Here is a 72,089-nt window from a genome sequence, read left to right as displayed (position 1 = left end):
GGCATGTGTATCACACGTGCCTAATTACATAATGTGGCAGACACAGGACTGGGGTGCACGAGTCATAAATCAACTTATTTGGGGTGTGTTCTGATATGAAATTTTCATTATGACACGTCTTCCGAAAGTTTTCCTTGTCTTCCTATGATTGTTTACTTGACTTGACTAGGGAAGAAAAGTGTTGAATGCGACGATCGATCCGAAGCGAAGGTAGTAGGTTGCCAAACTATGCTCGCTTCCCTCGCATATAAGAAGACTTGTCATATTCTCTATGCTGCGCAACTCCATTTGCGCTAGAGGTTGCCTGTGGTTGAGCGCATGAAACTAATCTTGTCAACGTTACGAATTTGTTTTACTACACATCAGTTCATGTGTAAACAGTACCTTTAAACAGTATGGAATATTTTCCAAAATTTAGGTTAGAACAGTTGACTGAAGTATGCGGCGACATATATAAAGCATCTCCTACAGGAGATAATATCTCCTATGTATTAAGTACTAAGTCCTACGCAGAAGATATTATCTTCGACGTAGGACTTATTATCTCCTACGTAGGACTACGTATTTATTAGTTCCTACGTAGGACTTAGTATCGCCTACGTAGGACTTAATGTCTCCTACGTAAGAGATGCGTCGTATTAAGTCCTACGTATGAGATACTGAGACTATACACATTTTTGACTAATTTGTGTGGCCCTTATACGTTTCCGTAGAAAATAGAACATTAAGTCATATAATCTGTTTTAATGGTGACATTTCGGTATTATGTGTAATAACAACTGTTTTCACGAAGATGTTATTAAAATGCATTTGACACAAACTGATGACATTTATCCAAGATGAAAAAAAGACGTCGCCACCAATAAGCTTACGAATTGTTGCTGAATGAGGCGCTATACAACAAAGAAACATACAGCTTTCTGTTGATCAATATAGAACCCGAATAACCTTGTGAGACCATTCAGTGTTAATGCACATCTAACACTTCCCCGTTTCAATTTCTTCTCCCGAATCAACACAGCAGAACGTAGGACTGGTTGTGGCGTGTACTATACCCTTACGTCTTATTACAGTCAGTTTGGAGCAATGAACACAACAAAGAATGAATGCCGTTTGAGAGCGGGAAATAGAGGTATGTGGCGATATACACTTAGTATCGTTAATACGTCGTGGATATATGTCATGAGTTTATGTCTAATGTATGTAATAACATCTTCGTGTAAAGAGTTGCAACATTGTATTACACATGATACCGAAATGTGACCATTAAAATAGATTGTATCACTATTAATATTTTATTTTCCATTGAAGTATTGAGTGAGTACTTTTACACCGCGTTTGGAAATATCCTAACGGTATCACGGCGAGGGACTGTAGCCATGTAGGGAAACGAACCTGAGTCTTAAGCGACAGGATTGACCACTGGGCTAGCTCCCACACCACCCACAAAGCACTGAAGTCATTACTCATTAAAGTCCGTTTGACTGAAAACGTGCCGATGAATTGCAATGAAACTCTAAAAATGCTACTAAACATAACACACTCAATAAACGCTGATCATAATCAAAACATCATGCCAACTCTGTCAGGTTTTGTGGAATCTTTGTTCCAATAATAAAAAAAGTTGTTTTACAAACTATCATTAAAATGCACAGTTCACTTTTTATTACCAAGGAGGAGTACAGGGAAAGACCCAGGGAGGTGTTCAAGAAGCACGTGCAAGTGCCGAGGAAGGTATTTACTCATTAACCTGCCGCTGTCCCGTCTCCATGCTTTCTCGCACGCATGGCTGTCCCTTTCTCTGCACTCCTCCCTCGTAACAAATAGTGAAGTGTGTCAACATTTAAGGATAGTTTGTTAATCAACTATTTTATTTTTAAGGGAAAAAATATGCAAAACCTCTCAGAGTTGGTATGGTGTTTGTGATTATCATCAGGGTTTCACTGACTCTACATTACATATATATTAGTTTTCGAGCTAGAAAACTTTTCACTGGTCCACAGGGACCATGGGGACTTGAAGTATTGACCCCGAGAAGGACCATACAATGGCAGCCTTTGCTACTGGGCATCACACCTTATATTCGCAATAAAAAGTGAAGGAACGGGCGACAAGAACTTGTTTTGCATTTTCAAGGAGTCATTTGCAAGTATATGTTACCCATTTAGGGAAGGAAAACATTATGTGAGCAGTTTTAAAACACCACCATGTTAGTGTACTCCACTTACTTGACACCACTTTGTTGACAGGAATGATGCCAGTCAAGATCTACTGTTTGGTTTGGTCTGTGTTTTTTACTCTGATGACATCAATGTGTCACCAACAACATTCCGACCTTAAGAAATGCAACATACACCACGAAACTAATGAAACAACAGTGGACTGTTCACGTTGTGGTTTCAACCGAGTCCCACAAGGATTTCCACGAAACACTACAATCCTTAATCTGGGTTACAACAACTTACCAAACCTCAGGATAGGATCACTACCCAGCCTTCCTTCATTACATACACTACTCGTTAATGATAACAACATAGAGTTTCTGGAGAAAGGTGCTCTGCAAAACCTGCCTGTCCTTCAAGAACTAAACTTGGATGGGAATAAATTGAACTTCTCTTATTCCTCTCTTCCTCTTGGAACATTCCAAAACCTGACATCTCTGACAACACTCTGTGTGAGCAGAATGAAGGTGCAGTTTACTTCATTGGCATATCCTGATGCTACATTTGCTGATCTTCGCCATCTCGAGTCACTGATCATTGATGGGGCTGCTGAACCTGTGTTTGGACCTGGCTTTGAACAAATGAAGAGTCTGAGGAATCTCAGTTTTGGATTACCATGTCTCATTAGACGTTTAGGGAAAAATGCATTTGTCAATTTTAAGAAAACCCCTTTGAGCAACCTATCATTGTCAGAGTGTGGCAATCTTAGATTTGTGGATGACAATGTCTTCTTACCTCTTCATAAACTGAAGTTTCTGCTTGCCAGAGAGACTGCTCCTTTTGGCCTGTATGAATCTTTACTAAGTTTGAAAGGACTCAGTGGAAGGAATATCACCGAAATAGATTTCGCACATGTGAGTACATATCCTGTCACTTTTCAAGGTGTTGTGAAGAATAAAACTCTCGTGCTCACGTCTGAGATGACACGTTACCTTAATACTATATGTGTTGAGCGACTGATTCTAAGGAATAATGACATGGTGATAATTGAAAGCCGTGCGTTATTGCAGGAACCGTTTCAGAGTTGTATACGATATATTGACGTTAGCCACAATGCTATAAAAGGTGACCCCAGCTGGTTGTTTCATGTTTCTGAATTTATTAACCTTACTGTACTGGATATGTCAAATCAGATAATTGGAGAATATCATGGTAATGGACTAGATCAACATTCCCAAAACTTCCCAATGGTACCCTTTCTCGGAAACCTGACATTATTTCTTCCTCCGTCTTTGGAAAAACTTTCATTAACTGGCTCAGGAGCACATGGAAGAACGTTTGACGTAAATAGCATCTGCTTTCAGGGAGGTAATAACTTGTGGTATTTGGATCTTTCTTTTTCTGCTATAACAACGGGTACAGCACGTGTCTTTGGCTTGGAGCATGTTAGTTATCTTGATTTATCAGGGAATTTCTTTCAGAAAATACCCTTGACAATTTTTCAATCATTCCCAAACGTCATGACACTGTTTCTTCAAAATGTCCATTTTGATACTGATTTGATGACTAATTTGAGTTCACAAACACTGTTTAATCCTCTCATAAACGTCCACTCTTTAGACATATCCCATAACGCTTTTTATAGAATGTATGTTCATATTTTCGGGAATCTTAAGACGTTAAAATATTTAAACTTAAGTCACAATAAGTTTGAAGATGTGCCCATTGACTTGTCTGGAATGATGAGCATTGCTCATGTAGATCTTTCATTTAATTCTATCAGTTTTCTGAGCACCAACACCAGGACAATGTTAGATCAAAGGGTGACAGATTCCCAATCCATTTCACTTGACCTTGATGGAAACATCCTGTCTTGTGGGTGTGGAACCCTGGACTTTCTGATATGGATAATTGACACAGATATCCAGTTTCGACATTTTGAGTCGTACAGCTGCCTCAATACCGAGGGTCATCTCATTAAACTTTCAAATATTACCAATTCCTTTGGGAGACACTGGAGATCTTGCTACGGTAAAATCTGGCTTTCCTTTTCAGTTTGTCTGATGTGTGTACTGATTTCAGGTCTTGTCGTTTGCCATTTGGTGTTGAAAAACACAATCTCTATAAAATACTGGATATTGAGGTTTGTAGGGTTTGATTATTTTGTCCCACGAAGACAAGATTTTAAGTATGACATATTTATTTACTATTCTCAATATGAGAATTATCAGTGGGTGTGTACCACGTTTCAACAGAAGGTGGAGGTAGAGAGAGGTTTGCGACTTTGTATACCAGACAGGGACTTCGATGTGGGTGTTTGTACAGCTGAAGAAATTATCAATTGTATTCACAACAGTTGGAAGACTGTCCTGTATGTAACAGAGCGTTTTCTTCAGGACGAGATGTGTTCCTTTACACTGTCGTCAGGGGTCTATACATGCAACAATAACATGCCCAAGAGACTAATAATTGTATATTCGGACACCATCTTGCATCAGCCTCTGCCACCATTACTCACTCAGCTTCTGGATGGAGATAATGTGTTTGTTCTGGAAGAACTGGTAGAAAATGTAGCCTGGCAACGATTCTTTGAATATGTTTTGAAGTGGATCTGAACATGCGTCAAAAATATTTCTTCAGTTTTGAGTTTGATGTCTAACGTCATGTCACGTTTCGATCACCGCGTCCATCAGTGTCTTCCATCTGTTAGGAAATGCAAAAGATGTAACCTGTCTCTAACTCAAACACTTTTCCATCGCTTTTGTGGCCGTACTCTCCTTGACACCACTGACGTTGCATCCAGTCATGTTAACCAGTCAGATCTTGCTGTAGATTTGTAATGAGAGACAAAGTCTGTGTGAGTGAGTCTAGCTTTAAGATTGAGTTGGCTATATTCCAGGAGAATGACTGCGGTGGACACCAGAAATATTTTTCACGCTGTGAAACAAAGGAAACCCATGTTGCATGTTCATGATATATTGATATGTTTTTCCGCCGTTTTTCAGTTCCTAATTTCTCTTCATGTTCTATGAATAGCAGCAAACCATCGTAAGATATTGCTTACTTTGAGATTGTTTTGTTAGGGTAGATTTGTCTCAAGGTGTGCTATTTTCACTAACAATGTTATGCATGAGCGTGTAGGCGCCAATGGTTTGGAGAATTGACGACAAGTTTTAAGTCCTAACTGGTCTCCTAGTGTGTACACCATACTGTATTTGTCTTCCCTAATGCTATAGTTATCAGTTATCAGACAAGTCTAGATTTTGCTACTTTTTATGTTCCATATTTTTCAGAAACTAAGCATTAGTGGCACATACCCTGAAGAGGCCACACAAATAAAACTGTTACGTTTTGGTCATATATCAAACAAAAGCTTGTTTGAAGTGCCGGGATGTGTGTCATGAATCATCTCATATTATAAATGAAGCACACCACATGAGGAAGAGAAAGTCACACTGCGTGATGGATGTCTTTGTTATGGAGAATTTTCCTTTTAGGAAAATTCTGAAACTGTGACCCGAGTTGGGAGTGTGACTCCAGCAGTGCAGGTGTACATCAGTCTATTGTGTAATAAAAATCTCTCAAGATGACATTTAGAGTTACCTTTCTTTTCATCATGTCCAAATGTCAATAGGGTTGTATCCATAAAGTTTCACACCTTCCTTATTATTAAGCTAATCAAACAGATGGTACAGAATGTCGCTACCAGGAAGTTTAACATACATACAGCTCATTTAATAAACATGTTCCTTAACTGTTATAGATCAGTAACCATGGCTGAATACACACACTTGTGGCGGTAAAGCCGCCTTCCTCCGCCAGACATCTCCTATGTCACCTACACAATCAACACTCACGTTAACATTTTTAAAGAACCTGACACATGCCTGTTGAACAGAGACAAACTGATCCATTGTGTTCAGGTACACAATGTGTGTGGGGGGTGAGTGGTTGAGGGGGGACTATGCCGATTCACCTGTCCTCAGCAGAACCACAAAAATACCATACCACAGGTAGCTTCAACCAAAAATGAGATGATGAAACAATACAAGGTTCACTTTCCAAAAACCCTACGAACTTTAAATATTATTTTACATACAACCTTGGGCTTTTGTACATCGTGTCAGCAGAACAAATCTTTACTTTCTACAGTTAGCGCAGAAGGCACATATGTATCCCCAACCTTCCTTCATTACATACACTGTATGTATCCCGAACGGATCAATTGTATCTAGGGATACGGCTGTAGACGGAGTGTGTGGTCACGGTCACCTGACCGTCACTTTCACTTCCCGGATCAACAGTGCGTATAAATGCGGCATTCGTAGTGCAGGCTATGCAGGGTGTTATAAAGTGTTATAAACGCTGAGTGTCGTATCCAAGACTCATATGAGAGAAGCTGTCAAAGGTAACACAATATAGACTGGGAATTATGTCTTGAGACTGAAATGAACAGGATGAATTTGATTTGACATAAACAGATCCAAGAAGCACTGGCTTTATAGCACTTGCTTCTTGGATCTGTTTATGTCAAATCAAATTCAATAACATTCTCCTTTGCAATATTGCCTTACATCTGATAATTCATACTCACTGTTTGAAACATGATGAATATTTGATTATCTATATTTACGTGTTACTCTGTGTTGAAGTATAGAGTGAGTGACCACGTGTTTACACCTCTTTTAGCAGTATTCCAGCAACATCATAGCGAGGAACACCAGAAGCTTCACACATTGTGGACATGTGGGGAACTGAACCCGGGTCTTAGGGTGATGAGGCTATAGTCACTAGGCTAGTTCCAACAAAGTCCACAGACTAACTGAAATACGGAGTATTGTGTTGGACACAGACACGTATTGTGAAAAATGCCCAAGGAAAGTTCCGATAACGTATAAAGACTTCTTGTTTTCAAGTACTCTGTGCTTAGCCTTAGATCTTTGTTACACGTTTATGACATAACGAAGACATATATATCTCAGTGTTATAAACGCTGAGTGTCGTATCCAAGACTCATATGAGTGGAGCTGTATATCACTCGCAATAATTCCAGAAAACCGTATTAAACACGGTCATACGATTATATTTCCTTGTTGACGCTCACTGCGATCCCACTGTTTTAAGTAAAGCGTTTTCACTTAGTCGTTGCAGCCATCAATTATCCATGTAGTATTAACTAACGCATTGTACCGCGTGTGGTGGCAAACATGAAACCAACCACGAAACTAACACACTAAATATTTTGGTCATTGTGCGACAGTATCAGATTCCCCGGCCAATTGGAGGTTGCGCCTCACTGGTCCACACTTCAGAAAATCCAAGAACGATTGATCAGATCATTCTTAGCAGTGTCATATAGCACAGAACATGTCGAATATATAACACCTTTAGAAATTTGAAAAAAAGGGTTTGGAGAAGTCCGCCCTGCTCCTTGTCTATCGGGAGTTCAAACTCCATGTCTGCTAACCACAGTGTTGAAGACACGGGACACAAAATGGGCGACATTATCTACAAATACTGACGCTGATGATATTTGATCAAGTATTGTGGGTACAATCTCGAGCTTAGACGAAATATCAAGCCACCAAATAGTGTGTGTCCCATTTTCAAAATTTCTCACACGTAAAGACAACGTTTTTTTTTGTATCTAAAGAGCTTAAATACCGTATAGCCTATCTACTGGTATCGATGCTTACTTACTGCCCACAATTTTGGTGACAGGAATGATATCAGCCACGTTCTACAGTTTGGTTTGGATTGCAATTCCGAATCAGCTGCCAACAAATAGTCACCCACAAAATTTCGAGATTGAGAAATGCAACATTCACCATGAAGCCAATGAAACAACTTTTGACTGTTCACGTCGTGGTTTCAACCGAGTCCCACAATGATTTCACTGAAACATAACAGTTCTTAACCTGAGTTCCAACAACAAATACGATACCATCCCCCAACCTTCCTTCATTCCTTACATACATTGCTCGTGAACTAGAAGAACATACAGTTTCTGGAGAAACGTGCTCTCCAAAATGTGCCTGTCCTTCAAGAAATAAACTTTGACAGGAATAAATTGATCTTTTTGTGTTTCTCTTGTGACATTCCAAAACCTGACAACCCACCAAGCCTCAAGAAAGGATCTCTCCCCAACCTTCCTCCATTACATACACAACTCGTGAATTATAACAACATATAGTTTCTGGAGACAGGTACACTATAACTCTTTCCTGTCTTTCAAGTACTAAACTTGATGGGAATAAATTGAACTTTACTTATTCCTCTCCGCCCCTTTGGGAATTCCAAAACCTGACATCTCTGAAAACACTCTGTGTAAGCAGAATGGATTTACAGTTTACATCACTGGCATATCCTGATGACACATTTGCTGATCTTCGCCATCTCGAGTCACTGGTCATTGACTAGTGGACATCTGAAATCATGGTGTTACTGTAGCATTGAAGGAGGTCATGGTTAGTATATCTCCTCAGTGATAAACCTGTCCTGCTATGCATTTGTGACACGTGGACGACCGGATCTTACCCCTATGTCTAAAAACGGTTGCATAGTCTTGTAATGGTGTTTCGCGATGCGTGGAAAACCTGTCTACAACCGAAGCAGACTCGCCTTTCTGTCGATGGTGTGGAATTAGTGGCAGTCGTGGCATGTTTTCACTTGCTATAGATTTCACTTGCTATAGACAAATTCAGTGTGAGTGAGTCTAGCTTTACGATGAACTTGGTTGTATCCCAGCACAATGAGAAAAAAGGAAACCCATGTTGCGCCTTCTTTACATGTTGATGTGTTTCATTTTGTATGAATAGCAGCAAACCTTCGTGAGATATTTCTGTCTTGGGGTTGTTTTGTGACGGCATATTTGTCTCACGGTGTATGTTTTGTGACGGCATATTTGTCTCACGGTGTACGTTTTGTGTTAATAATGTGCGTTTATGCTCCAGTCACATCGACTCTACAAAAAGGACATCACAAGTAACGATAAAGATACGCTTAAGGATCACACTAAAGTTGTGACACCCAATTTGTAACACCTAATGTCATCATTAATACACTTCACGAAAAACAACCAGTTTTGATGAAGCTGGCGATTTCTTAATAGTACAGAGACTTGTGACTCCCATTGGAAGCGACACTGACGATTTCTTAATAGTACAGAGACTTGTGACTCCCATTGGAAGAGACGCTGGCGATTTCTTAATAGTACAGAGACTTGTGACTCCCATTGGAAGAGACGCTGGCGATTTCTTGATAGTACAGAGACTTGTGACTCCCATTGGAAGAGACGCTGGAGATTTCATAATAGCAGGGAGCCTATATAAAGAGGGAGAGGAAACTCCTCGAAAAGCCGCTGAACGTATGTCTCGCCTCGTCTAGACAATATGGCGGCAGCTTAGTATATATTTAAGATTGATCCCAGTTTATTTTCAACAACTGATTACATTCGTTGAGTGTTGTTACAACAAAACACCTGTAGGTAGAAGATAAGTCAACTATGTTGTCAATTCAGTTTAAGTAAAATAATTGTCATTAGTGTCAGTATTGGGACAGCAGATTTGTAGTTAAGTTTCAAGTCGGTATGTTATAGCTCACTGGCTTCCATTCTCGATTCACCGCGAAGATAAACTAAATTAAGTCGATAAAATCTTATTTCACATATCCGTTAATTTTTAGAAGGGAAACATACATTTAGTTGAGGTATTTGCAAGTAATAGTGATAATTTTATGGCTTAAAAATGGTTACGGTGTATTGGAGGTGTGTGAAAAATGTGACATATCGCTGATCTGTTCTGATCCGCCATTGAAATACTACACGACGTTGTTTGAGTGTTCCTAGTTATTGCTTCAAAAACATCTTTCACATACACCTTTCATTCTTATGAGAGGAATATACTATCAGGTGAAATGTGTTTGTATGTAATAGTGATAGTTTCATCATCTAAAAAAACATGTTAGGGTGTCTTTGAGTTGTGTGAAAAATGTGACATATCGCTGATTTGATCTGATCAGCCATGAAATACTACACTGCGTTGTTCGATTGTTTCTGGTTATTGTTCTTAAACCTCTTTTACATATACCTTTAATTTTTATGAAGCGAATATATCATCAGGTGAAAGGTGTTTGCTAGTTATTGTGATACTTTTATGGTTTTAGAAAAATTGTTAGTGCGTGTGTGATGTGTGTGAAAAATATGACGATCTCATCTGATCCGCCATTGATGCTGCCGATGCTTGAGGGTTATAGTTCTGTCAACGCGGGGGTCTGTAGTCATCGGTGTGGTGAATTAGCTCATGATTTTGATAAACATTACGTTGACGAAGACAAATGAAAATGTTCACGAAGACAAAGGCATAGTTAAGTTGTTCAAACTTCTTTAGTTGGTTTCACAAGACATGACAAACAAGTATACATGAAGGAGGTGAGCGGACTTCCAGCTCAACCCCAGGGCCTTTCCTGCGAGCGGCGTAATCCTGCTCGCGGTCGTCCCTACAAAGGAAGTCGGAATGCCGGACTCCACACTCACGTCTCACGTCCAGTATAGATGTGAGCATACATATATATAGTTTTTAACAACAATAGACAGGCAAAGATTCAACAATGGACAGATAGAGAAATTAATAGCCCTTCCTTCTACAGTTGATGTGATGACAGACACAGCCAAGGGGGATGACCAATAAAGGCCATAAATGTCATATACAGTAATTACTGGAAGTGACAATGAGGAACAACGTAGCTGACAAAACGATGTACTCTGCGGTAGTGATAAATATCAAGATTGCAGATTGAATACTAATAACTAAATATCATATAGCCTGGCTACATAGTTTTTGGTCTGTAGAAATATTTGGACAGGGCTGCCCTGAAGTAGACACTATAACAGTTCTCTAACTTCTTTCTTTCTTGTTGATCTTAATATTTCTTCTTGACCTTATTATTTTACAAAACTGGAAAGGTGTTTATAACGCTTTGTGATAATTTTACACTTTCTGTTTTTGAAGGATGTGTGACAGTGTCAGTTAACATTTTGTTAACGTTCATGCCATTCCCCATATGCAATAAGATATCTGAATTAATAATTAATGTAAATAAAAATTCTGAAAGGTTGCATGTCTTGTAATGGTGTTTAGCGATGGAAAACCCTGGCTACAACCAAAGCAGACTCGCCTTCTTGCCGATGGTGTGGAATTAGTGGCAGTCGTGACATGTTTTCACTTTTCACTTGCTGTAGATTTGCGATGAATGCCTAGCTTTACAATGAATTAGGCTGTATTCCAGCAACATTATGGTGGACAACAGAAATGTTCTTCACAATGAGAAACAAAGGAAACCCATGTTGTACGGTCTTTATATGTTGATGTGTTTCGTCACCAGTTTATCTCTTTCGGTAAGTGTTAGGCTGTACTTTATTCTGCCCGCACAAATTACCTCCGATGTATGCCTATTTCTATTCATATTGCATGAATAGCAGCAAACCTTCGTGAAATATTTCCCATTTAGGGGTTTTTGTGTTAGAGTATATTTGTCTTACAGTGTGTTATTTTCACTAATATCGTTATGCATGAGCGTTTAGGGATCAGTCACATCGACTCTATACAAAATGGATCGTATAGATTTGAATCCATGAACAGCCTAGTTAAGATCACATATCACGGGATGAACTTCTCAGATGTGTACTTGGTGATGAAGGGTTCACTGTCAGCAAAAATTGATCTTACCTATTGAAAGGGTTTCTTCCTCTAAATGAAGAATATGTTCAACCCTGTTAGGTGACAACTGCATTTTAATTAGTTTATATCGTGAATTCTGAATACAAATACCTGTTGAAGTGTTGTTCATGCTGCTGTCTGTATATGCCTTACACATGTATCTACATCTATTGTTTTGACAGCCTGATTCTCATAATATGTTATATCAACACTGACCTTTCATCACTGTATTTCATTATTGGAATAAATGTGTTTGCTCGACTAAGATTTTATGTCTCTTCAATCATTACTTTAAAATGTACGCACACATTCTGTGAAACAAATACAATACTTGTATCTTCGTCATTTATGAACTGCTCCAAAATTGCATCACCTCCAATAATTGCATAATACGTATGGTAAGAGACAGAATATCCAACTGCCTTTCCTTGGCGGAAAATAGACCCGTTGCAGAAACTACGACGCTACCTTCATTCATCTTCCAGTTTCAACAACTTTGGCCATGCTGAAGGAATAAAACCACCAGCCATCACCAATCCGAAACGTGTCATCTAGAAAATAACTCTGACAGAGGACACAGCTACATAGGCGGAACATCAAGCACCATTAACATTGAAGTGAAAGAACATCATTCCATAGCTACCAATTCCATCATTCCACAACTACCAATTCCGGCAATTTCTGAATAAAATAATGGAGTCTTTAAAACCTTCATGCCAAATATCTCTGTACTATTAAAAACTCACTATCGTCTGTACTCATGGAAGTCACGAGTCTCTGTACCATTACGAAATCATCAGCGTCTGTAGTAAGGGAAGACACTAGTCTCTAGTACTAGTAACAAATCACCAGTGTCTCCTCTAATGGAAGTCACTAGTCTCTGTACTATCATGAAATCTCCAGCATCTCTTCTGATGGAAGTCACTAGTCTCTGTACTATTATCAGGCATAATACAATTTTTACTAATTAACGTGTGCCTCGTCATGCTCCACCGCACACAGTGACTTGGCTCGTTCCCAGCGCAACTTCAGCTGCGTTTAACAGTACTGCAACCTGTTTATTGTACCTGTCGGAATTTTACAATGAATGAATGAATTATAGTAAGAATTAAGAGCGAGAATTATAACTGAATGAATGAAAGAAAGAAAGAAAAAAAGAAGTACATGTGTGAATGAATGAAAGAAAGGTAGACACAGGGGTAAGATCCGGTCGACCACGTATCACAAGTGCATAGCTGGACAGGTTTATCACTTAGGAGATACACTAACCATGACCTCCTTCAATGCTACAGTAACACCATGATTTCAGATGTCCACTAGTCTGTCTCAGCTCCTGAACCACACTATTTACCCTGCTGCCAAGCCCTCTCGGCAATGCTAAAGCCGAAAATGAAGCAGGTCTAGATTTCTTTAGGATCAGTTTCTGAATCTCTGGTCTCCCTGGGACTCCTTTTCCATTTGTTAGTGAGGAACGAGAAGTATTTTCCCGAGGCGACCAGTAATTGGCTGCTACGTCAATGGTGTGACGGACAGAGTATGGCCACAAAAGCGATGGACACATGTCTGGTTTAGTGAAGAGTCAGAGTTCTTGCTTTTCTGTACAGACGGAAGATCGGAAGAAGTGATCGAAACGTGACATGACACTCTAAAATGAAGAAATATCTTTGATGCATGTTCAGATCCACTTCAAAACATATTCAAAGAATCGTTGCCAGGCTACATTTTCTACCAGTTCTTCCAGAACAAACACATTATCTCCATCCAGAAGCTGAGTGAGTAATGGTGGCAGAGGCTGATGCAAGATGGTGTCCGAATATACAATTATTAGTCTCTTGGGCATGTTATCGTTGCATGCATAGACCCCTGATGAAAGTGTAAAGGAACACATCTCGTCCTGAAGAAAACTCACTGTTACATACAGGACAGTCTTCCAACTGTTGTGAATACAATTGATAATTTCTTCAGCTGTACAAACACCCACATCAAAGTCCCTGTCTGGAATACACAGTCGCAAGCCTCTCTCTACCTCCACCTTCTGTAGAAACGTGGTACACACCCACTGATAATTCTCGTATTGAGAATAGTAAATAAATATGTCATACTTAAAATCTTGTCTTCGTGGGACAAAATAATCAAACCCTACAAACCTCAATATCCAGTATTTCAAAGAGATAGTGTTTTTCAACACCAAATGGCAAACGACAATACTTGAAATCAGTACACACATCAGACAAACTGAAAAGGAAAGCCAAAATCTACCGTAGCAAGATCTCCAGTGTCTCCCGAAGGAATTGGTAATATTTGAAAGTTTAATGAGATGACCTTCAGTGTTGAGGCAGCTGTACGACTCAAAATGTCGAAACTGGACATCTGTGTCAATTATCCATGTCAGAAAGTCCAGGGTTCCACATCCACAAGACAGGATGTTTCCATCAAGGTCAAGTGAAGTGGGTTGGGAATCTGTCACCCTTTGATCTAACATTGTCCTGGTGTTGGTGCTCAGAAAACTGATAGCATTAAATGAAAGATCTACATGAGCAATGCTCAACATTCCTGACAATTCAATAGGCACATCTTCAAACTTATTGTGACTTAAGTTTAAATATTTTAAAGTCTTAAGATCCTCGAACATATGTGAATACATTCTATATAGAGAGTTCATTGATATATCTAAAGAAAGAATGCTTTGTAGTGGGCTGAAAAGAGTCCGTGACCTTTGATTTGATATCAAATCAACATCAAAGTGTACATGTCTAAGATACAGTATACTAACATTTGGAATTGACTGAAAAAATATCATAGGAATCGTTTGAAAGAAATTCCCTGTAAAATCAACATACGTTACATGTTCTAAACCGTAAAAACGCCATTTTCCCGTTTTCAAGGCAGAATAAGAAATATCTACATGTGTCAAGTGTGAACCTCCGCGAACGCAAATCCCAATTCCTTGAAATGATCTTCCATGTTCTCCTGAACCACTCATTAAAAGTTTTTCCAAAGATGGAGGGATAGACAATGTCCAGTTTCCTCTGAAAGGTATTCCCGAGAGGTCTTTGGAACGTCTTTCTTGTCCATCACCAACATACATTTGATTTGACTGCTTTGAAATGTCCAGTACAGCGAGGTTACCGAATTCAGGAAGATGATACAACAAGGCTGGCTCACCAGCTATAGCATTGTGGCTGATGTCAAAATATCGTAAACAGCTTTGAAACGGTTCCTGCAAGAGTGCACTACTTTCAATTACCACTATGTTATTTCTTCTAAGAATTAGTCGTTCAACACACATGGTTACAAGGTAACGTGTCATTTCCGTTGTGAGCAAGAGAGTTTGATTTTTCATGAGACCATGAATTGTAACATCATATCTCTTGACATTTGAAAAGTCTATTTCGGTTATATTCCTTCCAATAAGTCCTTTTAAGCTTAATAATGACGGGTACAGTCCAAACGGTCTGGTGTCTCTTGCAAATAGGAACCTTAGATTGAGAAAAGGAAGGTAGGCATTGTCATCTATAGATACAAAATACCTACACCCTGAAAACGACAGGCTGCTGACCGGTGCTTCCATGAAGTTGACAAACGAGATATTTCTCAAATGCTTAATATTCCCACAATCCGATCCAAAACTGAGACTCTTCAGACTCTTCATTTGTTCAAAGCCTGGTCCAAACACAGGTTCTCCAGCCCCATCAATGATCAGTGACTCGAGATGGCGAAGATCAGCAAATGTAGCGTCAGGATATGCCAATGAAGTAAACTGCACCTTCATTCTGCTCACACGGAGTGTTGTCAGAGATGTCAGGTTTTGGAATGTTCCAAGAGGAAGAGAGGAATAAGAAAAGTTCAATTTATTCCCATCCAAGTTTAGTTCTTGAAGGACAGGCAGGTTTTGCAGAACACCTTTCTCCAGAAACTCTATGTTGTTATCATTAACGAGTAGTGTATGTAATGAAGGAAGGCTGGGTAGTGATCCTATCCTGAGGTTTGGTAAGTTGTTGTAACCCAGATTTAGGACTGTAGTGTTTCGCGGAAATCCTTGTGGCACTCGGTTGAAACCACAACGTGAACAGTCCACTGTTGTTTCATTAGTTTCGTGGTGTATGTTGCATTTCTTAAGGTCGGAATGTTGTTGGTGACACATTGATGTCATCAGAGTAAAAAACACAGACCAAACCAAACAGTAGATCTTGACTGGCATCATTCCTGTCAACAAAAAACAAACAAATTTGTGTCAAGTAAATATGCATCGGTACCTGAAGACATGTAAAGCGCTATTTAATCCGCTTGGAGTCTATTTTGTTTCATGGGAAGAATAGAAGAATATGTAAATGTTCATACAGAGAGAGAGAGAGAGAGAGAGAGAGAGAGAGAGAGAGAGAGAGAGAGAGAGAGAGAGAGAGAGAGAGACTGGTTGATATTTCGTGTCAGTGAAAGCGTGTTATATCCCGCTTTTTCCATTGCCATATGTATGCAAATATTGTTCGACCGAACTCAAGTTAAAATAACGAGTAGCAAGGCCTTCTAGGTTATCGTGAAAATGCCACGAATGTTCCAGTCAACCGTTCTTGGATGTTTCTGACCAGTGGGGATCCGGATTAGAATTGGTCTCGCGCTTGTAAGAGGCGACTAACGGGATCTGGTGGTCAGACACGTTAACTTGGTAGACACACGTCTCCGTATCCCGTTTGCGTAGATCGATGCTTATACTGTTGATCACTGGATTGTCTAGTACAGAACACAGAGGATTGCATCGCTGAAAATAATACGTCCTACAGTTGGAAACGACGTTAAACAACAAACTAATCTTGGATTTCTATTTGCCCTTATATCGTCCCAGGAAAAAATGAATATTGTCGTGATTCACATACTGGGAGCATTGAAAAATGTTTATCTGAAACAGAAATTACTTTGTGGCAGGAGGTGTTTAATTCAATAATTTCGCACAAACCATCTCCTATGCAAACTACATTTTATAGCCAGATGTATTTAATGCATACCTTTGTGCAAATAGTTAAATAATATCTAACTTGGCAGATAGTACTTCCTGTATTAAATGGTTGTTTCCGAAGTATGTTTAACTTCATGATAGCCGGCACTGCAACTTATTGGAGCTAATGATTAAAGTGTCCCCTCCCCAGAACTCAACTATGTCTGAACTGACAGTAGATGGTCCAATCATCGTATACTTTGCTTTTGAAATTGTTTGAACATGTTCAATGTAAACATAAAGATTAGGGTTAAAATTGATCTTCAGTAATCCATGCCTGTCAGGCTCACTGACTAGGTTCACAAATATCATATTATCCAAAGTGCGTAGATCGATGCTCATGATGTTGATCACTGGACTGTGTGGTCCAAACTCGATTATTTACAGATCATCGCCATATATTTCTGACCGCAGCGTTAAACAAGAACCAATCATTCCATAATTAACGTAATGTCCCTGATGACGGTTCAATATGTAAACATACCTGCAAATCTCATAATGAGTTGTGAACAAACTGGGTCGAGACTGATGTACCGCAAGAACACAGACGAATATATTGTCGTGCTTTCATCTGTCTACTTTTAGCTTCCGACATACTACTTAGAAATTTCCATCTGTTCGCGGAAACGTTAATTTCAGGGGAATTCCCGGCGTTTATTCAGGCATTTTATTGGTGCAGAGGTAGTTGCCAAGTAACCTGTATGTCACATGACGTGCCTGAGGCAAGGGTTTTGTCCTAAAAATGAAAAAAAAACCGTTCTTCCAAACCATCGTTAAAATATTGACACGATTCACTATTTGTTGTCAGGGAAGAAATCATAGAAGGGACAGTGCCGATCAAGTTATTAACAGCGTTCGAAATAACGGTCTGTCCGAGTATGTGCCTTTCTCTGCACTCCTCCCTCGGAATAAACAGTGAACTATGTCAGTATTTTAATGATAGTTTATTAAACAACATTTTTATTATTAGGACAAAAATTCCACAACAACCTCACAGAGTTGGTATGATGTTTTGATTATGATCAGCGTTTCATTGCGTATGTTATGCCTATTCGTTTTCGAGTTTTGAGCCACACGGACTATACCTGCGGGGCAGTTGTAACACTGTGATGCAATTGCTCACGTTTAATTTCCCTTGCGTTATAATGAGGAAGCAAATAATTATGGAGAAGTTTTGTGCTAGTTCTTTATTATTTCTATTATCGTAGAACATTTTCAGTATTATGTTGATAGCATTGGCCCTCAGGTGAAGGTTCCTGGTGTCTGACATTGCATTATATTTTATAAATTACAGGAAGTTAAGTACAAAGTGTTACATATCATCCTGGGCTCCCCTACATAACCTTTAGTGACTGTCAAATTGATTCATCTGATAACATTGACATCACCCGAACACAACCACCCGCAGAAGCAATAGGCAAAATATGTGGCATAAATGTGCTCCATATTTCACACATGACTTTTTTGTAGTCTAATCTCTTAAAACCTACCTGCAATCATTGCTCTGGTACAACAAGTGGATCTTCACTTCAGTTTTTTGGATGGTAATGTCCGTCCATGGGTGATAATGCCTGAGAAAGAGACGTTAATAATGTTGTTTAGAACAACAACATCACACATACGAGGGGACGTCAATACGTTTTGAGCCTTGCATAGAAAAACACAAAATATTGGTATGAACCACATTTATTTTTCAACATAGTCCCCTTGTGAGTCAAGACACTTGTTCCATCTTTTCTGCCAGGCGCTGATGCCATCTCTGTAGAAGGCGCCATTTTGGTCCTCAGTAGCAGCAATAAGCTCATTACCATCCTGAAATCTACGACCACGCAAGTGTTTCTTAAGATTTGGGAACATATGGTAATCACTTGGTGCCAGGTCTGGAGAGTAGGGGGATGCGGCAAGATTTCGTACCCGCATTCCTGGACAGCAGCGGCTGCAACGCGAGAGGTGTGTACTGGAGCATTGTCTTTATGTACAAGAATACCACGTCTGATCTTGCCCCGTCGCTTCTCCTTGATTGACTGTCGCACTTGCCTCAACAAGTTAGCGTAATATTCCCCATTCATTGTTCTTGCTTTTGGTAAGTAATCTATGTGGATGACGCCTTTGCTATCCCGGAAGACTGTCGCCATTACCTTCTGCAGGTACTTTGAACTTTTTGGTTCTGGGAGAAGTGACATGCTTCCATTCCATGGATTCCTGTTTGCTCTCAGGATCAAAGTGGTGGATCCAGGTTTCATCACAGGTTACTAGCCTAAAGTGACAATCTTCTGGATTCTTGTTGTATCTGGTTAGCATGGAGTTGCTTATGGTGACCCTTGTATGCTTCATTTCATCTGTAAGCATTCTTGGCACCCATCTTGCGCACACCTTGGACATGACGAGATGTTCATGAAGAATTGTCTCGATGGATCCGTGTGAAATGCCTGTGGTCTCCTCTAACTCTTGGAGTGTGATTCGACGATTTTCCGGCACAAGTCTATGCACTCTGTCAATGTTTTCCTGACTAGTGCTTGTTGTTGGGCGACCTGGACGGGGGTCATCTTCAGGACTCTCTCTAGCATGCTTAAATTCATTGACCCATCGTTTGATGGTAGCAGATGAAGGGGAAGACTTCCCATAAACTGCTGAAATCCTTTCTTCAGTGTTCTTCGCCGAGTTTCCTTCAAGAACTAAAGACTTAATTACTGTTCTATACTCAAGTTTATTCATTTTCACTACCGTGAGGGCTTTCTCTCAGTGTGGGCTGTTCAATAACTTCTGAGAGTAGGATACCAAAACTTATATATCACATCAGCTACACCCCAAGGTTCAATGTCATACCATAGGCTGTGACACCTGGGTATGAAAAATGCTCAAGGCTCAAACCTTATTGACATTCCCTCGTATGGACTGACCTGCAATGTCACCTGGTCTTCCACTTAACGTGCTTGGGGCATCATTGGAAGTCGTGTTTATGATCTCCATGTTCATCCCCACTCACTGGATGAACTTGAACAGACATGAGAGAATGGCAGAACATTCCAAAGCAGAACTTTAAAGGCTCATTTTGTCAATACAAAGACGCGTTGAAGCTTGCATTTGTGCTCATGGTGGCCATACGCGTTACTGAACACAGCTTCAATGTCCAAAACTGACTTGAACTTTAATGCGACCATATGCTCCATCTGTGTAGCACACTTTGCAAAACTGATTCACTGGTACATGCATTTGGATATATGTAAGTCTGTTATTGCTCAATTCCATTTCGTTTCATTTTGTTAATAGTGTGTACACGTTTCACCTTTCTCTACCATCATTCCATGATTTGCTATTGCAGTACATGAACACGCTGCCTTCAGCAACACCCCAAGGTTATAATATATCGACAACCTAAAAAGAGAAATGTTGAAGAAATGAAGAGACAAATGCAGGATACCATACACTCATCTACTGAACAGAGATCTCCCTTTTGTACTGTCGATGTCTGCTTATTTCGCCTGCACTAAACATATGACTCTACTCCGAGTTACCTCCCTTAGACATAAATGAAAACATTACTTACGTTGTATAGAACGTGCAATGTTTAGAAATCCAGTCTTGATTATCTCCCAAATCAGAATTAATTTGGAGTAAGTAAAATAATATTGTATCGTGTAAGTCAAAATGTTATCGTATCCCAAATGCGTAAGCCGCCGCCATATACATGGAAAAATTGCTCAGTACAGCGTGTACAGATGTGTATCATAAATTGACGTAGGCTCTGTGTGTTGTAAAAATTCAGTGTGGAGAGATACGCCCCTTAGGCTTGTTAGAGTTGCGTCCCTTTGCTGTTTGAGCTGAAAATTGCATGTTCTCGGGAATTCTTGATTGGTTGTGTCTCATGGTGAAGTTCTAAACGGTTAAGGCCTGCGTCACTGCATCCTTACACCCAGCTGACATGCGATGATATAACTGAAATACTATGTCACTTGAGCTGGAATTTTATATTGCTCCACCCTGGCAACCTGAAGTATACTACTGGATTTCTATAATCTCAACCAAGCAGAATTATATATCGTGGTTTTTCAGTCTTCAACCATGCAATGACTGATGTGAAGACAAGTTTTAATGTTAAGACCCTTATAATGTTAAAGTTTAAAGCATTTTTTCAAGGAGGTAAGTCTACTTGCAATAATGCGGTACTTGTTGAAACTGGTAGACTCCACTTACAAATTGTATAAATGACGAAGGTTATCATTTTGGTGTCATTCATTGTACTTACCCACAAACAAACTCGCAAAAAATGCTTAAGTCATTAGATCACGTTGAACGTGTAACTAATGATAAAAATATTTATTTCTTGTAAATTCTGGCTATGTATCGGTCAGTTAGGATGCTGAAAATGTTAAGTGTTGTATGTGTTTCTTTTGAAACAAAGACTGACCAAAGACTGACCGATAATTTAAAGCAACCCTGCTACACTTCCATTGAAATTTCACACAAACCTATTTATTATTTTTAATATAATACCCTATTAAATGTAGAAAAATCATGAAATTGTAACATTTGTATAAAATTGAGATCTTCCCTTTCCAGATTCAGATGTAGAAATTTTAACTTAGCAGTTGAGACTGGAAGATTTGAAAATATTGCTTTTAATGAAACATTTTCTTCATTTGTTTGTAAACAAAACGTTATTAATGGGAATATCTGAAAATGTTTTTTTTGTTCGAGATAAATATGTTGTGAAACATTTTGGTCAACCACCTACAATAAACTACTTTATAAATATTATGCAATCTACCAATGCTGATGGGAATGAAAATGTTAGTTTATTTTATATTATGTACAAATTAGAATCAAGAACATGTTTATAAATCCATGTGTACCATTCATACGACGTGTGACCATGCATTTGACTGTATTATGGGCCAATGGCCTTTTACTGAATAAAACTGTCTGTTTGGCAGACAACCTTCTGGCTCAGGTCCGACTGAGAAATCAGAAAGTGTCTTCGCCAAGATATATTGAACAATACGTTTGTAAAATGGGTTAAAATACACTGCAAATATTTGTTTTCGCATTCCGAAATTCCAAAAATATTCTGGTTCCATATGAAGACATCGCTCTATATATGCAGAGATCAACCTATTTCTTTGAACAGGTTTAAGTGCCAGCATTATTATATGTAAGCACCTGGCACTTATGAACCGACTTTTTCTGAAGGTTTTATTATCTTGCTCCCTTTCATAACATTTCCTGATAAAAATGACTCATAAAAATCATCATGTTCGATCTGGTACTTAAAAGGTGTAATTCGTAATTATGTAATGTTCGTCTTCGGCGTGAGTGTCTGATCTCTAATAATTCATATTCTCCGAGCAGTTGTGTGACTCATGCAAGGGAGTTACCCGCCCCTGGCGAGCACTTGTTGGTAAAAAAATCCCCAAAATACCATCACGACTACAGCAGCCAAGGCCATAATTGTAATTAAATACAACACAACCTTTCGACATGTTTTATCTTCGATATTCCGCAAAAGTCTCACTAAATGAAGATAAGATGCAACAATAATCACGTGACCATCCATCAAGATGGCGGACGAGGGTGTACTTCCGCTCTTACTGCATAGCTTGTGAAAAGAAGATTAACGTTTGTCAAATGCTGTGGTGTCTTTGGAACATTTCGTGGAGCGCACCTACCGTGTAGTTCCTGACGTGAATGTACAGACATGGGATCGCGTGTCAAGTATGTCCATAATGATTTGTTCAAATACCAGCTTCCGTGTTGTTAGAGACACCTTTCATTTGTCATTGATAACGCTTCAGCTTTGACAACTGTTGCAAATGGGGAGATGCATCGTGTCTGTTACGACTTTAGCCTAAGATTTCTAACATTCAGAAATATGAGAGTTATTGCACTTGAATTCGGGTTAAGATGAAGGCAAAGGAATATGTGGCTGAGAAAACAATGTTAAAATACAGTGTTTGATCCAGCTGGCGGTTTATGAACCTCATAGTTTAGACATTGCTGATCACATGACAGTACACGTACAATACATGGACATCTCCATGTCATGTTCCTTGTGTTCAAGTTCATGATATTTATTTCTTTATGGATGTGCAAATACATGTGTGTGTCCCTAAGCAGTTTTAATTAAAGTCAAATCAACAATTTAATGTTTAGATATTTACACACATTTACATGGTAATGAGAACTGGTAATGAAACTATACTTATGAAGATGCCTTGTAACCATGGTGACCTTATGTTGGCGATACTTTCATGCGTCCAATTGCATGTGTTTACCTTGACTTACAAAACTACAGGTGGAGGGGACTGACAGACATGCTTGTCAAGGGTTCTTTCAAGAACTAAGAGGGTCCTGCAATAGTTGATTAAGTTTTACTTTTAGATTTGATAGTTATTGTTATTACCAAATCTTCACATTTCTAGTCCAGAACCTTGCTACAATGATTCTAATTGAATGTCTTGGGCTGCACTATATATTTAACCAAGATATACATATATTCTTTGCATTTGTCATGTTATTGTTAGATGTTGGGTAGTGGCTGGGTAAAACCAAACTCACTCATTGTGGTAAACATTTTCTGAGGGCATGGTTTTTGATGATGTCTTCTTTCATATAATATCACTGTTTAGGATATTTTTTGTTACTTCTGCTATCAAATCACTTTGGTTGCAACTGCAAATGATATCTTTACCTGACTTACTCACACCTAGAACCTAACCCTAGAGCCTCATCCTGAAAAACTGATCGCAATACACATGCATAGTGTCCGTTCTGATTCAGTGATTGGTTGGCTGTTGAATGCTGCACTCAGTAATAATCCAGCTCTGTGGCAGCGATCTGTAAACAATCATGTCTCAATCAGACATAAGAGTGGTTAACAGCATGAGCATCAATTTATGCAGTTTGGATATGATGACGTGTCAACCAAGTGTCCATTCTGAGAGAGCAATTGTATGACTATGTTGACAGTCACTGAGCAGTGTTCAAAACCTCAGAAAACACGGAACCTCAGAATATTATGTGTGTTATCAGCACCTTTGTTCCTGACATCTTCAACTATTTAAAAGCATGGTGATTGGCCTGATATTTGCAGTCATGAGGTAAAAGCTTGCAGATAATCATGATAATGATACTCAACGGTTTAGTACAGACAAAATTGTCTATACCTTTCAACTTTGTCATGTAATTAATGATTACTCCTGAGTTGCAATGTTAATCTGTTAGTGTAGTCTTGCAGTCTACCTGCATGTTGCAAGCACCTGTCACCTGTTTTAGTAGAGTGAAACAAGGGAGAAGGGATCAGTAGACTTAGAACAACTACAGGCAATCTTGTTGTGAAATGTCTATACACATGGCACATAGCCACTTTACCCCCAGTCTTATGGTACACAATATACCTATCCATGGAATTTGGTGTGACACTGATATGTTGTCCAGTACACATAAATATAAAGACTGGATGCAGACAAAAAATATATATATATATACATCCTTAGAAACTGTCACTAGTGTCAGTAATTTTACGTGTTTCAAATTCGTGATAAGAAAAACAAAGTTTCTGCTATTAATCATCATCATTACATGTTACAACACACGGCACTAAATAATACATGCTACAGCACTGTGCACTAATTATTACATGTTGCAACACTGCACTAATTATTTCATGTTACAACACAGTGCACTAATTATTACATGTTACAACACTGTGCACTGATTATTACATGTTAGAACATAGTGCACTAATTATTACATGTTTCAACACAGTGCACTAATTATTACATGTTTCAACACAGTGCACTAATTATTACACATTCCAACACAGTGGACTAATTATTACACATTCCAACACTGTGGACTAATTATTACATGTTACAACACTGTGCACTAATTATTACATGTTAGAACATAGTGCACTAATTATTACATGTTACAACACTGTGAACTGATTATTACATGTTAGAACATAGTGCACTAATTATTACATGTTTCAACACAGTGCACTAATTATTACATGTTACAACACTGTGGACTAATTATTACATGTTTCAACACTGTGAACTGATTATTACATGTTAGAACATAGTGCACTAATTATTACATGTTGCAACACTGCACTAATTATTACATGTTAGAACATAGTGCACTAATTATTACATGTTTCAACACAGTGCACTAATTATTACACATTCCAACACTGTGGACTAATTATTACATGTTACAACACTGTGCACTGATTATTACATGTTAGAACATAATGCACTAATTATTACATGTTACAACACTGTGAACTGATTATTACATGTTAGAACATAGTGCACTAATTATTACATGTTACAACACTGTGGACTAATTATTACATGTTACAACACTGTGGACTGATTATTACATGCTAGAACATAGTGCACTAATTATTACATGTTAGAACACAGTGCACTAAATTATTACATGTTACAACACTGTGGACTAATTATTACATGTTACAACACTGTGAACTGATTATTACATGTTAGAACATAGTGCACTAATTATTACATGTTACAACACTGTGAACTGATTATTACATGTTAGAACATAGTGCACTAATTATTACAGGTTACAACACAGTGCACTAATTATTACACATTCCAACACTGTGGACTAATTATTACATGTTACAGCACTGTGAACTGATTATTACATGTTAGAACATAGTGCACTAGTTATTACATGTTACAACACTGTGAACTGATTATTACATGTTAGAACATAGTGCACTAATTATGCACTAATTATTACACATTCCAACACTGTGGACTAATTATTACATGTTACAGCACTGTGAACTGATTATTACATGTTAGAACATAGTGCACTAGTTATTACATGTTACAACACTGTGAACTGATTATTACATGTTAGAACATAGTGCACTAATTATTACATGTTACAACACAGTGCACTAATTATTACACATTCCAACACTGTGGACTAATTATTACATGTTACAACACTGTGAACTGATTATTACATGTTAGAACATAGTGCACTAATTATTACATGTTACAACACTGTGAACTGATTATTACATGTTAGAACATAGTGCACTAATTATTACATGTTACAACACTGTGCACTAATTATTACATGTTACAATACAGTGCACTAATTGTTATGTTACAAGTGCACTATGCTAGTTTATTCTTTATTTGACCGTAAAATGTCCTGTATTACTCTTGAAATTAGTTTTTGGGGGACCTTGGATCCTTGTCCTTGATGGACCAGCCTACCTTTGTGTCTTTAGATGTTATAATTCTGTGTTGATTTCCAAATTCACCACTAATGGTAAATATTTTCTGCATTTTGTAATAAGCAGCACATGAACTGTGGTTTTCGTGAATTACAACTCAATACTTATATTCCACTCAGTTTTACTAAGGGACATTGATGAAAATCTTACTGTTGTATTTTTCCTGAGTGCAAATGTCTGATATCTTCTTTGGCTGTTAGATCTTTAGTCAGTCATTGTGAAAGACATCCTTGTGTCTTCCTGAACACTCTGCAATGGTCTAATCACATTTGTTGTTCAGTATTTTGACAATGTCTCTAATACTCTGAATTACAGTATCTCTTAAACCATTTCCCACTAGTGGTGAAATGGAATGCTCTTACCACGGTATGCACTTATCGAGGTACATATTGCAATAAAAGGCCTTTAGTTCTGTTTGTTTGGGTTTGGTATATGAGATATGATCATAATTGCTAAAAATTGATATTTAGCTAAGAAATGCGTAGATTTTGATGATTTGATTTCTTGACATTTTAGCAAAGGCTAAAGAGGTTAATATATCACTCTATGAAAACTCAAAATGCTTAAATTTGGGATGGCACTAGGGTATATCGAACCAAAGACAAAATACCATGGTTCTACTAATATTACAGTTTCACCCTTACTCATTGGTGGTTTAAAGGTGACATGTCCCTGTCTCCAAGGTAACAAGGTCCCAGCCACTCAGCTGTGACCGGTTCGGTGGTGCTCACTGTGGGTTATTGTGCAAGTATTGTAACAAACCAACTCCAATTTGAAGCAGTAGCTTTGTACAAGGGTTGTTCTGCCTGTTACAACAATACTGAAGTTAGCAGATATCCAATCAGGCTTTTGTGACAGTGTTGCGTAAGATTTACCCAAAATGAGAATTTCATTTCCGCCATGTTGATTTCATAGTTCCCACCATCCCACCCTTGGTTTGTAAGCTCGTTTATATTAGGAATTAGGTGTTCACAGTGTGTGTCATGGCTCATTGTGACCTTTCATACTTCGGTTGTTGTTGAAAAAGGGATCAAACAGATATAGCATATATTATTTTAGGAAACACAATGCAGTGATAAGCTTGGTAGTTTATGATATTTATTATATCTTTAAAAAAAACAAAACTACTTTACATGTTTTGGTGAAACAAATGTTAACTGATAATTAAATGGTTCTGACGCTGTCAGGCGTTGGGGTAGCCTGGTGGTTAAAGTGTTGGTACATCACAGCGAAGACCCGAGTTCGAATTCCCACATGGTTACAATGTGCGAAGCCAATTTCTGGTGTCCTACACTATGATATTCCCGGAATATTGGTAAAAGCAGCATAAAACCAAACACAGTCAGTGTAATCACTGTTGTATCATTTGCCTATGAAAGGAACATGCCAGCAACTATTTTCGAGTCTTCAGTAGTGTGAGCAATAAATCTTGAAGTCCACATCCTGAGGACTGGTCAGATGTAAACTAAATCCAGAATAGCATTGAATGTCACAGATGTGATGGTCATTCAACTCGTATCATGCTCATCAAGATTATGAAGATGAGGCTGGATGTTATCTAAGTCATGTGATTATATACACACAGCCCCAACTGGTATTGCTGATTTGACATACTTCTGTTCAACCTGAAATTGTCTAAAGGGTTGACAGAAATAAGAATTTATTTCAAAACCCCAATGCTGTGTGTAAAATAATTAGTAGACTGAAGTACTTTTTTTAATATGTTACTAATTATAATGGTAATGGATAGGTGTTGCGCATGCATTTTCCTAAATTGTAAAAGAAAAAGAAATGATTCTTTTTCATTCATGTCATTCAACTTATACAGCTATCAATGACTGTGCTTAATGTAGGTTCATTATTTTCACAAGACTATTAGACACCAGGGCTCCAGATAAGTTTTAGGAGTGCATATTGTAAGACAAGGTGTACTGTAATTTTTGAAGGATTACAGACATGTGAGTTTATGATGTGGTTTGTTATTTATAACAAACCACGTCAGCTGTGAAACTTCATATACAGTATGTTATGTTAGACATACACAAGTGATGCACTTGAAATCTTATATTATGCCATACTTCATTGATTTTTAGGTGTACATCATGCCCCGTATCTGTAGCCCTGGAATTTTTGTGCAGCATGCAGGATTCGGTTCTCTTTGGTCAAGCAGTCATGCATTGAAGTGAATCCTTTTCAGGTTGTCATGTTCAAGGAAGCCATCTTGTGTACATGTTACATTGTGTCACTTGTACTAAGGGACTTATAGCCTCTTTAACAGTGGTTAAAAAATCCAATTGCACGACACATGGGACAAGTCAGTTTTCATTTCAGGTCATCAAATAATGGTGTCTAATACTTGCGTGTGGGCTACTAATTTCTGCTAATGGTTTCAAACTGCAAATAAGCTTGGATTTCATTTCATATGGGTTTACAATGTATCTATTAACTTTCACAATGTTGATAAAGTAGAGTTATTTATCACTTTTCAATAAATAGTCCGGTAAGGATTTACATCAAATACCCTATTGATTTATTCTTTCATAATTACATCATCATGATTGTGTCATAAAATCATTGCAGTGGAAAATTAGTCAGCACAAGTAGCTTTTTTAAAGTCTCTTGACCTGTGGCAAATGACTTCTTAAAAAAAATTTGAAACCCTGCTTTTATCAAGTTTATCTTACGTACGTTGTTGATGTTTATGGGGTCTCCTAATTCATACACTGATCTGCATACTATGGCAGTAAACTGTACTCTCACTTACTCAGGAATAACAATATTGTGATGACATGTTTCGACAGAACCTTTTTTTTGGAATTGTTAACCCTGACCTAATTTGCTTTGAGCATTCTGACAAATACCATGTTAGATGGACAATGGTTGTTGAGATCCATACTGACCAGTGACTTCCACATGCTGTGACATGGCCTTGACCAGTTAACATTTGAAAGAGCTCATGAATTGTATTATTCTTTAAAGGTCAGGAGTTAATGACTTCTGTCCAGAGCTCCAGATAGATCAGTAATCTGTGTACACCCTGGCTGTAGCATAATACATGTACCCTGGTTATAATGCCACCTGGGATAAAATGCCACGTTTTTGCCAGAATGGATTTCCTGCCATTATGATATCCTGGTTATAATGCCAAACTGGATTTGATGTTATTTGCCAATGGTTTGGGGAACAAAAGTCGTTTTCACCTGGATATAATGTCATTTACCTTGGCTGCATATCATGATATAGTATACATGACTTAATTGCTTAATTAACATGATTACATAGTGCCATTTAGAACGGGGTCAGGGTATCATACATTTCATAGAAGCATGAATTCTAGAACATTTTTGTACCATTGTATCGAACAAACTCATTAACAAGTATCTGTAGAACTTGTTTTCCTTTAAACTCATTCATGCTTTAAGAACATATTCAGTCAGTTTTTAGTGGCCTGCATGCAAGCATGCATGAAAAATTTCAAAAACCAATTGTATTACAACGCTATGTAGTTACGCATTATGTCCATCCGATACGTCTTTGCATATTTCATAATTTCTTTTACTTCTCAAATGCACGCATCATATAAACATAAACTCTCATTAAATGAATAATCTTTGTCATAATCTGACTAAAAATGTATTTCCTCTTCTTACATTGTCATTTAAAAGCTTTCAATGACTGAAGCAAATTATGTTTGATTATTTTCATTTTCTACAAAGATCTTTCATGACTATCTCAAACAACTCGTCTCCATGTATGTACCCCAACAAAGTTTCCGATCCCTCTCTGACTCTCTCCTCACCTAAAACAGATCTCCAAACCAACTGTATGAGTCTTCTCCTTTGCCAGCCCTGAACTGTGGAGCTCTCTTCCAAAGCAAATCAGGAATACATCATCGAAAGAAACTTTTAAATCCCTGCTGAAGACTTATCTGTTCACTACTGCCTGTCTGTAAAAGCTATATTCATGAGCACTTTCAAATGTTTACTGGTCAAGGCCATGTCACTGGTCAGCATGGCTGTCAATAACCATTGTCCATCAACTGCAGCCTATGTCCGAATATGAAGCCTATTTCTGGTGTTCCCTGCCGTGATATTGCTGGAATATTGCTGAAAGTGGCGTAAAAACACATTCACTCACTCATTCTTCCACTAGCACAATCATTTGCTCCTTCACTCACTTATTCCCTCTGTCCGTAGTCTAATCCACTAACTCAACCCCTTTGTTAACCAATCTATTATCCACTTGCTTGCCCCTTCTCTTGATTTCTTACTCAACCCACTCTCTGTATCACAAGGAACCACTGCACACATTTATGATACTCATCCCCAGCCTGCCCAAACATGTCATGTTCAGCATAAGAAGACTTGCAACATTCCAGTTCAAGGCTATAACATCTCTCTTTGTCATGCTATGATAATCATAAAGTCATCATAAAATGTCAGCTGAAAGGTATAGAAAGTGTGATTTAAGCCCCTGAATTTCACTTCTAAGGACAGCCAGTTAACCCAAACCTAGGGCACTTTACAGTGTGAAGACCTGAAAGGCCTTGCTAGATGCCTACAGTGTGTACATGCTTGGGCTTCTCTGGCCAGTATTGCTGGGTGACGTCCAGGTGTTAATACTGTTTGATTACTTTACAAGAGCTGTCACAGTGATGTATTCCTCTAATTTGGGACATTCATGTCCTAATTCAGCATATCTTCTTGTAAGATTTGTGTGGGTTCTACATTCCTGACTAATGTCATAGCTTAATGACAGAGCACATTGTCAAATACCTTTTTGAAGTACAAGTTAGAACTTTCTGTTAATTATAGTGCAGTGTTCATCATAATCTGCACTCTAGTTGCTGAGGTAATTGATAAAGGAGAGTAGGAGAGTGCTCACTCCATCTTGTGACTGAACTTTGTTGTGAGAAGGTGTAGCAATCAAACTGTTCAAATATCGATCCAACCAAAATGGCAGTTATAGTCACACAGCCTATCTATGTGCTTTGCTGTTTTTTACAACAAATGTGACCCATGAAGGTGTGGGTGAGAATATCAGACTTCAGCAACCCATGCTTGTCATAAGCTACGACTTATGGGATCGAGTAGTCAGGGTCGATGACTTCGTTGACACTTCATCGGTTCCAATTTGTGCATGTAAATGCTCATGCTGTTGATTCAATGGATTGTTTGGTCCAGACTTGATCATTTACAGGTGGCTGCAGTATAGCTGGAATGTTTCTGAGTGCGGCGTAAACCTAAACTTACTCACTCACCATGACAAATGTGTAACATGCACAAAAATATGGTCTTTCGTGTAAGGTTGATTCTGTTTTAGCTAGTTAAGGTGATACTTACTGGAGCAATGTCAGTTACCTTGATTATTGTTACAATTATATGGTGTATAGTTTTTGGTTTTAATTTGTATTGTTTAGAAGGATTTCTCTAATTATGATAAAAGTACTACAACTCATAAAAAAATATTGTTGATGGTAGTGATTGATGAAGAAGTTGTAGCATAGCCAACTTGAAGCAGATGGATAGAGGAAGTACAAGACATTTGTAAAGGAAATGACTCGCCAAAAGCTTAAAGTGATAAGGCAGTGACATATATAGATAGGCTGCGAATATCCACAACATTTTTACTTGTCCTTTTGAATGTAAATTGATAAAGTTTGTTGCAAGTGAAGGTTGCTTTTTGAAGCTGTGTGAAGCATGCTGGAAAAATCTGGCAAGTAACAGAAATAGGATGAACAATTGAAAATGCTAAATATGTCTGACAAAGAGATGTAAAAGTTCTTACCTTTGTAAATTTAAATTTAATTTCTGGGGATGTTGGAGTTCATGAAGGGGGTGGGGATGTTGGAGATCGTGAAGAGGGTGGGGATGTTGGAGATCATGAAGGGGGTGGGGATGTTGGAGATGATGAAGGGGGTGGGGATGTTGGAGTTCATGAAAGGGTAGGGATGTTGGAGATCATGAAGGGGGTGGGAATGTTAGATCATTTCATGATGGGGGTGATGATGTTAGCGATCATGACTGACGGGGTGGGGGATGTTGGAGACCATGAAAGAGGTGGGGGATTTTGGCGATAATGAAGGGGTGATGATGTTGGAGATCATGAAGGGGGTGATGATGTTAGAGATCATTAAGGGGGTGGGGGATGTTGGAGATCATGAAAGGGGAAGGGTAGGGATGTTGGAGATCATTAAGGGGTGGGGGATGTTGGAGATCATGTGGGTGTTGGAGATCATGAAGGGGGAGGGAATGTTGGAGATTATGTGGGTATTGTAGATCATGAAAGGGGAGGGACTGTTGGAGATCATGTGGGTGTTGGGAGACCATGAAAGGGGAGGGGTGAAGATGGACATCATGAAGGGCATTGGGGATGTTGGAGATCATGAGATTGACAAGTCTGTAGGCTGGATTTCTCAGAGCTCACAAGACCAGTGGAGCTGAGTTATTGTCCCCCTCCACAACATGGAATGGGGGTCTATGTATTCAGCTGAGTCTGCACATCTGTATGTATGTTCCGATTCTTGTTAAAGCGATATTTCATGAACTGTTGCATCCAGTGTCTTCAAATTTTGTGATAGCCTACATTGGGGGATTACGCAGACACCAGTCAATTTTGGTGATCTTGACCTTATCTTCAAGGTCACCTCAACTATACAAGAAAATTTAAGTCATCCTCAATGATATACATTTTGTATCTCTTCAGGGAGAACCCAGTGAAGTTGTTTGAAGTGTTTGTGGAGGTGGCCAAACCTGAGCCTGGTGAGAGTAAGTTTCTTTTGTATATGTTTCAATATGCTATCATTGTTATAGCTGGTTGTGGAGACCCATGAAGGTCCCAGGGTAGAATATATGCTTTCAGCAATCCATGCTTGCCATAAAAGGCGACTGTGCTTGTCGTAAAAGGCAACAAATGGGATCGGGTGGTCAGGCTCGCTGACTTGGTTGACACATGTCATCGATTGATGCTCATGCTTTTGATGACTGGATTGTCTGGTCCAGACTCAATTATTTACAGACCGCCACCATATAGCTGGAATATTGCTGAGTTTGGCATAAAACTAAACTCACTCACTCCATCTTATTGTAACATAGTCAGTACATGTTTTTGTCTTCTGTTTTCAGTGTAATTTAACTGAATACTACAATGCAATAGACACAAACAGTATGATGGTCTATGACACAAACTATATGTTATCATTGTTATAGCTTCTTGTGGAAATGTGATCTGATGACAAATGGTAGTCTTTCTGCCATTAAACTGTACATGAATGCCTTTCTTGATCTGTGTGTTTTGTCAGTCTCAAATTTATACACTAAATAATACATGCACTTTCATGGGGCAAATGTATGTCACATTGAGGCTTATTATGTTTTGTTAATATTTATTTGTTAACATCTGTAGTGTATTCTTGTGTATATGAAGCACAATGGTTAAAATATCATAACATAAGACGGGGAAGAAAAAGAATTTAATCTCTTCCAATATTATGTACATTTAATTCCAAGAGTAATCATTACATTATATCAGTAATAGTTACATTTCAGCATGATCACTGCATTCCAACAGCCAACATAATCATTGCATTCCAACAGCCAACATAATCATTGCATTCCAACATAATCATTGCATTCCAACAGCCAACGTAATCATTGCATTCCAACAGCCAACATAATCATTGCATTCCCACATAATCATTGCATTCCAACAGCCAACGTAATCATTGCATTCCAACAGCCAACATAATCATTGCATTCCCACATAATCATTGCATTCCGACATAATCATTGCATTCCAACAGCCAACATAATCATTGCATTCCAACATAATCATTGCATTCCAACAGCCAACATAATCATTGCATTCCAACAGCCAACATAATCATTGCATTCCAACAGCCAACATAATCATTGCATTCCAACATAATCATTGCATTCCAACAGCCAACATAATCATTGCATTCCAACATAATCATTGCATTCCAACATAATCATTGCCTTCCAACATTATCATTGCATTCCATCTGTAATTGATTCTTATAGTTATCATTGCACTTTAACAGTAGTAATTGATTCCAACAGTAATCACTGCATTCCAACAGTAATCACTGCATACAGCAGTAATCACTGCATACAGCAGTAATCAGTGCATTCCAACAGTAGTCATGCCTCTTGATTTTTCAGATGCTTTCATTCTTCAGAAGTATCCTCCAGAATACGATGATGAGGTGAGAGGCTTCTATAGATTTAGTTCTCCCAAGTGTAGTTATTTTGCATACCATTATTCTGTTGCCATTGAAGGTTACTTTGTCAGAGAAAGGAAAGGGCAGTGTATTTCATAGATTGGGATATGTATTCACAATCATGATAGAATTTCATTGACAATTATGTGTACATGAAAATAATTAATGGTCCTTTGATTTGATGGCGTTGTTGTCATGTGACCATGTTCTACTCAACATTAGGTAAGGACTGACTGTGCATGGTCCTCATTGAGTATATATACCTTCTGTGTTAATGAAAACACAGTTCTAACCCAGTCTGTGGCTTTTTGACTCATAGTTAAGGAGAGGTATGAGGTTTTCATTCTAAAATTTAAAATCTATATTCTCATATGCAAAACATCCTTCTTAGAGACAGTTTTCACCATTTTGACTGGCCTCTCGTATTATATTTTATTACTCAACCGTGGAAGATACTGCAGTGCAATATTTTTACAGCAATATGACCCCACTTAGTGTAATACCACTAGACATATGACGTTAAAGTTCAGATGTTTGTGTGTGTATGTGGGTGGATGTGTGTGTGTGTGTGTGTGTGTGTATGTGGGTGTATGGGTGTGTGTGTGTATGTGGATGGATGGGTGTGGGTGTATATTTTCTTGGCTATGTCTAATGATGGTATTAAAGGTTTCATCCCAGTTTACTGTTCTTGCCTTGTACCTTTAATGCAGTACAAATTAATTTTCAATTTTTTTGTCTCACATTAACCATTGGTTGTGGCATTTTATCCTTTACGTGAGTTTGTACATTTTCAGGTTCATATAAATCATCTTCTTCTCAGTCATAAAAACATTTAGTGTCAACAGTCCAAACCAAACAGAACCAATTGTGTTGTTAGCTGATGAGGAAAATGTAGTCAGCTTTTGACATATTTTTGTAGGGTTGATGAAATTTCTGCTTGATTAGGCATTTATTTATCAGCAGAATTATATGAAATTATTGATGTTGTGAATCACCTGTTTGTCATGCCCCAGTTCGTTTGCGTTTAATATTTCGAGGCAGGCATGAAATAGATGGATCATCTCAAGCATAATTTGCTGCTGACTGACCATGTTGAAGCCTGCTGTATCAGTTCAATCAGGAAGTGATATGTGATGGTTGAAAGGAAAACAGTATTCCTATTGCAGGGTTTCCGAGTGGTTTTGAAGTGTTGTCATATTTAACTGAGAATATTTTATGGTCAGAAGAGCATGTCACATCAGTTTTTTATGATAGAGGATCAGTATTAAGTTTGTACTTGTCGGAATTGTTTGGTTCATGTGTTGTGAAAAAGCGACGTTGCATTTATTCTAAAAGCAAACAATTGTATTTTCATGAATACACCATGCCATTATAAAATGTTCAAAAGGAACAATTGTCAGATTGGGATTACACTTCCTCATTTATTTACAGATTCTATTACTTTCGTAGGGTTGAGTCCCATCCAGGATTCGAACCCACACGCTTAGAGTCAGGCAGCTAATCACCAGCACACAAGTCATCTATCTAACCTACTGAGCCACCATTGCTGAATGTACTTTGCTGATGGAGTGTAATCGTAAATATGAAATCATCCTAATAAATATTTTCACCTGTTTTCAGGAAGTACTTAAGAATATACCAAAGTTTGTCTACCCTTGTGAGATGGACTGGTGAGTTAGGCTTATTTTATTTCTTCTTTCCTTTCATCTAAGATGCTGCAATTTTGTTGTCTCTTGAAAGTTAGAGATATTCAGTGTTTTACCTAGTGGGACCACCAGTTATTAGTGTTAAGGGTCCTTGCAACCAATATGTGGGTCCTGTGAAATAACAATCTAGAGAACTGTCCATTTCAATAATTTGAGTCAAGAATGAATCATTGATCATGTGGACTGATGGATTAAATGATGTGAGTGCTCTAAAAGAAAAAAATGAACACTATACAAGGTCACTGGATACAGTGAATTCTGCATCCATTCTCTATATGTGTCCATCGCGTAGAACCTTGCAGTCTTGCTTTTTACACCATGTTCCCTCAGACATGTAATTTTGAAAAAAACGGATGTTCCTCTCTTAATTGAAAATATGAAAAAGTTGAAATCACAGAGTCAACTCTGTATTCAGTAAACTTTGTTATTTTATCTTTGAATTGACTCATTGTGACTGTCAACAGATATTTAAATTAAGAAAGTAGCGTGTATCATTTTGTAATAACTGTTGACACATCTAATGGGATCACTCTCCCTTTCAGCTCCAACGTAGATCACTTCACATTTGTGTTGACGGACCAGGATAGTCAGTATAGATTTGGTTTCTGTCGTCATGCAACCGGCGCACAAACCTGTCTGTGTATCATCAGGTAATAGTATTTACTAATTCATTACTCACGATTCTTGCCATCTTGGAAAAGACCATGAATTCTGTAACTAATCCAACTTTCAAATATTTATAAAAATGTTTGTTTTGGGGTTTTTTTTGTATTTTTTTCAGTTTGAAAATGCAGTGTTGAAATCTGTTGTAGAAATGAAAAGAGTTTTTTATTTCCCACAATGCGTATTGATTAGGATATTAAAGTAGACTCCATTTGTCGTTATGTCTGTATGTCCATATATCTGTCACATTGATCAGAACAATGAAACCATTGAATATTTCTTTACCAAACTTGGCGCATAGATAAGTCTGGTGCTGAAAACTGGTGCCCTTTTGTAGTTTTGAATTTCTAGTATTTTGAAAGTATTTTTTGCATTTCCAGAACAAATTTGACTGAAATTGTTGGTAGTGCTCTTTCACAGAGCAGAACTTAAAAACCCTTCAGTACTGTATTTCCACTTTGCTATGTACATGCCAAACCATTTGACATAATCATTAAGGCTATTTTGCCATTGTTGGAGATATTGATGACTGTCTTCTGGTTGCCACCTTTCTTTACTCAGTAACGATAGCCTTTGAATTATCTCCCCTTCATCATCTTCTGCCTTTCAAGCCACTAATCAATAATTCTTTATAGATTTAAAGGATAAACATCATTTTGTTGAGAAAAGGTCATAAAAGTCTTAGGCTTACCTCTTTACTCCATCCTTTTGTTTGGATTTTCGATTTGTATAATGACCTCCTACCTTTTTTTCAGTTTCTTGCCATGGTTTGAGGTGTTTTACAAGCTGCTAAATATGATAGCAGAACTGCTCAACCGGACGGATGACAACAGCCCGACACCTCTGCTGGTGAACACATTCAACCAGGAGATTCCCATGCCTGGGGTCCCGGTCACCATCATTGCACAACAGGAGGTAGGCTCCAGCTCAAGATAATGTAAACCTTTCAGGCTTTTCCTCAGAGTTTATCACACACTGCTGATATTTGATCATTTTTTGCAGTAGGTTGCACAGTAAGTATGTGCAGTAAGCTGTATCAAACATGCTTGTAATGAAATGACAGGCATAATTAACTGTTTGGTCCAATGAAAGAGGAAAGAATCAGGGTTTATTTTCATTTTATTTTATGATAATAATTTTGGAAGCGTTTTTCTGGAAAATATTTCAGAGACTAGATGTTAGTCTACAGGCTACATAGCCTTGTGTGTTTGTCTGTTTCAGATGTTCAGCTTCACAAGTCCAGATCTCTCTCAACTACCCAATATTCCTACTAGTGTAAGTGGCTGCCATGAATGTTGTAACAGACAGGAAGTTTGATGGAGTCGTCTCCCTTTAGATAATACTGTCTGACAACCCAGTTCATACAGTAATAAGCTGTGAATTTCTACTGGAATTACAGGAATTCCAGCTTATGTCATTGAGTAATGTGACTTGTAATGCTATACTCTCTGAACCTTGAGAGTAGTGGTTGAAAACACACAATCTAATGTTATTGACAATGTAGCACTATTAACAGTCACCTTGACCTGTGAAGGTCCTGGGGTAGAATAGGCCTTCAGCAGCCCATGTTTGCCATAACAGGCGACTATGCTTGTCGTAAGAGGGGACTAATGGGATCAGGCGGTCAGCCTTGCTGACTTGGTTGACACATGTCATCGGTTCCCTGTTGCACAGATCGATGCTCATGTTGTTGGTCACTGGATTGTTTGGTCCAGACTTGATTATTCACAGACCTCCACCATATAGCTGGAATATAGCTGAGTGTGGCGTAATATTAAACTCACTCACTCACTCACCTATGTCTCTCCATCTTATTGTAACATAGTCAGTCAGTACATGCTTTTGTCTTCTGTTTTCAGCGTAATTTAACTGAATACTACAATGCAATAGACACAAACAATATGATGGTCATTTTTGCCAGGTGAGACCCTTTTTTTAGGTATGTTAATGTTTACAAACATATGGTGTTACTGAATATTAAACATGTATTTTGTTATTATTGTAAGTGTCAAAGAAAGGGATCCAGGTTAGAGCTGGTCTTCAACAATCTATGCTTGTTGTAAGATGCGATTAGTAGGATTGGGTCAGGGTTGCTGTCTTGACTGACACGTCATACAACTGTATGGGTCGATGATTTTCATCACTGGATTGTCTGGTCTAGACTTGATTATTGCCAAGTGTAGATTAAACAAAAAGACAAAGAAGCAAGAGTAAATAACTTGGAGTGCCTAGTGGTTAAAGTGTTCATTCATCATGCCCAAAGACTGGGTTTGGTTCCCAGTATGGGTACAATGTGTGAAGCCCATTTCTTGTGTAAACTGCCATGATATTGATGGAATAATGCTAAAGCAGCATAAAACAGAAGTGTATTATAGCAGACATGCTTATATTTGCTGACAGATGTAACAAACTACTTTTGTACCTGCCATGTGTTGTTTAAATTTAAGTCCAAATGCATAAATTGTCTACAGTTACAGTAGACTAATAGAGTGTTCTAACTGTAGTTTACAGCAGTTCAGTTCAGGAATCCTGTCAGTTGTAAACTTATAATGAATCTTCAATTATAAGCACCGGTGGATGTTGCAGAGTACTGTCAAACTTATTCAGATATGCTGGGTCTAGATAAACTGGTGTCCTCTGACTCCATATATGTATCTATGTATACAGCAAGCTGACATTCTTCTAATGATTGCAGTATGCTCAATGAAAGGCGGTTGCTGTTTACTTCAAAGAAACTGAGTCGGTTGACAGCATGCATCCACGGTGCAGAGTCCCTGCTTTATCCTATGCATTGGTAAGACTGGCAAAATATTAAACATGCATCATGTCTGAATGTGCGTATTATTTCTCCGAATCATCATCATTATCGACTTTGCAGAAGTTTTGACAATTTTAGATGTACCGGCCTACTGACACTTTAGTGCAGTCTTAAATGCCTAAAACTATCTTTGAAAAATGGAACTAAAATATACCAGAGATTATTGATTTAAAGAAAACATTAAGAAAAATAGAATAAAAGATGGCATGAAGAAATAGAAAATCACATCAGATTGTTGTTTGTTAAGTGTTTGATGAACACAAACCATAATTTGAAATTATTTGTAAACTTACGAAAGAAAATGGTTGGCATTGATCCATCCTCAAGTAACTGGAATAATGCCTTTTTCTCTCGCAGATCTATGAGAGATATGACAGTAATTTCATTATTTTGTGTCAGTTACTTGTGGAGATTACTGAGAAACTGACACTGAACCTGAGTGGGTCTGGTTGAAGTTAAATCTTAAGAAACAAGCTTGAATTCGCAGTTTTTGTTCAAACATATAAAATTATTTTTACAATTTAAATTCGATTTCAATGTTGACATTGAGAAAATGGTTATGAAAACTGATGTCAGCTGTCTGCATTAGCGTAACATTTGATTTTGAGAGTAATGTTTTTGTTGACATTTTACTTCATCTTAAACTACGACCTTCACTGTCATTTCTTGTCAAATTTGATTGATCATATGTGACGGGGGATTACGTCACCTTAGTGACAATGCTTGTTTACATTATTTTTAGATTTGACTTTGACAGAACTGATTTTTGATCAAATACCTAACAATGAACAGTCATATTGTATATAAAAAATAGGAATGGGGTCTGTTTCTAGACAAGATGAGTATTTTTTGATATTTGTTAATGTTTTCCACAGTAACAATGGACATGCTTCTCTTTCAGGCAGTACCTGTTCATACCTGTATTACCTGCCCATCTTATAGATTATGCCTCGTAAGTCGTTCATAACAATTGTAGCATAAACCAACCTCTTTGTACTCCCTTGCTACAGCTCTGATGTAGTATTTCGGACTGTGCATCTATAAGCTCTGATGTTATATTGCTGCCTGTGCATCTACCGGTATATGCTCTGATGTAATATTGCTGACTGTGCATCTGTACGCTCTCATGTAATATTTCTGACTGTGCATCTATATGCTGTGATGTAATATTGCTGACTGTGCATCTATGTGCCCAGATGTACAATATTTCGCACGGCGCCCCTATGTGCCCATATAGGGGATATTTCTGACTGTACATCTATAAACCAGATTTGTGATATTTTTGAACAGTGATGACAGTACTTAACCTATTAACCTGATGTTTCAGAGCACCAATGCCATATGTCATAGGAGTCCACACGAATCTGATGGATGTAAGTTGACTCTCTTCCACCTTATATTTGTATATGTGTTTCAAACTTAAAATGCAAAAAGATCAACACCTATATTCAAATTTTCCTTTTATAATCAGAAACTATGAGATCATTTCTTTAACTTGGTTAATACCATTGATCTTATGCATATTACCTCAAGCTTCACTTAAAAGAGATCAGACAGTTGTTGATTCACCAATTCTCTTGAATGGCTACCTCATGCATCGATGATTGTCACGAACCGAAGGGAGGTGATCTCCACACCCATGCAAGCGAAGACTATCCAGAATATTTGGATCCTTCCCGACATTGAGTTTACATTGTGACAGAATCTGCTATCACAATCAACATGGTTTTTTATGTGATGAGTAGATTATTTACTTGTTTGTGTAGACTGATTAGACTACTGCTCATGACCTCATGCTTCAGGCATTCATACTGTTTCAAGCACTGCAAACCTATTCACTGCAAATGCAATGTAAGCGCAGAGCAGAATAGCTTGAAACCACTTTTTCCCCCACCATTTTTTTTTTAAACTTTATAGGTTGATTTGGCATGTTTGATGATTTGTTTCAGTAGATGCATGCTGAAAGGTATCAGAATCTGCAAAGTTGTGTTTTATGTTGCACGTGACCTTTAAGGATGTCATTTTGTTCACAATCCATGCAAAAAGATGTCACCACTCGCCAGTGATGTGAAATATGTTCATTTCTGTCAGATGTTTTTTCCATCTACACTCAGAGTTGTGTCTCTTATATTTATCAGTAATTACTCGATATTTAGTTATCGATTATTCATCTCTATGATCTATATCAGTAGCAATGCCTACCTTTGATTATCTTTTCTGTGAAAGCATCACACTTCAACAGTCTAAGTAAACTTAGTTTCAGTGTATTTCGTTACACTCCACCACTGAGTCTAACAAAACCTATTAGAAGGTCACGTCAGGTAACCTTTGAGCGACCATTGACCATCCAGTCAAATGCGAGATAGTTAAATAGATTTAACCAATCAGACAACGGCTACTATTTAGGGATCGGAGAGACTTTCAAAATATTCAGGTCACTGACACAGATCTCTCCACAAACAGAAATACGCATATAACACAGTTATTTGACCTGCAGTATATACGCTTTGGGGTTTCTATTGACATGGTTACCATTAGGTAATATTTGCGTAAGATAACATCCCCGAATATTGCCAAAAACACTATTTTCAGTGACTGTTTACTCACTGTTGTCATGGTTGTACGTACGCCGTGTGCATCACCCGAAAGCGAGCATACACTAAATAGCATTCAGAATTGTTCGGGTATGAACCTTTTTAGATAAAAAGTTCAAGAGGTATGAGCAAATGTGCACTTTCACGATTTGGTAAGTTATGTTCTGATTGGTCAATCTCAAAGGTTACCTGACGCGACCTCCCATAAGGTTTTGTTAGACTCAGTACTGGAGTGTAACGAAAAGTACTTAGGATAAGTTTACATAGACTGCACAATTCAAAACTATTTTTCTGTGTCATAGAAACTGCAGCCATCAGAACTAGGAGATGCTGTTATAATAGATGCTGACAAGAATACAGTTCAGACAGAACATAGTGACCTCGAGGACTTGCCAGAAGAAGTGGTGAGCACCATGGAGTTCCTGGGTTAGAAATGTCAGCAGCAACAGGCTGGTTAGTGACAGGGAGGGGGTGGGTGTTGTAAGCATTGGTCACCATAAGGGAGAAATTAGATATGCTGATTTGTATGCTTAAGGGGTCAGTTTGATTCCTCATATGGATAAAATGAGTGAAGCCTATTTCTTCAAAAACTTATTCGTTAATTCCTTAATCACTTTTATTGTCCTGAGACATATACATGCTTTGCTTTGATGTGACTGAAAACAGTTTACCAACCTGAAACACACTTACGTTCCAGCTGTCCTACCTCAAGAAACACCTGAAAGGGGAACGTGTGAAGAGTTCCATGCTCGAATCGGGGGATGCCATTTCAAGAGCCTTTCTCAATGCCCTCGTGAGACTCATAGGTATTGTTAGACTAATTAGTTTTAAACTGGATTCATATTTGACAACCCCTATAAAATAAAACACAGAAAAAAGATAGAGATCCAAAAGCGTGTCGTTTTACCTACCTCCATGCAAACTACATAGGCTGCATTGATTTGTAAACTTGATATTCGTTGGTTTTACATTAATTTTCGACTTACTGCACATACGGAAAGCGTGAAAAAAATATCAGCTGGCAAACTTCTGACGGGTTGTATGTTTACTCAAAGTGTAAATACACTCACAATAAAATAATCAAATAAATAATTATTTACGAGTGACAACTGTTCATAGCTGATTACATGCAATTATTTGCCTATGCTTGACAATTATTGGTGTACTATTTTGGTTGCAGCTGTGTCAGAAATGTGGGGGTTTTTTTTTGGTATTTGTGAGAAGGGAATGTGCGTAAAGGACTGTGGTTGTGAGATATATTTATACAAGAATTTATTGACATACATTATTTCATTACTCCTGGTCTTTGCTCATAAGATAATTGAGATAAGTTACATTTGACATAAAACTATACATTTGTTTGATTTTCATTTTCTTTAGAGAGTGTTTGCACTATCAGTAAAGCATACAACCAAAGTGGAATTTGGACATAGTAGATATTTTTACATGCTTAGCGCATGTGCACAGTGAGTTAAAAATTAATTTGAAACCAGTGAATTGTGAAAAACAAATGTAAATTGATTTTAATGAAATTGATTTTTTTCACTGTGAACATCTAAGTCTGTAAACGAAAATATATTTGCAGGACTCTAGTGGCAAATTGTGTCTAGAGGATTCTAGTGGCAAATTGTGTTTAGAGGACTCTAGTGACAAATTGTGTCTAGCTTCAATAAGCTATGACACATTTTATGAAAGATGAAAAAGAAGTAATTAAGAGGAAAACTGGTCATGCTATAACTGATCCATCCTTGACTGAAGTTTTAGAAATTGTATATCAATAGTTTTAATCTTATGCAAAAATAATACAAACACAATTATTGCATAAATAATTTCTATTTACATGCTAAAATATAACTGCATGTGAAATGAACCTACAAAAAGGTACTCCATGTTTTATTCTCTAGGTGGATATCGTGATGCCCTCAAGTTCCACACAGGAGAGCCAATCACATTTGAGCCTGAGGCTTTTGTGACATCACGTGCTACTCCTTCCATGCAAGCATACCTGCAGAAGATGCTCCAGCTACAGATCTTCCAGGAGGTGCTCTAATGTTCTCATGAATTTTGATGTAGAGGTTTCAGCACAAGTGTCTGTCATGTACCATGTATCTCAAGAGTTGTAAAGGAAATAGCAACAAGCCATGTATGAATATGGTGTCATGTTCCTTGCACACCCTAAGACTGTATGGTCATCGAGTAGACATATATGTTGTCTGTTCTCATGATTATAGTGCCACACTGGATAACACCCTGTTTGAGATATCACCCGACCTAATTCTTACGGCTTATACCAAGTGACCTGTGGTAGATTTGGTCCTCAGCAATCCGTACTTGTTGTAAGAGGTGGCTTTCAGGATTGGTGATCACACTTGACGATTTTGTTGGCACATGTCATTGTATCTCAGTTGTGTAGGTCGATGCTTATGCTGTTGATCACTGGATTGTCTTGTCCGGATTTGATTGTTTACAGCCCGCTGCCATTCGGCTGAAATATTGCTAAGTGTGGTTCTATACATCAATGACAACATAACAGTCAATTACAATCATTTTAAATGAATTAGTGATTTTAAAAGAGTGTCATGTTACGATTGTTTGGCATATGTGATCCTTGTTCAGTTCATCAATGGCCGCCTTGAAATCCTGAACTGTGGCGAGGGCTTCAATGACCTGTTTGAGAAGGAGGCTGTGCTCCACGCTGACAAACTCAACACTCAATCCAAGTACAAGGAGTGGGCCAGCAACATGAAGGTAGAGTTACCTCCCTTTCAAGCACCATCAGTTTTAAATGAAGTTGCCTAGCAGAGAATGTGAAAAGTGTGTGGCACCAATGTTTCCTGTCAGTGCTCATTGTGAAATTTTTAACCAGTAACCACCTAGAAATGATTCATGTACTGCATCCTGTTTGACATGCAGCTATATTAGAAATGTCTCAAGAGGAAATTAGGTAGAGCTGTTATTAGCTGTGGATTTTGCCAGTCCTTCAGACTAGTGAATTTAATTGCAGACTGAAACATGTTTGGAAACAGGTAATTGTATGTTTACTGGCAGTAAGATCAATGGCAGCGCCATCATGTAATCAACACTGAATATAACATTATATTTATGATCATACTGTCATAGTATAGTACGGATTCTACTTCTTTTGCCGGGTTGAGTCGCATCCAGGATTTGAACCCACACCCTCAGAGTCGGGCAGCTAATCACTGGCATACAAAGTCAGCCACCTAACATGTACAACTGCCATGGCTCCCACTAAGATGGAAGTCTCACAACAGGGAGTCTAGACTACAGACTTTGTGTAGCTGTCTGATAAGTTTTAATTGGCACAGCAGAATCTGTATTTTACTGAAAAAGTATAATGCCAAATGTAATATTTGTAGCAACTGACCACTTTCTGAATGGCATTGTACATTCACGTCAGCAAATTGTACATACTTTATCAGGCAAACCAGACAACATGGCTGACAGGAAATTATTTTGCTCCTGTGTACCTACAGTTTTTATGGAATGATGTTGTGATACATTTGACAATTGAGTCACCTAATTTCCTTTGTTATGTTTGTTTGCCAGAGACAAGGGAAGAAGTTTCATAAGAGCGGAAAGGAGGTTCTGTTTGATGTGAGAGAGAAGGTAATTAGTGCTGCTCTCTGTATATTAACACTTCTGAGTGCCACCCTTGAATCTCAAATTAACCAGAGTGGTACTACCAGTTATAACTAACCCATACATGAAGGACACAATCTAGGTGTAAGGAAGCCTTTGTGAGGAAAGCTACCAGACCTTACAGATTTCATAACCAGATCCAAGTTATTTGGGGGCAGATGTGAAACAGATAAGATATTTTTAATGGTGATGTTTTCAGCCTAGTAACATTTTAACAAGAATTTCAAGCTTTTGGTCATGTCCAGTTTTTGAGTGTTTTCTTCCTTTTGCTGTACAGGTTCTTGCAGTAAGCATACTTCCTGCAAATATCTAATCTCGTTTGCATTACTGATGAATACCCTGCATTTTAGCTGTGTTACTCAGTGACGTCTGCTTATTTTCAACGGAAGTCTACTTCACTGTCAACTATTCAGTTTCATAGGAAATAGTATCTTTCCTAGTATTATTAACACTTATAACTATTCTATGAGGTATGTATGTAATCGTAAAAACTATTCCCACTCTGTTACAGGCTTATGGTGGAGATATTTTATAGCCCAGTTGTTTTTGCATCAGTTTGACGATTTACTTCCAACTTGACATTAATGTCTCTCATTAATGTTTCATGTCATGTGTTTGCAACTACAGTCACCATCACTTATGAATGCATACATCTGCCTTGCAGGGTAATCAAGGTCTGCTATGCTTTATTTTACCAGATGGCCATCAGGACCTGCTGCTACATGCAGGCTTTAAAATCTACAGGCCCTGGATAAAATCTGCAAGCCCATTTGGTTAAAGTCAAACCAATAAAAACAAAATAGACTGCACTCTACACAGTTTCACACTGTTTGTACAAAATCAAGCGAAGCCTATGGCACACAGAGGAGTTAATATTTGCTAGAGTGGTGTTGACATTCTAAGGTGCTGAAATACCAAGAAGTGAAACTGCAAGATATCGTAACATGATCGATCGTGGATGATTCCTGAGCATTAGTAGAGGAGAAATGGGAACACATTCCACTTGAAAAATAACTGACAGATAATTTACTGAAGGCCATAAGCCATATTTGAAACTGCCAGCCTGACACAATAACAACCGGCCCTCGGCCTGAAGGCCGGTAGTTATTTCAAATGCTGAGTGTAATATCTATATTTAAGCAACCCATCAAATCATAGCTTGCTTAACTAAGCCAGTGAGTACTCAGGATACAGTAGAAGAACAACAGTATTTGTCAATATTACTCTCCCGTGGAAGATACTACGCAATGTAATATTTTTACGGCGGTATTATACTAGTGTTATACTGCTAGATGTATGACGTCATAAGGGTTACAGTTATGACGTCACAATGCTAATACTGCTGTTGCTGCTGTTCCTTGCTTGACTTGTGGAAAGCTGAGAGTAATCACACTATGGGCAATTTCGCCGCAGTTTCTATCACTGTGTTGGAGAGTAATAAACAGAATGCTAAACTCTTCTGTGAAATACCATTTTTATTGAACATGTGAAAGATTTAGCATCAAACTCACTTTCACTCGTTTGATACCAAATCATTAACTCGTTAATAAAAAATGGTATTGCACAGAAGGTCATTTAGCATCCTCTGTGTATCAGTGCACAAAATTATGAGAAGATAACAAATTTGATTCCCCTGAGTTATATACCACCAGAATTGTTACTGGGTAATTGTATGAGTCTCTAATACAGTTTGACTGTATGTATTCACAATGGGTGATGGTGAACGCGTTGACAAACCCATCTGGTATTGATAGTATCAGGATAGAGGACAGTTGATAAAGTGTGACTGTTTACTGATTTGTAGTATTGTAGGAACAAGCATATGATGCAATATAGACAATACATCCTTGCATGTTGCCATCATATTCATTATTTCTATTTACCATCCATTTATTTCTCTTATTTCCCCTTCTTGAACTTGATTAAAATTTCATGTAGAACTGTCCCAGATGGGAATTGTGTGACCATAGTGGCTACCAAATATTGATAATAATTTGACAAGATGGCACTGAAAACCAACTCTGACTTGACTAATCACGGAACTCCTCACATGGCTAAGTTCATGGTGAATGTGGAATAAAATCCCATCCACCCAGCTTTTTTTTGTTTCAGCTTATCAAGGTATTAACAGGACTAAAAACTGTTTGGTTTTTGTTTCAGCTTTGAAATATATGAAGAATTCTTATTTTAAGTTTAATATTTTCAAATGTTACATGAGAAATGTTTTCTCTGAATTTTGGGGGCAGTCTGGAAGCCAATTGGTTAAAGTGTCTGCTCTATTTTGGTTCAATTCCCCTACATGGGTACAATGTGTGAAGCCCGTTTGTGGTGTCCTCTGCTGTGATATTGCTCGAATATTGCTAAAAGCGGCGTAAGACTGTACTCACTCACACTCTCTTAATTTCCAAATAACAATATACGTTCTATCTTCAAATATTATGAATTTATTTCAACAATTCAAATGTAAGTTTCCAATTTTAAGTAGAAGTTTTATTTAATTTGAGCCAAGCATCTTTTTGAAAGCACATTGTCCTATGTTTCTACCTCTACTGGAGACGACCCGTGAAGATCCAGGTTAGGACTGATCTTCAGCAGCCCATGCTTGTTGTAAAGAGGTGACTAATGGGATTGGGTGGTCAGACTCAATGACTTGATTTATTTGACCTGGAGTGTGACTTAGAACTAAACTCACTCACTCTACTTGAGAGCTGTGGGACCCATTGGTGTGTGGCGTCAACAGGTGTTATCAGAGTTGTTTCCCTTTGCCATGCAAGGATCTGATGTTCTTGGATACATCAGAGAGGTCATCCTTGATATAGTTCCATACCATGCTAAACATCTTTGACGAGCAGTAGAGACCTGCTGCCATGTATCTGAAATACTGTTCAAACCAGTTTAAATCCCATCTCACTCACTCACTCTTTCTGTCTTTGCTTCTTCTCATGTTACTGACTGTTTGTCAACAGGCACCGATTATGATGAATTCTGCTGTTCAGTCTGTAAGTGACAGTTTGCATGTCCTGTCCAACACCATCCTCGATGATCATGGGTAGTTTCTCAATTCTGTGTGGTAGATACCATGGTCCAGCACACCACCATAGCTTCATAGTCTCAAGTTGTCTAACAGACTTTCCCAAAATCTTTCTCACAATGTGCTTGAAATCAACGAAGGTCAAACTGACTTACGAACAAGTACTTTTGATGTCCCTTATGTCTTTGGAAGAGTGATTTGATTGGACAAATATTTCCAGTCATGTGTTCAGCTATGGAGGTGAATGGATACAATGTTTTTATGAGGACAGAATGGAGATAAGATACACCTGATGATCGCGAATGGTCAGACCTGCACGTCTCTCTGATAACCAGCATGCCCTTACACTTTCTTTTGTCTCATCATTTCCCTTCTGAAGTTTCTTGTGTAGATTTGTGGATTTGTGACCAAACATGTTGATTATCCACGTGAATACATGACACTTTTTATGGATAACAACATAGTTATTCTTGGTCTTCCTATTTCATCACTTGATGAAGGCGCAAGAAGTAGCTCTGAAAAGTTATGACAAAGAATAAGAAGTGGCATTTATTCATGTTCTTCCAACCTCTAAATGCCTTTCAAAGACTTTATTTAAAGAGTTTCTGTTTTGGTAGGTATTGACTTACAAGGAATTATGAATCTATTATATATGTTGCATGTTGCACTCTATGGAAAACCTGAATGTATGTAAAGTCAGCATTTTGTAGTTGTACGTAATATTACATGTTGTATCATATTGTAGGCGTGTTGTAAATGGCCTGTGTTTGGTTTCACATATAGGAATATTATGTGAGCCCATTGCATATATTTTACAATCATATGGCAGGAATATTGTTTAAAGATTACCTATGTAAAAGGCTGCCATAACCCCTATCTGTTGTAGATCTTAAGAAAGAATTGCCAGAGATATTGTAAATTTGAAAAAGGAAATTTTGTGTGAATATAACAATTCTAACTTCAAAAATAAATCTGACACCTGGAATTTGGAATCAGATTTAGTGTTCCATTTTAAATTCATTCTTAACTGATGGCTTAAGTTTTTGACTGATGTCCAAACCTGTGATATAGGTATGTAAATTCATATAATTGTGCATATAAAGACTGATTCTCTTTTCAGTTGCAATCACAAGAAAGTCAAAAACAACCATGAATATGAGACAAAACTTTACTAACCATAGTAGTTAAAGGTTAATGTGAACATTTGTAAAATAATCTTTTGAAAATCCGATATGTATTTTCCAAAACATTTTCACTTGATTTAGTTGCTTCCTTTTCTTGTGTGGTTTTAAAAACACTTCACATTTTCTGGATGGTTTGGTTTAAGTTATTTATTTTTTTCTCCAAAGTGCAATCTTTTTTAAACAGTTTTAACTTTGATTTCAATTCAATTGGGATTTTTTTCTGGTTTTACCTGTGTTGATTAGTTGTTCTCCCAAATATTAAAATATATATGCTTTAGAACCTTCGTAGAAATTGAGATATTTAGCATTGAGCAATGTGGATGATGTATGAAGAGACTTTATCTGTCTTCCTGAGGCGAATCACAGACTTTGAAGTTTTTGAACCTTGGCAAACTGTGCTGGAATTTCTTGACTTCACATTGCACCATATCAACACTATGAAGACATAGTCAATATCGTAACAAAACAAGTCTTTGGATAGGAAAAGAAATAACCAGTCAGTGGTACACATGGATTGCAAATCATGTAGTCAGTTGAAATATCAGCAGTAGTTGCCATTCGGTTTTGTGTTGATTTGATGTTTGACTAGCCAAAATTTTCTAGGAGTATTTCAGGGAATTTCTGGTGTAGTTTGGCAAGAGTAGAAAATTGAATATTGTAGTTGGCTATCTCCCTTGCCTCAGTAAGGTGCCTCAGTGGATGGCCATAATTACTTAATTATACTAAGATCATGATGTGCACCATAACTGCATTGCTTGTTTCACAACCTAACGTACCGTCTCAGCTGACACTTTGGGATCTGACTGACCTGGTCATGCAGCATTAAACTCAACTCACTCACTCACTCACTCACTCACTCACTCACTCACCCACTCACTCACCCACTCACTCACCCACTCACTCACTCACTCTTTTGTTCACTTGCTCACTCACTCACTCACTCATTCTTGTAATAGTGGGATGCACATTAGATGATGAATGTCTACAATCCTGTTGACAGATTTAGATAGAAGCATGGAATATATACACCAGTCTGATGTATGCCATGTTTGTTATGGTTTGTTTTAGGCCATAATAACTGTTACCTTTTCAACCATCTCCACTTCAATACTGAATACCAAACTTCTCGTATCTGTACTAGGTCTTGTAGTGGTCTTCTTGAAAGATGTGACTAACAGGATCAGGTGGTCAGATTTGCATTGTATTCCAGTTGCACAAATCAGTGCCCATGAGGTTAACCACTAGATTGTTAGTCACAGTCCTGACAAAACTTTCCTCCTCCATGTGCCATGAACAGTCATGACTATAAGATTACCCACACAAACACCTTTTGGGTTTGCATGCTGTGGGGTAGCCAAGTGATTAATGCCTTGGAGTCAATTTCCCACAAGGGTACAATGTGTGAAGCCTGTTTCTGGTATCCCATGACATAATATTTTTGGAATAATGTTAAAAAGCAACTTAAGACCCACCCACTGTTACTTTTCTTTTCCTCTACCATGATATTGCTGGAATATTGTTAAAGAAAGAAAAGATAATTCCATCTCACTAGCTTACTCTTTGGGGAATATGAAAGAAAATCTGAACAAATTTATTATGGCCTAAAGTACTTGTATCCTAGTTTTTGTGTGCATTTTAAGCATTTTTAGGACTTGACTGGGAATGTTACATATTCATGATAAGGAGTATGTGGGTAAATAGTGTTTGTCTCCCTTGTAATTACTTGTAAGACTTGTAATTACTATTGTGTTCGTGTTTGGGTAATTTTTGTCATTACTGTTTGTTAATAATTTCAAATTTGTATACATAGCAGATACTTGATATCTTTTGCAGGCTTCATGCATAGTAAATGTCATTTAATCTCATTCAAATCATAGGCATAGACCATGTTTCTGGCTCCGGATTTTCAAAGCAGAGTGTTCAGCAGGATACAGAATGCCAAGCCAATGAGGATATGTTCTGAATTTATGCACCCAAATCTGTAATTGACACCTACAACCAACAATAGTTTTATGCTGGACAGTAGGAGCTCCAGACTGCTTGTACTAGTAGTAGTCCAACTACCTCTCTCACCTCTCCTGTCCCTTTCTCCCCTCCATCTTCCTTCCTTCTCTCCAGAAATGATACTTAATTCTATCACCGTCCTGTCTGTACCACATGCTACACATATACTTATATTCAAGGTCAGCACAGATTTGGAAATGAATTTCTATAAAATACCAACTTATGAATACCTTGAAAATAGATAATTTCATTTGTGAGGATTTGAATAATCCTAAGCAACCCCAATCTATTGGAAACTGTTTATAAAAGATCTTTGTAGTTCCGTAATGCCTGGATGTGGACCAAACTGAGTGGAAGAAAATATAATAATGTACCATGTATGACTGTAGATATGCCAAATTTTGAGGACTCCCCAAAAAGCAGTTTGTAGACAGGGATCAGCTTATATAGAGGTTACGCTTTCATCAAACTGATTTTCTGAGTGATATGTATTTGCAGTGTGTTTAGATTTCGCCAGGAACCTTTAAAAAATGCCTTGAATAATGAATTATTATGATCATGAATGTTTTCATGGAATCTTAAATATGGTGAATTACTTATGAACTTATGTACCATGAATAGTTTGGAGGAGATTTTTGTACTCTTTGTTTCTTTCTTTAAGATATCGCGCACAACTTTAATGATGCTTAACTTGTTTTTGTCCATATGTGATAGATGTTTGTTGTGTAAATGTGGTCTCTATGATAGTGGTGTCAGTACCTAGCTGTTAGTGTTAAATTTGTCCTGTACAGACTGTCTGGATTCCGTTGCTTTTCTTGCCATTCAACAGTCAAATCAGTTCATATTGTTTTCAAGTTGACTGGAAACCCAGACCTATATAACATATTCTCATTAAAATCAGATGTATTACTTACAAATGATAATATGTCTCTGAGATAGAGTTACATGTCTGTTCTTTTGGTGAACACTGTAATATACGATGAGCCAATCAGGTGTCTGCATTCTTTGTTTATATTTCTTCACAGCCTTATTTAGCAAAGTTCAATTTTAATGATGAAGACACAACCATTTATTTTGATTGTGACAAATTTTCTTGAATGTTAACAAAGAAGGTCATTTAGTTAAGTAGTGTTGACATACTTCTGTTTTTCTTAGCTGGGAAAAGTTTTACAGATTTATATTTTTGTGCCAGGAAAGTTCACTATTGTCATGTTTCTCTCATTAAGCACCTATGACCATGCTTGATGTGAGAAACTCTCTTTGAAACAGAGTGGTGAGGTAGCCTAAAGGTTAAATCATCGGCTGGTCATGCTGAAGACTGGGGTTCTATTCCCAACATGGGTACAGTCTGTGAAGCGCATTTCTGGTGTCACCAGCCATTATACGTTGCTGGTATATTGCTAAAAGGGCTGTAAACCTTACTCACTCACTGTTTAAAACAAGTACCAGTGTCAGATTTGACAAGCATCAATAAAATATTAATCAGAGCAGAACACAAAATTAGAAATGTGAAATATGCACTATATGCCTTTCTATACGTGTCTGTTTATCTGTTCACAGCTGTTTTTTCTCATTAATTACACAGGATGGTGGGGTAGTCTAGTAGTTAAAGTATTGGCTTGTCACACTATAGACATGGTTTGATTTCCTGAATGGGCATATTGTTTGATAAACATACAAAATACAAACTCATTAATTACATAAGGTGGTGGTGTAGCCTTATGGTAGAAGCATTCAGTTGTCTTACTGTAGGACAGTTTCTATTCACTACCTGGTTAGTATGTCACATGCACCATGATTTTGCAAGATTACTGATAGACGTTGCAGAATGAACAGATGCAGGTACTTCCCAGGTCTGCCATTTTGGTTGAATGTTGAACCCTTTGAGGATCGTCACTGGCACTGAATGAAAAGAAATGTTCCTAGTTTCATATTCTGGTTGCCATGGCCGCCAGATATATATTTGTCGGTACTGTATTAAGATATTGTGTGTATTCTTCAGATGAAGCACCAAGGAAAGAAGGCTGTGTCTGGTATCAAGGCGAGGTTAAATGAGGTTGGTGCTGCAGCAGTTAGTAGATTGATTAGTATATGTAATATTTTTAGTGATTTTCATTTTGTTTTTGAAACTTTAAGCCATGGGAGTCATACCAGTGTGCATTAATATTAGGGTACACAGAGTACTTGACATCTTCGGTATCTTCAGGGTAAATGTTCCGATGGATCTCCTCTTTCTATGTCCTTGATACATCTATGGCTCCCTTGGCTGGCTTTTTATCAAAACAGGTTTCTATGCTGGGAAGTTGAGCAAACCAATCAGTACTCCCTTTTGCTTTTTGAATTATCTAATAGATTAAATTTGGCAATACAAAGCATGCAGAGGTTCCCTGAAAGAGGCAGAAGGAGTTCTTGCGTATATTTTTTTTAAGGTTTCAGACCTATCAATTCGTTTGTATCATTTCCCCCAAATCTGAGTCACACTGCCAACAAACCTTTGTGACCACGACTACTATCTTTGTTGGCACTGACAAACTCAGTTGTAATGGCGGCTTTGCTGATTAGCTACTGTGAGAATGCGGAGCCAACAAAGGGAGGTAATAAAATGCATCCAGGGTATAGTGGAGACTTATCGAAACATATACCCTGAAGATATCGAAGATGGGCACTGTCAGTTGACTGGACTCGCAGTTTTTCTGGAAGCCTCAGTGTCTGAGTTCGTTAACATCACTGACTTTGTGTGTTGGTGATTTGGTTCCTGATGCTGAGAGTTCTAATGCGTGATGGTACACAACCAAAAAGTACTTTATTAATAACGTCTTATCATTTATTTTTTTTGTTAATGTGCACTGAAATGAAACACAGTTTTGGCACAGAATACCCCTTTCCTCAGGGGTTGTCTTTTTTCCTCTTCTGTCATGTGTCAGAAGTTGAAGATTGTCCTTACTATTTATAGAAATTGTACAAATCTTTCACTGAGGAGCCTCGTTCATATTTAAACATGATACATATTTTTAATTCTTATATATTTCAAGCTGATATCATTTGATGACAGTATTCTGACTAAAATTCGCTTCTCTGCAAAATATGTGCTATATAAGTACTTGTGTTTGGGTGTCTCAAATAGCGCATTCTAATGTGGCAGATTAATGAGAGCACAAAGAACTCAAAGGGTCTCCGGATAGGATCTCAGCGCACACCAGACCGACAGAGACCCGCAACTATCATTGGTCCCACCATAAAGAGCGCGCGGGTAAGTTAAATATAAGCGCAATGTATTGTTAAAAACATTGTACTATAATAATTTGTGTCTGTACTCTAATGTATTGCGGCTAATATCAGTAACATAAACTGATACTTGTAAATACTATTTTGTTCATACCCAGTTCAATAATATTACTCCACAAAGTAATTTGCTGCCATTTTGTTGTCATGGATACAAGGGAGATAGCAATGTGAAACAAATATCACTTCCTCTTATCAGTCATTTTGGTAATCAGTTATTAAGGAAAACATCATTTCTTGATGATTTATTACATACTTTTTAGATTATATTTCAAATCATACAATTCTAAATAGATTTTGTAACATTTTTCACCCAATTTTACCTTTGATGTGTTGCCATCATGTGTTGTTTCTTCTTTGCTTCAGCCTCCAAGGCCGCCTCAGATATCACCTGCTAATCTTCGAGCAAGAACATTGGATAGGTAACACAACACATGTATCCTGTGATAACTCCTAGTTTCATTCTGTGTCATATGTAATCCTGTTCGACAATTGTTTTTTTATTCATTGGATTGGTTTATGACCCTTATCATAAATTTTAAACATGAATTTAAATTACGGTTTATGGTGTTTACATTTCTAAGCCTGACAGCCCAATGTGTTTCACTGTTAGGGTTAGCTTCTATATCTGCATTACATCGAGTTTTCCTGCACATTGTTTTGTAACTGAAATACCATTTATGGCAATCACTAAATCACAACAATGATCATTTTGAATTAGTATCAAACATACCATTAAAACAAAGATGTGGATATTGGGTTTGTAAGATTGATAACATGCAAATGATAAAGCCAAGGAGGAAGATGATAAAGACGATGAAGAGAAATTCAGAGTTATTCCGTTCCTGTGGAAATGTTTCATCTATTTGGATATATATTATTTTTTCTCATAAGCATTGGTGCTGGCTTACTGGTTAATGGAATAATATACCCGATTTTTTGGGTTGGGGGGATATAGTTGCACTGATGGTCTTTTCTGTGAATACGACTGGCATGTGTATCAGTATGAACTATTTTCCATGCATACTTCCCAATATATACTGGACAAAATAAGTTAGGAATATTGGTATTTTTATGACTGATATTTTATCAGTATGTCAGTGAATAAATGCATCATCATTCACCCTGTCTTCATTTAAGGCCAACAACGACGTACAAGGTGCTGGACGTCCCAGAAGATGAGTCTACGACAGACGATGACCCAATGTCGACATACCAGCGTGTAAGCTGCAGCCTCCTGTCCGACCCAGACATACAGCAGGCATACCAACGATCTCCCACCTCCGAACTCTGTGGAGAGGTCAAACACGTGATTACACGATACATAAGACTGAACACTGTATAGTTTGGTCTTGTGTATCTCTCCCATAAGTAACCAACCCTGCATGATACCATTATGTACTCAGTGGCCAGACCAACAGGCTTTTGTTTGTTTTACTAATCTGCTTCACCTGAATGACCTGACCTGGAGGTTGAACTAAAAAATAAGAACATATAAGGTTGATCTGAAATTTTATGAATAATGATTATTATATTATTAATGGAACAACTCCAAAGGTATTTGGGAGTTTACATATCAGGATGGTCGCAATATCCTGGATATAATGGAAAAAATACAAATAAAATATATAGCTCACTATTTGCTAAGGTCCACCTGTGATCAGGTATGATTTCTGTTTCTGCATTTTCTGTTAAACACAGCCATGTTTATTTCTTACATCATCCTTTTGTCTTTTTTCTTATTCCAAAAGTTCAATATTTTCAGATGTAAAACAAATAAAAAAGTGGTCTGGCTAAAGCATAAAATAAATGCTGACATTTCTCTAACCCTTTGACAAAAAAGGCAAATCACAAGTCTCTGTGTGAAAACTGTGTTTTTTCTTTTATTTTTTCTTTTACATGTATTTTCTTCCCATTATTAGAGAAAGAAAAGATGAGAAAGTTTATTTCTTTGGGGAAAAGATTTGCCTACTTTTTCAATGAGAACAGTATGCTTAATGCAGGTTGTGGTTAACTTGTCTATTCGGAGGTGGCGGTGATTGTCATGGTGATTAAGAGTTTGGGGTTGGGATGTGGTGATGTGAAGACATTTCTATCCCTTTGCAAGATGTCATGTTTTCATAATTGCATTAGAAATCTATATATTTATGAGCTATTTTGAATGTATAATGTCAGTATGGAAAATTTGTACATGCCTGTGAGTTATTTCCCCTATTTGAGCTCTTCAGTCCTCCCACTTCCTGTGATTAAGTAGACAGTGGGGTAACTTCGTGGACGGAGCGAAGACCTGGGTACAATGTGTTGAGCTCATATCTGGTGTTCACTGCCATGATGCTGCTGGAATATTGCTAAAAGTGGCGTCAAAAAAACTCATTTATTCATTCCTGTGCTCAAACATATCCATGTCTCGGGCATAACTGTGTTAGTGGTATTGGTGTAAGTGTAGCTTAAGAGTGAGGGGTGTAGAGTTATCTGCCCTTACTGACAGCTGTCCTGCTTTCCCTGCATGGCTGCTCTATATTAAGCCAATGTCTGTTGTTGCACGCTGGAATATTCTTAAAAAGAAAAACTTATTTTCAAATTACTGTTCAATGAAAATTTCCATGGAATGTATGTAATTCATAATGATAACTTATTGTAAGTAAATCATGTCTTGGCATATAGATTTCTACCATGTCATCAAACTTTAAAATTCACACAGCAAAAACTTTAAAATTCACACAGCACTCTTTGAATCAATAGTCTGCTTCAAGTCTAAAGCTAAGGGGTTTCTTTATGCACAATGTTGGTGTACTAACCAGGACAGTGGGGTAGCTTCATGTTTACAGCACTCGCTTATCACGTCGAACGCCTGGGTTCGGCCGATATGGGTACAATGCGTGAAGCCCATTTCTGGTGTCCCCTGCTGTGATGTTGCTGGAAAATCGCTAAAAGCAGCATAAAACCATTCTCACTCACTCATTCAGTGCACTAACAGAGTCATGCAACCTGTTGTCTCACACTTACCGCATTTCTTACTTACTAAAATACCCATTCCTCTTTTACATTTTCATAAAGCTGATGCAAACTTTGTTGTAAAAATAGGTATGGCTATGATATATGGATGAACAACTTGATGTTGCACATTTAGTAGAAGGTTTTGGTTTAGGTTCTAGCACTATTGTCAAGGAACTTGATAACACTGATAGAAACTATGCCTCATTGTTTTAAAGACGTTCACCTCATGAAAATCCAGTTTAGAATTGGTCTTCACCAACCCATTCTTGTCGTAAGAGGCCACAAATGGGATCAGGTTTGCTCACTGACTTGGTTGACACGTTATCAGTTCCCCTTTGTGCAGATCGATGCTCATGCTGTATATTACGGGATTGTCTGGTCCAGACTCAATTATTCACAGACTGTTGCCATATATATGAAATATTGCTGAGTGTGGCATAAAACTCAACTCACTCACTTCTGTTTATCATGATTACTGAATTGTCTGGTCCAGGCTGTATTTACAGACTGTTAGACTATATAGCTGGAAACTTGTAAAGTGAGGTAATAAGCAACAAACAAACCAAAACCCCCAAAACAGAGAAGTTGTTCATCCATAACTTATCAATACTTAGTACCCCAGCTTCTGCTTTCAATTGTTGTATTTTTGTCTGCAGCCAGCCAGTGATGACTCATCAGTAGGGACTCCTTCTAGTGGCTCACAGACACCTGCAGAGGAATCTGGGATACCATACATTGGGCTAGACTCAGGCCCTGTACCAAATGCCACAGACGATACTCAGGCAGAGTTATCTTCCTTACCAAGGTCGTCTCCTGTGATACGAAAGGCAAACGGAGCTCCTAGTATGGCTATTCAAGGACCTCCTCCTATTCCTGCCCCTAGGTCAAGGTCATCAAAAAATTCTGGGCCTCGTCCTCCACCACGTCCCTCAAAGCCAAAACCAAATGACGAACAGTTGATACGGTTTGAATCAGTGGAGTCCGAGCCTGAGATTGTGTTTGACCCGTTCGCTGTTAGTAACACCCAGTCACCTGCCAGTCAAGCTACACTAGCAGATGATACTTTCAGTAGTTCTCCAGGGTTTGAGAGAGCTAGACCTAACCGAAGTTCCCTCATTAATCGGTCGCCTGCATTCCGAAAAACAGGTCAAGAGACACCTGTACGAAACTGCTACAAGCCAGACAACTCACCTGAAAATTCAGAAACTGAAGACCCCAAGGTATTATTTGACCCCCTCGCTGGTTTCAACAAATCACTTGACCCAGCTTTGTCCAGTCTGTCAAAAGCCGGAAGCCCCAAGTCTCCTTCATTATTACAAGACTGGTCATTCAGTCAACTGGCAAACTCACCTGTGGTCAGTGCACCTCCTAGACCCCAACAAAGTTCCATGTCCAATCCAGCTTACAACATGACAATGCCCCAGTCCATGAGGAACCAACCTCCACCAATATCACCCAAACCGGGACAGCCAACATTTTGTTCGAGTCCTCTTTACAAAGACCCTAGGGTGTCTAATCCTTTGTATGTTGGCATGCCATCGAACAGTTCATCCCAGGCAGTGAATCCGCCTCCATCTGCCAAAAATGATCCTTTTGGTGACATTGGTGACCTGAATAACCTTGTCAGGTTGAGTATCGGTCCCCAGATTACTAAACCAGCAAACAGCCCACAAACAGAAGCCCGGAAAAGTGGCACATGGGAAACTTTTGACTGACATACTTGGAGAGATCCATACAGACTGTGATATACTTCAGTTGTTATTTTATATATGTAAGCCATTATGTATGTACATACTTATTTGTGTACGTTATTAATCTGTACACAGATATGTGAGTATGTCGTCTGTGCAGGCTCACAGCTGCAGGGGCAGTCGCGGATTCATGTGGTACTCCATTGTTGATAATCTTGTTACTACTTGTGTTCATGTTTCCATGGTAACCCATGTCTGTTATAGAAACTGTGTACAGGTTTCGTCTGTATTGGTTATGTTGTTTCTGTGTGTTGCATCCACTCTTGAAAGTCTGACTTCCTTGTTTCAACTAATTTTTCTATATTTCTGGACTGTCCAAAATTTTTAAATTAAGGTCCTGCCCCTTTGATAACAATTTGATAACATTATCATTCTGTTAAAAATCCAATATGAAAAAAGCATGAAAATATATTTAAGGGTGCAAGGGGTTAATCCTGTCTGCCTACTTTTAATTTATATCATGAATGGAACATGTGTCTGAATTTAAATCCCACTGAAAAAACGATTCTCAAAAATTGTAATACTGTTCCACAGGTATAAATCTTTTTCTTAACCTGTTTTACAAACTGCGTTCCTAGTTACTTCCTGTGAATGCCTATAATGAAGCATACATATTAAACTTGAGTATATAAGATCATCAGGGCTCCAGATAATGTTTCAGCATCAAAAGCATGTGTTTCCTTTTTTTCAGTATAGGAGTAATGGAAAACATCAGGAGTACAATTAGGGCACTGAAACACTTTTTATTATCATTTACTTGATGATGGTGTTAGGATCTACATTGAAATGCCACATCCACTACAATAAAGAAGTTGTTTGTCCTTAAAAAGTGTTCATCTTCCACTTTGAGAGAGATTGCTGTATGTAGAGCTATAAGTAGTTTGGTTAGGATGGAAAATACTGTGGTTCAAGAACTTTGAAAGTGAGAATAACAGTCTTTGTTATAGAATATAATGGTTAGTAATCTTGAACCTTCCTCCATTAAGATCTGTCCGAGTTGCATTTTTTAGTTATACTTTTTAAGATTGCCACTGATATTTTCTTGCTGTATGCACCTTGGTTTTCCTTTAGTGCCCTCTTCTGCTATATCAGCAACTAGCGTAAATTAATATTTTCTGAAATAATTTTAATTGATAGGAATATATTTTGCAATTATTGTGATGATAGTTTTTCACAGGAATCGGTTTCAACACTACATGACTGTTTTCAGTCTTGTTTTCTGAGAGTAATATTTGTTAGTCACTGGTATGAAAAGGCTTCAATAAAAGTGAAAGCATCACTGTTGTATGGGATTACTGTTCAAGAGGGAAGGTCACTTCAAATTTGACATACAGGCATTATTTCAGCCTGTAGTGGGACAGGTAGCAATGATAATAGGCTTTTGTCCTACTGTGGATTCTGTGTCAAGTAGCCTTGCCTGACACTGCTTGATAGGCTTCTGTGTCAGTGGATGACTTGTTGTTTCCCAATAACTATACCAGTGAGATCATTGAGCAGAACTACTTTCAGAAGGATGTGTACATCAATGTGATGACATTAATAATTCATGAATTTCTATATCTTTCACAGTCCTGTGTGTACATAGCAAGAGAAAGTCTGGAAGAAGAGAACAGTCTTTGATTGTGAATTGTGCTTAATCGTCAGACCTGTAGTCACTCTCTTATGAGTTTAGAGCTCCTTGCATAGTACATCTGCCACTTTCAGCCACCATGAGACAAATCTTACACCCTCTTTGTCTGTTTAATGTTTGACAATTTGTTGCATGGAAATGAGCAGATACGATAGATTGGCTGACGGTCATCAAATCCTTTTTCAAATCCTATTGGTAGGATTCCTATGGGTAGTTACCCTTTGTTTACATGGGTGTATGTCTTCATCTGTAGACACCAAAGCCGAAATAGGAGCTAGAGATATGGTAACTTTGAAATTTAAATCTTTACTCATGGAAACAAAAAATGGAACACATGAAAGCGAAAGTGTTGAAGTATTCTATTCAAGATTTCCTCACATGCTTTGTATATATATTGCACTGTGGGTGTCTTTTCCTGTGTTCCTTTGTTTGTGTCCATGAGTATATATTGTCATGTACCTGGCAGTCACAGTCTATTGTATGTAATTATTCAATATGCTGAGTGCTCTGAAAAGCTTACATCAGGGCATGCATGTTCTGGTTTTAGAATACCGATGTTTGTTAACAAACAAGACAAAGGGCAGATTACATGATATGCAAATTAGGCCGTGGTGCCATGATGCACTGCCTATGCCTGTAGCTGATCTGAAGCTAGTTCCTTTAATTATTAGATACTGCTTCCTTACTGGATGATTACTGATGTGCACAGTCAGTACTACTTTAGGAGGCAATTCCTGCTTGGCATCTGAATGAATGGGAATAAAACAGTGCACAAGTGCAGATCGCTCATTTTTCATATGATGCACAATGCATATATTGGGGATTAATATAAGACAATTCTGTTGCTAAAATACTTGCTACTTGTATAATGACATTTCCCCATCCCATATTTCGTCAGTTCAATGTTGTAAAATGAATTGTAATCGGGTTTCAGATTTCCTGCTATAATAACTGCAACAGACACATGTCTACGTGTAATTTTTCTGTGAGTTAGCTCTGAAATATTTATGGTCAAGAAGTTTCCATCCAATTTGATGTGATTTTGAGTATTGTGACACGACACGTATCAAATCATTGCCTATGTATCGTGATATGTAATGTATCTTGACCAGTGTGTCATGATATGTTTTAGATCTTTCTGTATCATGTCACCCCAACTAACTATTGTCAATAGTACATGTAGTTTGTCTTGAAGTGTTGAACTCTTGCTTTTAGGAATTAATTAAAGAAGTACTTAAACTGACTGTGTAGGTTAACTTCCTCTCCAGTAAACAGTATCCCTTTTCCCCTGCTTGCACAAAAATAAGAAGCCATTAACAATTATAACAACAACAGCAGTGTGTCCTTTACAGCATACATACACCTCCTTCTCTACATTTTTTTGACTTTTTGAACAGACTGCATCCAAGGAAATGCCCAACAAAAACTATCACAATCCAACAGTACTAAAAAATACATCCTGACGTGAAAAATCTGAAGGTCTGAAGTATCAAATTTTGATGCACCTGAAATTGTTTAAACATTGTTGTTCATGTAGATAATAAATTTGGTATGTAAGAAACTGTTTATCGTGATATGATGAAATCTGTGAGTTCCATGACAGCTGTACAGTTTAACAAAGTTTATGAAACCGAAGATGCAACATGTAGCTAACTGCATATTTCCTCAATTAGACATCTGGTTGTTGATCTGGTGTCTAGCTTGTATTCTAGAAAATCACTACCTTACGAAATCCCAAATTCTACGATTTCTATGTTTTCAGGAAACTCAACATATCGTAGGATAAGATAGGAAATTGTCATTTTCGACATTTATTAATTTCAGCAAATGACAGTGGCCTCTTGCCATTTCTTTCACAGTGTCATTTTGAGGCAATATACGTGATGTGTGTCTGTTAATTTTGTACAATGTACGCCTGGTATTGTCTAGTAGAAGTCTAGTGTTTTCTGGTCTTTGCTGGCACAGCCACAACTCCCTACCTTAAGCTAAATTAAGAAAGTGGAATGTTTCTCAGGCATCAGCACCTCACTTTACTTGTGCGCCTAACAATTTTTTAGTGCCATTTGAAAAAAAAACATATTTGACTTGACTGAGTAATTATAATCCATTTGTCCACTATAAGAACAAGTGTCTGTAAGAACAAGCGTGACTGAATCTACAACGCATTAACACGTGCTAATCTTTCCAAGCTCTATTTCTGAGAGATAAAAACATAAATGTGTTCCTCCCCCGTCACTGACTTTTTGGGAGTTAAAAAGTAAGTCCTACCGCCCTCTTCACTTTTGAAAAAAATGTGCCCGAGAAAGATTTAATTTTTTTATGCAGCCTTACGAAATTCTGCATTTTACTCTCTTGAAATATGCTGGTATGATTCCATGAAATTGTGCATAAACCTGGCATGTAAGTGATCTGGCCGCCTTTTCTTACAGACCATTTGACACAGTGCCATTTAGAGGCATTCGTTTATTGGCAACTCAGTGTCTAATAGAGGAAATGCGGTATTATGAATTATTTTGTTATGAATGACTAAGGTGCATGATGCATCCTATTTTTGTATGATGTTGCTGTTACAGCGTGACATACAGCACTTGTTACAGTGAGACTGTCCAGGGCGTTATTGTTATTGTTAAAACTTGTTATCTTTGACTGAAGGGAAAGGTGACCTCTAACCTTGACCTTTAGGTGCTGAAATACTTTGTAGGGGAAATTGTTAGATGTTTCAAAATAATACTGTGCATGGACAGTGATATTGGTCACATGACAGTCATTGTTATTTCAACTTATGTGATTGCCTGAAGTTTCTTCAGAATTGTAACATACGTGACGGCTTGAGCCCTGTTTTTCTGAGTGATTGTAGCACTGCTTCTTTCAGTTTCTCAGTTATAGTGTAGGCATTCTGATAGTTGTAGTGTAAGATGACTGTGAAACGAGGTAATCTGCATCGAAGTAACAGTTTGTATGTATATTTGGGATTTACACTTATGCAGTAAAGAATCAATTCTAGTACTTTCAGGTTGAGTAGCATCTGCGATTTGACCCCACGCCTCAGAGTCACCCAACCCCCTGCAAAGTCAGCCATCTAACCCAATCAGACACTTCAGCTTCCACAGAAATGGAGGTCAGAAAACTGGTAGTCTACGTCACATACTTTGTGTACCCCTCTGACAAAAAGGACTGGTCATTTAGTATGTACTTTATTATAGAGGACAGGGAGGTGATAAGGGGGTGAATGACAAGGGCACATAAGTCAGTGTTTAATTATGAGAGTCATACCACTAAAATGTTTTCATACAAGTAGGCCCTGGTCAAGATGTGATGATGTAGCAGCCACTGTGATAATGCTTGGAGTATGGCAACCTCATTTCACCATCTAGACATTGGCTATAAATTTGAAACAAACTTGAATCATGACAGTATCAAATTGCCATGTTAGCAGAATAATAGTTATATTTTGTTACTATGGATGAACTATGTTATAGCACTACAACTGTTGTGAGTTTTTGTTAAAGTATGAGATTGTCCTAGCTCCAAGACCCATGAAGATCTGGGTTAGAATTGGTCCTCAGCAACCCATGCTTGTCATAAAAGGCAACTTACAGGAATGTGTGGTCAGACTTGCTGACTTGGTTGATGCATGTCATCGTATCCCACTTGTGTAGATCGATGCTCATGCTGTTGATGGGTGGAGTGTCTGGTCCAGACTCAGTTATTCACTGCTGCCATAAAGCTGGAATATTGCTGAGAGGTGTGTTAAAATAAACCTAGCTCTAAGATCACTTAATGAAATGCGAGTCCAGGGTTCCTATCGACAGTGTTTGTTGTGTTGCAGCCAATGGTAAACTTATCACAGGTTAACGAATTGTTGGCTTGCTGCAAATATTTGAGGATCAGGACTTAAATAAATATACTTAACAGAAAATAAATGCAAGTTTCAAATAAAAAAGAAGTCTGACAAAATTAAGCATCCATGTTTATGTTGTCTATTTAAGAAATTTACAGTAAAAAAGACCCCAGAGTAGCGTTTCTTTTGCTGTTCAGTATAATTGGGTGTGTCAAAACTTTGCCCAGGATTCCACTCAACCACATTACTGTCAGATGTACAGTGTCATTACCTGATGTATAAAGGTAAGACATAAAAAAATATTTTGAGACTGTAAAGTAAGCATGAGATGACCTTGAACTAGACGTTTTGATACCTCGGAGTTACTGTTGTTCCGTATACAGTACTTGCCAAGACATGACTCCGCGTTTGACGGTAAGGAATCTGACACATCTTGAACCTCAGTTCAAGAAAACTTGAAATGCTAAGCTATCCAGTTGCCATGGATACTGGATAATTGTTCACTTCTATCCTATAAGTATATACTCAGCTGTATATTGCATTGTAAATAGCATCATAAGGATAAGTCCAAGCTTTAAGTGAAGCTGGAAATGCTCGATTGGTTCTGCAATATGTAGCATAGTGTACCATAAGTCAAGTGCATTTGATGTGTGTAGATATCATTAAATAAACAAGTGCACAAGTGCAACCGTTGTTGTTTCTTTGCAGTCAGTGAGTGAATGGGTTCAGGTTTACGCCGCTTTTAGCAATATTTCAAGATATCATGGTAGTATACACCCAAAATGGGATTCACACATTGGACCTGTGTGCGGAATCAAACCCTCATTGACATGACCAGCAAACACCTTAAGCACTACTCTGTTAATTTGTAGAGTAGTGATGTTTGTTGTTTATCGACTTGGCAATAATACACCTGAGTCAAAAGCTGATCAATAAAGTCGGCAGTATTCTGTATTGTTGGGGTATAGTTTCTTCCAGTGAACCATGTGCTGAGCCAACCGCGGATCCTTTTAAAATCAGATCCATGCATACATATTTTGTGACCAACAAAGAATGCCTGTGACTAATTGTAACCAGACACTCCATGGGAATCTCACCTTGAAAATGTCTCTCACACTGTAGTACTTGTGTTTGGAGGCAAAGGTGACTTTTCTGTGTGTTGTCAAGGACCAAGGTACTGGGCATTGTACTGCTCGTTTCGGAGGCTGTTCAACACCACACTACCCAATATTCCAGATATATTGCAGATGTGTAAATAATGGAAATTGTTCCAGGGAATCAGGGGATTGATGTAATGAGCACATCAAAACATGACAAGCTGATTCAGTAGCTGACTTTTTGTTTACTCCACATTCCACCTTCACAATATCAGTAAAATCCGCCATCTTCTTGACCATGAAGCAGCAAAACTTCCTCTGCAGACTCACATCTCATCTGGATTATTGTAACTCCCTTTTCTTCCAGATTCCTTTGTCTCTGATCAAAAAGTTACAGTGAAACCTCATTTTAAGACCTTAAAGATACACATGCATATAAAAGATTATTTTTACATAACTTATTCTAGCTATGTGGTGGCGATCTGTAAATAAGCAAATCTGGACCAGACAATCCAGTAATCAACAGCATGAGCATCGATCTATGCAATCAGACACTTATTACATGTTAAACAAATCAGAGTCTGACCACCACACAATGCCAATAGTTGTCTCTTGTGACAAGCATGGTGTATGTTTCAGACATTTATTTAGACGAAAAAGTGCTGACATGCCATTTTGCAAAACGGGCTTGAAATAACCAGGAAGAAATAAGGATTGACCTCATCATCTACGGGACACAACTCTCCACTCAGAATTGCAGTTCCTTAGTAAGTATGGCCTTTAGCAATATTCCAGCAATGGCAAGGCAGGGAACACCAGAATTGGGCCTCACACATTGTACCCATGTGGAAAATCAAACCCGGATCTTCAGCTTGACAACCAAACGTTTTAAACACTAGGCTACCCCACCTTATCAGAAAGATCCACAGCTGAACAACTTTCTATGTTGCTGAGCACTAACTTGAATGATTTGCTGGACAGATCATGTATGCTCATGGTATCAGCTGCTGCATTTCCGACCCAGACATGAATACACAGGTTCCTGGTGTTATAACAGACAAATACATGTGTAAGCGAGGCAGTTGTTTTGTGTCTCTCTCAGCAGATTGAAAATTTAGTGCAAGCCTCTGGCATGAGTGCAAAGGCTTTAGGAAATGAGAGAAACTAAAGATTACATATCCCTAGAGAAGATAACACCTACATGACACATCACTACAGATGACACCCAGCTACACAGGATACATTACCACAGAGGACATCCCCTCATGGCACAAACACACGTGCCACTTCACCACAGACAGCACCACACAAGTGACACATCACTGCATTTGACACACCCACAGGTGCCACGTCAGCACAGATGACACATCCACTGGTGCCACATCACTACAGATGACACACCCACTGGTGCCACATCAGTACAAATGACACACCCACAGGTGCCACGTCAGTACAGATGACACACCCACTGGTGCCACATCACTACAGATGACACACCCACAGGTGCCACATCACTACAGATGACACACCCACTGGTGCCACATCACTACAGATGACACACCCACTGGTGCCACATCACTACAGATGACACACCCACTGGTGCCACATCAGTACAGATGACACACCCACTAGTGCCACATCACTACAAATGACACATCCACTGTTGCCACATCACTACAGATGACACATCCACAGGTGCCACGTCAGTACAGATGACACACCCACTGGTGCCACATCACTACAGATGACACACCCACTGATGCCACATCACTACAGATGACACACCCACTAGTGCCACGTCACTACAGATGACACACCCACTGATGCCACATCACTACAGATGACACACCCACAGGTGCCACATCACCAGAGATGTTACATCCCTCCATGGAATAATTAACACCAACGTTTTGTCCATATTGAGTTTTTATTGGTCAGTTCATATTTACAATATTTCTAAAATGTGAAATATTCAAAACATTAAAACTTTATTAAAATATGAATGAATACAAATGCAATGTATTGCTTGGTAGTGACGTCAAAACATCTTCTAGCTGATCCCAAGTATAAACACTGAAATTGGATTTTATCACTGCAAAACATTCCATTATGACAAGGCACTGTCCAGCAACATGGCAGATTCACTGAGGCACAAAACAGCATGTCACAAGGCAAAGGTTGCACGTCATTACCCTCACATCAAAGGTAGAAAAGCTTAATTACATGCCTTGAATAAAAACACTGATTAGCATAGAGCTGGTTCGACTATTCAGTACATTCATCGTTACCTCTAAACATCACTTCCTTTGATGAGTTTAAAACACAAGTACCGATTGTTCTTAAGCAATTAAAATAGAAACAAAATAAAATGCCTCCTGCATAAAAATCTTGAAATATTTCGAAGAATGAATGAGTAGCACTATCATACAGCATCTCACATGTCAATCATGTCAGGCTTGAACGCCATTCTTCTTTGACACAAGCCTACCCCATCACCCTAGATTGTAAATGAAATATTAATTCATTTATTTAAGTCCAAGCTTCATATTCTGGAGCTGACAAAACATACATAGAAGCTTTAAGTGTGGGTTACATGGCGGCAAAAATATTCATACAAATCATAATCGGATCAAGAAGGGGGGTGAAGAGGTGTTCAACCCCGCCTTTTGTCGTGATAGTTTATTAAATGACCATGGAAATTCTCTTGAAAACAGGTGACAATGAACTGTGCAACCCCCACCCAGTTTCTGCATCTATCCCTGTAAAAATCATACGCCTGGGAAGATGGTATCTCCTGAATACACATCTCAAAAAGTAAATGATAAAGGGTGATTTGATCACTGATCTTTACGGCCCCAACCCAACGTCCAATAGACGTAATTCCTGCCAATCAGTATTGTTCCAGCCATTTCAAGGCCATCTGTGAGAAAACAATTCAGTAAGTAGGTGAGTGAGTTTTACGAAACAATATTTCAGCAATATCATGGTGGGGGATACCAAAAATGGACTTCACACATTCTACCCATGTGGGTAACCGAACCAGTGTCTTTGGAGTGACAAGTAAACTCTTTCACCACTAGTCTACCTCAGCCTTCAGAAACAATTCAAGCATCGGGACGATGCATATCAATACATTTACGACACAATGACATGGAGTCATCAAAGCACCATAATGGAGCCCTCCAGTTTTCAGTACCCATAAGAGAGTCTGCCATTTCAGTCACTCCTTTAAGGCCAAGCTAATAATCATAATAATAATCATACGGAGAAGCAAACCAGTTCCAACATACTTACAGAAGACTTATGAAAATACCTAATTCAGATCTGAGATATTTGGAAGGTCCATTCTGATTCTCTTCTGTGTACTTACGGCACTCAAACAATCTTTCATAGGAAGTTTGTCAAAGTAAAATGGTCATGTGATAAACATCTCGCAAACTATCTTCACTATATTGCAAATCGATCATCTCCCCGAAGTCGTCGAGCTAACCACATGTCCTTGGGCATGATAGTGACGCGCTTGGCATGAATGGAGCACATTAAAGAATCCTCGAACAGGTACACTAGGTATGCCTCGGCTGCCTGGAAACAACACCAAAGAATCTTATATGGTATTTCAGAATGCATACACGGATTAATTTGTTACACAGCTTTTAACAATCATTTTATGGTTGTTTGTTAAACAACTTTTATTCTAAGTTGAATAAAATTCTAAGATTTAAATGTTCAACTGTCAAGGTAAAATTATGAGGATTCACATTTGAATTACATTTTAGTTTAAAGTGAAATTCATTGGTATGTTCAAAATAAATGCTTCAGCAGTCAAAATTAACAGTCCTGTGCATGAAACATTCTACCAAAAATGTTTGCTAATATTAAAAGTTCTTTCTTTCTATTTCAATTTTAATTCAGCCAGTGGTATTCTTTTCATTTAGCATGTTCCAAATAATATGGCTGGCTATCAATATGGATCACAGAATAATAATTAACTTAATATTGCTCAATTATAAAAAAATATAAGAGAAAATTAAGCATACAAATTCAGTTGTTGATGCAACACTTCTCTGAAAATAAATAACGCATTTCTCTCAATAATACTAACTATCAGACCTCTGAGAAACTAGTTATACAGTCACCAATAGGAATCTAAAGTGGGTGCATATGCACCAGTATATATAATACAGGCCAAAATATTGTCGAAATGTGTGAAATTGTGCCTTTAAGAATATTACAGAATGTTGTTTGATATTAAACGATGTCATGGAAAGTTACCTCCTGTAGAGCCATAATTGCCGTGGCCTGCCAGTTTAGGGGTTCTCTGTATATGCTGCTGGCAATCTCTCGGACCTGTACACACACAATAGTTACACATGAACTCACATGAATATTTGACAGGTTGTATGCTTCAAACATGATTCCTGACTTAAGCAGGTATTTTCCTTGAGTCCTGAATTTGAGGGTCCCTAGGACACAGTCTTAATTTTCAAGGGTCCTGACCTACAAAATGAGGGTCCCAAACTTTTAAATGTTATCATTAATACTATGTTATATTATAGCTAAATGGATAGAATTATCATGAAAACGACCGCTCGATATCAGAAATGAGCGGTCCACTGTAACTTGATAATCCCCGCAAAATGCTTGACGACGGGCCATTATCAAGCCCGTTGTTAGGTGACGTCATAAGTAGCTCAGCTGTTGAAGTTCAATCACCTACAGCTCCAATGAACTTGGGTTCATTATTGACCATATATCTGGCTCACATTCGTCACATGTGCCTGTGCCATTATGCACTTTCCTGCTTGTGCCATCCATAACGATTGTGCCATAAATGACAACATACAGCAATGAAAATATCGACTTGAAGTCTAACGTTGTTGATCACTGAAAACAATGGCGGCTGGTAGTATGAGCAAAGGTCAAGGTCAAATGTCGTCACTTTCAATCCCTGATTAAGGATAACAGCTGATTTGCATTTAATAAGAGTTCTAAATTCTACCCATTCTCAATAATTTCAGATCTTAATCTCTGCCTTCATGAAGTGTGGTGGGGTAGCCTGGTGGTGAAAATGTTACCGCATCATGCAGAATATCCGGGTTTGCTTTTCCACACGGGTACCCAATTCCAGTGCCCCCATACAACAATTACAGCTCCCTGTATTTGTAATCATTAACTTGATGCTTGGTTCACATCAGTAGTATAGGGAATGGGGGTTCTGGACCACTTTCAAAAAATGTCTCTACAACGCCTTATTTACTAACTAAGGCTTTGGTTGGGCCCTTAGCTCTTGCTACTATTACCCCTACTACAAAAAAGTTGGCGGTAATACTGACCGCTATGTCACGTTTACCTCGATGAAACAGTTTAACGTGAACCGCCTATGATCTCTTTGGTGTTCGTAATAAAGGCTTGCTGGGCTTTTTGTATCCCTT

General features: G+C 38.1%; 4 protein-coding genes across 6 annotated transcripts in view; 2 read left to right on the top strand and 2 right to left on the bottom strand.

The window, feature by feature from the left end:
- The first annotated feature begins 2,251 nt into the window (after window positions 1–2,251).
- On the top strand, window positions 2,252–4,777 carry LOC137273265 (toll-like receptor 3). The gene has a single exon (XM_067805808.1). It carries the CDS (start codon window positions 2,252–2,254, stop codon window positions 4,775–4,777), a length of 2,526 nt encoding a protein of 841 aa, XP_067661909.1.
- Window positions 4,778–13,553: 8,776 nt separating this feature from the next.
- On the bottom strand, window positions 13,554–16,082 carry LOC137273264 (toll-like receptor 3). The gene has a single exon (XM_067805807.1). It carries the CDS (start codon window positions 16,080–16,082, stop codon window positions 13,554–13,556), a length of 2,529 nt encoding a protein of 842 aa, XP_067661908.1.
- Window positions 16,083–22,412: 6,330 nt separating this feature from the next.
- On the top strand, window positions 22,413–60,888 carry LOC137273263 (DENN domain-containing protein 1B-like). Of its 3 annotated transcripts, XM_067805804.1 has the most exons (22): window positions 22,413–22,580; window positions 32,860–32,921; window positions 34,338–34,381; window positions 36,017–36,066; window positions 36,645–36,752; window positions 37,521–37,680; window positions 37,987–38,040; window positions 38,625–38,686; window positions 39,461–39,559; window positions 40,485–40,535; window positions 40,911–40,956; window positions 42,480–42,581; window positions 42,875–42,983; window positions 44,082–44,218; window positions 44,794–44,925; window positions 45,748–45,807; window positions 48,807–48,839; window positions 54,062–54,115; window positions 55,202–55,309; window positions 55,708–55,763; window positions 56,482–56,641; window positions 58,995–60,888. In XM_067805804.1, the coding sequence occupies exons 1-22, from the start codon at window positions 22,564–22,566 to the stop codon at window positions 60,051–60,053; spliced, it is 2,763 nt and encodes a 920-aa protein (XP_067661905.1). In that variant the 5' UTR covers window positions 22,413–22,563; the 3' UTR covers window positions 60,054–60,888. The 3 variants fall into 3 exon arrangements, with proteins under 3 accessions (XP_067661905.1, XP_067661907.1, XP_067661906.1); XM_067805806.1 differs by lacking the exon at window positions 48,807–48,839 and having other exon boundaries at window positions 56,482–56,563; XM_067805805.1 differs by lacking the exon at window positions 48,807–48,839.
- Window positions 60,889–68,565: 7,677 nt separating this feature from the next.
- The window catches only part of LOC137273275 (uncharacterized), a 19,211-nt gene continuing 15,687 nt past the window's right edge, over window positions 68,566–72,089 (bottom strand). The window contains exons 3-4 of the mRNA XM_067805819.1: window positions 70,930–71,004; window positions 68,566–70,239 (exon numbers count right to left, since the gene is read on the bottom strand). Of these exons, the coding sequence (XP_067661920.1) occupies window positions 70,105–70,239; window positions 70,930–71,004 (210 nt within the window). The 3' untranslated portion in view covers window positions 68,566–70,104. The remainder of the gene's footprint in view (window positions 70,240–70,929; window positions 71,005–72,089) is intronic.

Source organism: Haliotis asinina, chromosome 2 (assembly GCF_037392515.1).
Source record: "Haliotis asinina isolate JCU_RB_2024 chromosome 2, JCU_Hal_asi_v2, whole genome shotgun sequence".
Lineage (NCBI taxonomy): Eukaryota > Metazoa > Mollusca > Gastropoda > Lepetellida > Haliotidae > Haliotis > Haliotis asinina.
The sequence above is the reverse complement of the archived record's forward strand: the minus strand, read 5'-3'. Positions and strand labels throughout refer to the sequence as shown.

Bases quoted from the DNA above. Each gene is read 5' to 3' on its own strand.
- LOC137273264 (XM_067805807.1), bottom strand. From the start codon at position 16,082: ATGATGCCAGTCAAGATCTACTGTTTGGTTTGGTCTGTGTTTTTTACT.
- LOC137273265 (XM_067805808.1), top strand. From the start codon at position 2,252: ATGATGCCAGTCAAGATCTACTGTTTGGTTTGGTCTGTGTTTTTTACT.
- LOC137273263 (XM_067805804.1), top strand. The intron at 44,219-44,793 runs GTGCTCTAATGT...ATCCTTGTTCAG, and splicing joins AGCTACAGATCTTCCAGGAG to TTCATCAATGGCCGCCTTGA. The intron at 56,642-58,994 runs GTCAAACACGTG...TTTTGTCTGCAG, and splicing joins CCTCCGAACTCTGTGGAGAG to CCAGCCAGTGATGACTCATC.